Genomic DNA, 72,089 nt, shown 5'->3' with positions numbered 1-72,089 from the left:
ATGTTTCACCCAAATTGAGCTGTTTATATAACTCTATATTAGAACCTTCACTTCCATTACACAAATATATGCAAAACTCACTCCAAACTTATTCTATCAGGATCTATATCTGTGAGTCAAGCCATTTATATTTTTAACAAGGACACCAAATTTTGAGAAGTATTATGCAATGCTACACCATTCTCATGTCTGGTGTATTTCCTTTCTATGTCAATGGAAGTTTAACTGTCACATACTATTTAATTTTCTAATCATCTTAAAATCATTTCCCAAGAGATAACAAAATTTGTTATCACAAAACAACCAAAATTAAACTTTAAAAATTAATTTAGGTTTCAATTTCAATTGTTTTATAAATGATTTTAACTTTAAAAAGTAAAATTTGTTTTTCTGTAATACACTGAATTGAAAATATTTAGACAACTAAGAATGATTAAATATGAAAATAACTGTTTTCGGCAATTATCATACTTTAACACATCAAATTTTAACATATTCAATAGCTGCTGAGGTTAAGATACTGCACTAGTCCTTCATATCTCAATTATCCCAGCAAATTTTCCTTTCAGATTTTGAAAGATGTAACTTTTAAGTATTCACTAGTGAAATTTATCATATTTGAGTTTATCAATATGTGACTAATGTTGCTTCAGTTAAAATTTCATATTTAGAGTTAACTAAATTCCGAAAGGACAATTTGGGAAATTCTATCATCTTTATTGTAACCGTGTTTTAAGGGTGAAAGAAATAAGTAGCTGCCTATGTAGATGAAATAGGGTAGGAGGTATTACTATATTTGGTACGGTGGAAGAACCAAGTAAAGATCAAATATAAGCCTAAACAATTTCACAGCGCAGTGAAAATAAGTGAGTTATGGTTGGTTATATGAAGTAATGATTTGCAAAAGCAAGTAAAAACAAAAGTATGACTTCATTTACACAAAGTTCAAAAACATTAACACTGTTTAAGAATGCAAATACTATGGTAAAAATATAAAGAAAAATGGAAATTATATATTTATTTGAAACAGTGATGGTCTCTGAAAAGGGTAGAAAATGAACGTGATTAGGAAAAGTGTCAACAAAGGAATTTAAAGGGCATGGTAATTTTCTTCAATTGAATGTTAGGTCGTAGGTGTTTGTTGTATTGCTTTTGTTTATTCTGTACACATATTTTACAAATATTTTATATGTAGTCAAATATTTACTAAAATAGTGAATATTTAATATATTTCTTTTATATATGTTCTCTGAAATATGATTTTAACATATTTCAATTTCTTGCTTTCAAAAACGGCACTTATAATTGAGTTTACATATACTTCAAATAGTTCTACTATTGTGCCTAAGAGAAAAAAAATTCTAAATCTGAAAAGGGGTGAATCCTATACCCCTATATTATATACAGTGTTGTAAACATTACCATTACCTCAAAAAACAAAAAGAAATGAAAGAAAACTAAAAAAGAAATTCAAACTTTAAGAAATAAGATATCAAAGAAAAACATGTCAATTTTTTGGGGTCAAATTCATTCAGAACTTAAAAAGAAGAATCTGTTAACCTTTTAGGTTGTTAATAAGGCAAAGATATATATTTGCTTTTTAATTAAGATGGACATCAACAAATTTCCCAATTGAACAAGTGTCTTCAGATCTTAATTTTACTAAAAACTTTATCCTAACGGTTCCTCTCTTAAGAAGGTCCATGATGTGCAAAAACACTTTTAAAAACACTTTTTTACAAGGCTTATTCCATTCTAAGTTATAAGTTACATACAACTAAAACAATCTTTATATAAAACAATAAATGCTTAAGCTTTAGTAGATTGTTCTGGCCTCTGTAGATTTATTGAAAGATTGTGTTAATACATATTCAGAATCTAGGGAAGAAATTAAAAAAAAATTACCTTTATATCAAAAAATTCTCAAACAGTGAAATACAATTGTTTAGCATGGAAATTAATGAAGCAATGATGAAATTAGTCAAGTTCTGTCTCTATTAAAATCAGTATTAGATCATTCATATATATGCGTAATATACATATACTATACATACATACAGTGGGATCAAAAAATAATCTTTATACACTTTCATCTATGGAAGTAGTTTCTACATAGTACTTTCCCAGGACCTTTTATTCAAAAAGGTTTGTTTTTCCAGCATCAAGGTAACAATTTGAAGCCCACCAATCATCACTAACACAAATGAGTAAAACTAGCTTTCAGAACCATTTCAGTTAAGTAGGAAACAATCCTAAAAATCAAAAGTTTAGCCAATTATATCCTCATTATTTTTCCTACTCATTGACATTTTACAGATGAGAAAATTATAAAGCCAATCTTACAAAGTTTCTCAGAAAATAATTATGCTAGCTAGTTTTCCAAATTAGTATCTTCTAGCTCTTCCCTGGGAATTTCCAAGAGAGGTGAATTGCAATGCAGTGACACCAACACCACAGATCCCATTCCTTCTCATTAATCTAGAAAAAAGCGTCTAATAAATCACCTTTGATTATTTCAGTAAGTCATATATAAAATGCCAACCATTATTTAGTATTTTAAGTACCACCCCATCCCATTAGAGATTTTGAAGTAATTCTCGTATTTCACACAATGTATTGTAAATAATAACTCAGTCATTCTGAATATATATTTTGCAGCAACTTTACTTTTAAACCTAGGCCTTTTTGCCCCCCCCCCCTTCCAGCCTAAAACTTTAAGGATCATGATCCTTTTGAAAACTTCAATTGAACTTCAAAACTCAAAACTACCAGACCCGTTAATACCGTAGGCCCTTATTTCACAAAATTATATATATATATACATATATACATATTTTAAAGTACTTTAAAAGCCCTATACCTTTTTCCTTCATCTGTAAGGTTAAACTCTGAGAACTGAGGTGAGTGGCTTCGTATGGAAATCTGGAGGACTAGGTGTGGCGGAAGATTAAGAGGAGTACAAAAAAACAAACAAGGTTAGCGGGATGAGAAGAAAACCATTGGGCTGGGCTCTGGGTAAGGAGAAGGGGGCACGCGGAGGACACGAGGGGGAGGGGCGTAACCTTTCGCCTCTGAATCCCCCAATGCCCCCAAGTGACTACGGCCAACCCTAACCACGTTGCTGCTCGGCAGCCATTTTGGCGGTGCCCCAGCCCCGCCCCACGGACGCGTAGGGTTCCACCCCAGGCCTGTGGTGCGCAGAAACAGGAAGTGGGGTTGTAAACCGCCAGCCTGGGGGCGGGCCACAGCTTTGGTGAGGCGTGTATCTCAAGTGTCTCCCTTCAAGCCTGCGCGGCTGCGGCGACTGCAGCTTCGGGAGTTAAGTCCCGGGATCTTTTCAAATATGGAGAGTATCCTTTCCTGTCTTAAAAGCTGATGCTAGCATTTAGGAAAGAGGGAAAGGCTGGGGCTGGGGCCCTTGGGAAGCGCTTTTTAGGTCTTGTTGTGGAAGAGGCGAGGGCCCTGACGCCAATTGTAGGCGCTGGCAGCTTGTTTTGTTGTTTTCCCGGTAGTCGGTAGTCGCCGCCACCGTAGACTTTTTAGTAAGAGAGGAGTGATTTGGGAACATTTTTGAGGGCGAACCTCCCTTTTTGAGGAATACAGTTACCTGTCGTTTTAGTGATTTTCTCCACTTGTTTGAAATCCAGGGGGAATGGTTGCAGAAACCGAGGTAGAAGGATTTTGAGAGAGGTTTGGAGCGGAGTCACACATTTTGAATACAAAACGAGGTCAAATAGCTTTTGTCTAACTATAGTGTTTTGTTTTTTTTTTTTCCCCTGGAGGGAAGTGACTGGTGATGATGTAAAGTGCTTATTACCAGTCTTCCAAACTAAATTGAGTGCCTGCTTGTTTATTTGATGTGGCACAGGAGGATCATCGAGTTCCCTGAAGCTATACAAATTCACGTTACACCTGTATTCCCACTGCCAAAATGAATGAAGTCGGGTTTAGGCACCAAGCTGTGTGAAGCCTTGAATTGGAAAAAGATAAAATTGTTTTGCAGAACTGAAATACCATCACAGGAATTCCATGTCGCTGTACATCTTCCTTTTCCCTGTGTTGGCATTATAGAGAATAGAGTAGCTGGGATCTTCCCACGGAATAAAACTCAGCAAAATCACTAAGTGTGGATAGTAATAATTTTGATAGCACATGTTAAAGAGCTGTTGCCTTCTTTAGTTTGTAAGTCGAAATTTAGAAAGACATAGGTGAGAGAGTTCAGTTATATTAGCCATACTGAAAATGACTGATAATATATTGTGTGCTAAACTGATCAAAATAACCCAAGAACAGAACGTGAACTCTTGAGGAGGTGCAGATATTTGTCATTTCAATGAACAGAGTGAAAGACCCAGTTACCGCTATAGTTTAAAGGATATAATTTATGGAAGTATAGTTGTATTAGATAATATTTTTAAAAGCAACCTTATAAAGGAAAAAGCAACTGGACTGTGAATCAGTTGAACATTTTCTAATCCCAGTTCCTCCTCTTAAGAAGAACTAAGGCAAATTTTATCTTTGTCATGTAACATTTACTCATCTGTAAACTGACCTTCCAACCTTAGAAGTTGTGAAATTAAAATGAAATTGAAGTGCTTCCTAAATTGTTAGGTTTTTAACATGCTGTTAAGTCTTAAGAAATTAATTGCTATCTCCTTACCCACAACTTTTGGAAAGAATTAAGGTTATAACTCTAAAATTGCTTTTGTTTCCTACTCTACAAGTTATTTTTGAACTTCCTAAGGTCATTTGTGATTTTCAATAACAAGATAATTAGTTACTTTCTTTCACTGAAAAGTATGTCTGACTATAATTAAAGTTAATGACAGTACTGATAGCAGTAGTTTAATACCTAACAAAAAAATCTATTAACTATCCTTTAGTCTATCAGAGACATTGAGGTTTGACTTGATTTTTAGCATCTGGCAGTAATTACTTCTCTCAACTCCTTTATGTAGAATCCAGACCTCTTCCTTGAAGTATAGAAAAAGAAAATGACGTATGGACTCAAACCTATCTTCCATAAATGAATAACTTGAACTGAGACTTGAGTTAACATTTGCCACCAGTGAAAAAGGCAGAAAATTTTATTGTATGATTTTTATATGAGATACAAAATGTAAATGTTATATGTAAAGCTTTAGTATATCAGACTGTGCTAACACAGCTAAATTAGTATGTAACTGTAACTTTCGTCTTTGGACAATTAAGCCCACTGCATTCATCGTAATGGGTTCGATCAAATCTCACTTTTAAAAAAACTCAATGTAATGGGTAAATATGTTATATCATGTTTATGTGAGTGTTTTTACATGTGTAGAATTAATAGCAGCATGTATACAATATTTATAGTGTGAGGAAAAGTGTTTAGTTAACTACTGAACTGAAACAATAGAAGAGAAATAATTAAGGGTTGTTTCCTATTCAGTGCTCCTTCCTCACACCCTTCTCTATTTTTTCTACTCCTAGCATTGTCTTGTTTTTGTTGTTGGACTTAGCTCAAACATGCTTCATTCCAGGAAGCTTTCCATGTCATCTTCTTAATACTATGGTCAACAAACCTAGAAATCCAAGAGTACCAGTTCCTGCACTGTGCGCCTTTCCCCATCTTTCTCTCTTCATTTTGACCTGTTTCTTCACTGTTGTAATCGTATGTTTAAGGATAGGGTTCTTGTCTTTCTTCTTTGGTTCCTCATTTCTTTGCACAGCACTGGGTCCATAGTGGATGCAGAATGGACAAATAACCTTGTGTTAAGAGTCAGTAACATATTGAGTCTGAGTGTTGACACTGAAAATTATAAAACATACTCCCAACTTCAAGCAACTTTTGATATAACTGAGCCAGGACACATATGGGTGGGCATAAATAACAATATGAGGTAACACATACTAACTGACATGAATGCTAGAACAGTAATTCTTTTTTTAATTTAATTTTATTATTTATTTTTTAATTTTTATTTTCTTACATCATTGTTCTCCCTTCAGGTGTAGTCCCGTAATTTTCCTGCCACCATGACCACAGCACTGTCACCATTGTCCCTTGTGCGCTTCCCTCCCCTCTTTTGACACCTCTCCCTCCTTGTCCCTTGCTGTTTGACTCAAATCTATGGTCATCTTTCAAGTTTCATCGTTTTCCTGACCCTTTGTTCTGTTTTCCTATACTTCACCTATAAGTGAAACCAGCCAATAGCTATCTTTCCCCTTCTGACTTATTTCACAGAGCATAATCCCTTCCAGTTCCATGCATGTTGCTGCAAATGACACGAGTTTATCTGTTTAGATCATTGAGTAGTTATCCATTGTGTATGTATATCACATCTTCTTTATCCATTCATCTGTTTTGGGGCATTTGTTTCCGTATCTTGGCTATTGTAAATAGTGAGAGTGCAGGTTTCCTTTCGAATTCATGTTTTTGAAGGTAGATTCCTAGGAGTGGAATCACTGGATCATATGATAGATCCATTTTCATTGTTTTGAGAGTCCTCCACACAGCTTACCATAATGGCTGGACCAGTTTGCATTCCCACTAGCAGTGGGCTTACTTTTTTTCCACATCCTCACTAGCATTTGTTGTTTCCAGGTTTTTGGTTTTTTTTTTAAAGATTTATTTATTTATGTATACAAGAACCAATGTACAGGCCAGAGGTGTGGGGGGTGAGAGGATTCACCAGAGACAGAATGGGGAACAGAACAGGCAGATCCACTGAAATACACTGTGAGGGGAGCAGTAGGTGAGTCAGGAGAGGTCTGTTGCTCCATGTAGGTATTCTCTGGCTGGGGATGGAACTCGTACTGCAGTGGCTGTGGATAGCTTCATAGGTTGTGTCTTAATCCCTTGGGCCACCAGGGAGACCCTGTTTCCAGTTTTTTTTTTTTTTTTTTAATATGGGCCATTCTCACTACAGTGAGGTGGCATCTCATTGTGGTTTTGATTTGCATTTCCCTGGTACAAGTGACATTAAACATTTTTTTTATTTATATATATACCTGTTGGCCATTTACATTTCTTCTTTGGAGAAGGGTATTTTCAGCTCTTTTGCTCATTTTTTCACTGGGTTGATTGCTTTGTATTTGTTGAATTGTGTAAGCTCTTTGTGGGTCTTTGATATTAGTCCCTTATTGATTGTATGGTGTGCAAATATTTAATCTCATTCTGTAGTATGTTTCTTTGTTTTGATTACTCTTTTGCTGTACAGAAGCTTTTTAGTTTAATGTAGTCCCAGCTATTTATCTTCTCCTTTGTTTTCCTTGCTTCTGGAGATGAGTCCTCAAAGATGTTTCTGAGATGTATGTCATGGAGTGTTTTGCCTATATTTTCTTCTATATATTTTATGATTTCAGGTGTTACTTCCAAGTCTTTTATCCATTTTGAATTGGTTTTTGTATATAGCACGGGATAGTAGTCTAGTTTCATTCTTTTTTATATGGCAGTCCCATTTTCCCAGCACCATTTATTAAAGGGACTTTCCTTAGAACAGTAGTTTTTGATCCAATGTGCAGACTTACTAAGCTCCTTGAAATTGTATGCAAAATTTTATATTTGGTATATATTTTGCATTCAGTACCTTTTTCTGGGGAGAATATGTCTGACATTGGTTTCTCTAACCTGAAAACAATTATGAAGCAATGAAGTAGATAATAGGTACTATAAACATTCTGAGAGTAGAGAATGGGATGTTGTGAACTGGACTGGTCTCATTGCCTCATTTTGTGGTCACTCCAACAGAGGAGACTATTATAGGCAAAGATCTACAACATTCTTAAAAATGTCTCCTCACCATTATGAATGGTTGTATACTAAAGCTGAACTAATTTTGTATTAGATTGTCTTAGTTTTTTGTAGTGTTGATAAATGTATTATTTTTCCAAGATATTAATAATACTTCAAACTTGCTTTTTATGTATAATTACCTGACAGTAGTTTTATAATTTCTAGTCTTGCTATCTAGAATATTATGTCTTATAAGAAGCATTGTGTGTAAAGATTACTCATGGTTCATCATTTAATGCCATTTGAGGAACATTCTGATCCATTCACTATAAAAGTTCAAATACAAAGAGGGAATGAAAATTGAGCTGAATTTGAGTCTTTTCTACTTCTTTTATACAGCAATTGCTTCTCAGTTATCCACCTGTAAGCTACAATTTTCACATCAGTAAAATGAGGGGAGTTTAAAAATTATCTATAAAATTCCTTATAATTTATATGCTCTCCCTGTGTTCTATGATCCCGATCTCTAGATCCCAGACATCCTCAAGGGAAGGTCAAGATACTGGGAATTGAAAAAGGTTGAAGTTGGATTTATAAGCTATATCTCATTAGGTGTTTTAATAAACAACTTATTGTATTGGCACTACTGCTTGATTCTGGGATGGTGGGGGAGGGCTCCATGGTGTCTCAGGGATTTAAGTCAGCACTATCAAGCTCTCTGCAGCCAGTGCAGCATGAGTTCAATCCCCAGCCAGGGAGCTGACCCACATGGCGCAGCAGACCTTTCCTGCTTTGCCCGCTGCTCCCCTTAGCTGAGTATTTTGGTAGATCTGCCTGTTCTGCTCCTCACTCTGTCTCTGGTGAATCCTTTCCCCCTCCCCATCCCCCGAACTTCTGGCCTGTACCTTAGGTAAGTGCAGCCTCCCCAGCTGTCAGCTACCAGCACCTCAGGGGCAGAGACATGCCCAAGTCTAGGCCATGCAGGGCCTTGCCCTTCATTAGGGATTCTTTACTAACCTTCTGGTTAGTAAAGCACCCTCACTCCAGGCTAAGCCACCACTGCATCAGGAACAGAAGCACACCCAGTTCAGGCTGTCCAGAGGTTCATCTTTCAACCCTGGGCCCCAGACACCTTTGTTAAGAACAGCCACAACAGGTCTCAGTGACTAATGCCTTGAGAGCAGATTCGCATCACCCGGATAAGGGCCATGCAAGGCCTCGCCCATCAGCACTAGCCCCAGTCACTTTCCGGAAGTGCAGCCTCCCTAGCTCTCAGCCACCAGTGCCTCAGGAATAGACATGCAAGCTAGTCCAGGCTGCACAGGAACTGAACATAGAAATACAAGAAGCAAAAAGACCACCAAGCTACCTAAATAAAAAGAAAACTACAGCAAACACATTGCAGTAAAACTTCCAAGAGTCCAAGACAAAGAAAAAAATAATGGCGCTGGTGAGGGGGGAGAAAACAGGTAATCTGTAAAAGAACACCAATTAGGCTAACATTCAACTTCACTGACAAAACACTAAGGGCAAAAAGAGTATGGAGTGACATAAATACTCCAAGATAAAAAATACCAACCAAGAATACTTTATCCTGCAAAGCTCTCTTTCCTCTATATGAGAGAAATAAGGACCTTCTCAGACAAAGAAAATCTTACCAAGTTTGCACCCACTAAATGCCCCCTCCAAGAAATAGTAAAAGGAGCTTTACAATTTAAACAAGTATTGGAAGGAACACAAAGAACTGAACAAGGAATTCAGTGAAACCACAAAACTAGGTACAAAATGGTAGTAACAGAATTTTATGTATCAATAGTCGCTCTTAAATGTCAATGGAATAAACTCACCAATAAAAAGATATAGAGGTTCCATATGATCCAGCAATTCCACTCCTAGGTATTTACCCAAAGGACACAGAAACATCAATTCCAAAGAACACCTGCACCCCTATGTTTACAGCAGTACTATTTACAATAGCTAACCTTTGGAAACAGCCCAAATGCCCAAAAATAGATGACTGGATCAAGAAGATGTGGTACATATATACCATGGAATATTACACAGCATTCAAAAAAGATAAACACATGCTATTTGCAGCAACATGGATGGCGCTGGAAGGGATCATGCTCAGCGAAATAAGCCAGAAAGAAAAAGAAAAATACCGGATGGTCTCACTCATAGCAGGAATCTAGAAAACTTAAATAAGGGACCAGGAAAATGAATAACTATAAGAAAATGAAAATCAAAATCAACAAAAAACTATGAACCAGAGACACTTGGTGGGGGGTGGGGGGTGGGAGGGGAGGGATTGGGGTCAGAATGGGGGGGTTGCAATTGTATGGGGAATATAAAAATAAAATTTATTATTTAAAAAAAAAAAAAAGATATAGAGGGCCTACCCTGGTGGCGCGGGTGATTCAGCACCTTGCTGTGAAGTGGTCCGCAGCCTCTGCAGCACCGGTTTGATTCTGCCTGGCTGGCGAGAATCCCACATGGTGCGGCAGACCCCTCTTGTCTCGCCTGCTGCTCCCCTCAGCAGTGTATTTTGTCAGTCTGCTTGTTTTGTTACCCGCTCTGTCTTGGTAAATCCTCTCACCCTCCCACGCATCTGGCCTGTATCCCAGTTCTTGTGTAAATGAATAAATAAATCTTAAAAAAAAAGACATAGAGTAGTTGGATTAGGAAACAGAATCCAACCATCTGCTGCCTCAAGGAAACATGCCTAAATTCCAAGGGTAAACATAGACTGAAAGTAAAGGGATTAAAAAAATAATCCTGCAAACAAATAATGGCACCCCAAAGAAGGCAGAAACAGCCAAATTTATATCTGATAAAATACACTTCAACCTTATAAAATTAACAGCTGGGTATGGACACTATATAATGATCAGTGGAATAGTACAACAGAATGACATAGCAATCAGCAATATATACTCACCGAACGAAAGCACCAAAATAGATTGGAAAAACATCAAATCTGAAAACAGACTTCTGAGAAAATACATGAGTGGTTGGAGACCTCACCACTTTACTGTAACTAATGGATAGATCAGTGAAACAGGAAATAAATAGGGACACAGTTGCCCTAAACAAGGAACTAGGCTGCATTTTTTTTTTTTTGTTTGTTTGTTTGTATTAAATTTTTTTGTTTTCTTACATCATTGCTCATCAGTATTTGATTTCTCCCCTCAGGTGTATTCCCTGTAAATCTCCCACTACCACATCACCTCTGATCTGTCACCATAGTCCCATGTGCTTTTACCTCACCTGTTTTGACCCCTTGCTCTCCCTCCCCTGCTGTATGCCACAGATCTATAATTTGCCTGCAAGTTTTGTCTTTTTTTTTTTTTGACACTTTGTTTGGTTTCTTTATATTCCTCCTGTGAGTGAAACCATCTGATATTTCTTTTTCATTCTGACATATTTCCCTGAGCATAATCCCTTCTAGCTCCATCCATGTTGCTGCGAGTGGCTTGAGTTTATCCTTTTTGATTGCTGAGTAGTATTCCATTGTGTATATATACCACATCTTTTTGATCCATTCATCTGTTTTTGGTCATTTAGGTTGTTTCCCTATCTTGGCTATTGTAATACGTGGCAATAAACATAGGAGTGCAGGTTTTCTTTTAAATTAGTGTTTTTGTGTCTTTTGGGTAGATTCCTAGGAGTGGAATCACTGGATCATATGATAGATCCATTTTTAGTGTATTGAGGGTCCTCTGCACAGCTTACCATAATGGCTGGACCAGTTTGCATTCCTATTAGCAAGTGTTTCTTTTTCTCTATATCCTTACCATTATTTGTTGTTTCAGGTTTTTTTTTTTTTTTTTTTTTTTTTTTTTTTTTAATATGGGCCATTCTCACTGTAGTGAGGTGGTATTGATATGCGTTTCCCTGGTTATAAATGATGCTGAGCATTTTTTCATATGTGTGTTGCCATTTGTATTTCCTCTTTAGAGAAGTATCTTTTTAGCTCATCTGCCCATTTTTTGACTGGGGTTTTGCTTTTTGTTGTGCTGTGTAAGCTTTTGTACATCCTTGACATCAGTCCCTTATTAGACTGCATGGGTTTAAAGGACGTTTATAGGGCAATACATCTCCCAACAATAAATAAAAATTTTTCTCAAGTGTGCATGCTTCATTATCTAGGATTGACCATATACTGGATCACAAGTGGAACACCACCAAATTTATGAAGAGTGCAATTGTTCCATGTATCTTCTCTGACCATAAATCAACTACAAAAGAGAAAACAAAGGAATACTGTAACACATGGAGACTTAACAATATGCTACTGAACAATTGGGTCAATGAGAAAATCAAAGATGAAATAAAAAATTCCCTGAGACAAATTAGGAGGAGGACATACATAGCCTTAACATGAGGGACAAAGCAAAAGCAGTTCTAAGAGGGAAGTAGATAACAATAGAGATCTGTGTCAATAATCTTGAAAGAGCCCAAATAAACAAACTTATCTCTCAAGTAACAGGAAAAAGAAAGGAAAAAAAAAAACCCAAAACCATTAGAACAAAGGAAATAATAAAAATTAGAGCACAAATAAATAGAAATCAAAATGGCCGTCCAAGAGATTAATGAAACCAAAAGACAGTTTTTGAAAAAAAGGTAGACAAACCTCTAGCTCGGATCACTAAGAAGAAGAGGGAGAAAACTCAAATAGGTTCAAAAATGAAAGAGGTTACAGCAGACACTGCAGAAATTCCGAGGATAATAAGAGATAACTACAGACATATATGTGCAAATAATTCAACAACCTAGATTAGGTGGTTAGATTCTTAGAATTAATACAAAGATGAAATGGAAACCCAAACAAATGAATCATAAGCAAGGACATTGAAACAGTAATCAAAACTTTACAAAAAAACAAAAGTCCGGAACCAAATGGCTTCATGAGTGAGTTCTACCAAAACATCAAATATGAAGAAACATCTGTCCTGCTCAGACTCTTTCAAAAAATAGAGAATTCTTCCAAACTCATTTTATGTGACCAACATTACACTAATACCAAAACCAAAGACAACAAAAAGAAAGGAACAAAAAATCCTCAATAAAATTTTAGCAAACTGATTCCAGCAATACATTAAAAATATTATGTACCATAAGCAACTGAAAAACCAGGAAAACAAGGATCGTTTAACATCTGAAAATCAATGTAATTCACTACATTAACAAGAGGGAAAGAAAAAACATAATCATGTCAATAGATGCTGAGAAAGCATTTTGTAAGATTCAGCATTCATTTGTGATGAAACCCTTGAAAAATTAGGGATAAATGAAATGTATCTTAACATAATAAAAGCTGTATTACAATTCCATTGCTAGTATCATTCTCAAGGATGAAAAACTGAAAGCCTTTCTACTAATATCTGGTATGAGACTAGAATGTCTTATCACTACTATTCAGCATAGTATTAAAAGTCCTAGCTAGAGGAATTTGGCAAGAAAAAGTCAAACGATTGAAATTTAGGAATAAGAAGTAAAGCTATCGTTATTTGCAGATCATATAACATACATAGAAAACCCCAAAGACTCCATGGCAATACTAAAACAGTAAACCTTTTCAGCAAAGTGGCAGAATACAAATTCAATGCACAAAAAATCAGTCACCTTCCTATATACAAATGAGCTAGAGAAGAAATTAAAGAAAGACATCCCATTTACAATCTTGACAACAAAAAATTAAATACTTGGGTATAAACCTAATAAAGGAGGTAAAGGGCCTATACAAGTAAATCATAAAACATTGTTGAAAGAAATATAGAACACAAAGAAATGGAAAAATATTGCCTGGTACTAGATAGGAAGAATCAACATGGTCAAAATTGCCATCCTATTCAAAGTAATTTGCATATTAAATATAATTTCAATAAAAATCCCAGTGGTTATTTTCCAAGATATAAAACAAAGATGACTAAAATTCATATGGAAATGCAAAAAAAAAACTGTGAATAGCTAAAGCTCTTCTGACTAAAAAGGGAATAAAGGAGGTATCACATTTCCAGACTTCAAACTATACCATAAAACCTTAAGTAAAACAGCTTGGTACTTGAACAAAAACAGAAACAGACCAATGGAATATAATTGAGAGCCCAGAAATAAAACCACACATTTGTAGTAACTAACCTATGACAAAGGAGCAAAGTATATACACTGGAAGAAGGAAAGCCTCTTCAATAAATACTGCTGGAAAAAATGGACTGCTACCTGCAAAAGAATGGAACTAGACCATTGTGTCACACCATACATGAAAATCAACTCAAAATGGAGAACACCTTGAATTAAGGCCCGAAACTATAAAATACTTAGAAGAAAACATGGGCAAAACATTATGTGACATAAAGTTCAGAAATATCTTTGTGGAATCATCTCCAGCAGCAAGGAAAACAAAGAAGAAAATAAACAACTAGGATTACAACTGGGACTATATCAAACTAAAAAGCTTTTATACAGTGAAAGAGTGACCAAAACAATGAGACAGCATACTGAATGGGAGAAAATATCTGATTACTGTATATCTTATAAAGGATTGATAACAAAGATCTACAGAGAGCTCATACAACTTAAAACAACCCAAGAAAAAATATGCAGAAAAGTTAGTCATTTATCCAAAGAAGACATACAGATGGCATAACACATGTGAAAAAAATACTCATTATCACTTATCAGGAAAATGCAAATCACAGCAACAATGAGATACCACCTCACATCTCTGAGAGAATTCCCTGTATCCAAAAATCTGGGAGGGTAGACTGGTCGAGCCCCCGTAGAAAGAAGTGTGGAGATACCGAAATAACCTAATATCCAGAACAGATGAGTTGGTCAAGAACATGTGGTATACATACATACATACACACATACATACATATATGTATATATAATACAGTACTACTTTTTAGTAACATAGATGGAACTGGTAGGAATTATTCTAAGTGATGTGAACAAGAATGGGAATGATAAACATTGGATAGTTTCAATTGTATGTAGACTATAGAGAAACCAAACAAAGGATCAGACACATAGACAAACTTTAAGACTGACACTTGATCACAGACCATAGATCTGAGACATTCAGGGGGGAGGGCTGTGGAAAGTGAGTGGGGTGGGGTAGCAAAAAGGGGAGGTGGAGAGGAGCACAGTGGACTATGGTAGAGGACAGTGGGTGCTTTGGTGATGGGAGAACTATGGTGACCATACCCAAGGTGAGAAATCCTATATTGTGAAATAATGAGTATGTAAAAATTTTGAAAGGGTGTTTTAATTAAACAAAAAAGAGAAAATGTTGCTGATAGAAATTTAGAGATTGATTATGCAGGAAAGTGTTTATTTACATAGTACTCCTTTCCAAAAAAAAAAAAAAAGAAAGATTCCCTTGTTTATTTTTTTTAATATTTATTTATTTATATAAGAACTGGGGTACAGGCCAGATGCGCGGGAGGGTGAGAGGATACACAGAGACAGAGCGGGGAACAGAACAGGCAGACTAACGAAATACACTGAGGGGAGCATAGGGCGCGATAGGAGAGGTATGCCTTGCCATGTGGGACCCTCGCGGGCTGGCTGGGATTGAACCCGCACTGCAGAGACTGCGGATTGCTTCATAGAGCAGTGCTCAACTGCCTGCGCCACCAGGGGAGGCCTGATTCACATATTTCTTATTCATATGTACTTTTATTTTTTTTAAAGATTTTTTTTTTTTTTATACAAGCACTGGGTACAGTCAGAAGCACGGGAGGGTAAGAGAATTCACCAGAGCCAGAGCAGAGAGCAGAACAGGCAGAAGGACCGAAGTACACTGCTGAGGGGAGCAACAGGCGACAGGAGAGGTCTGTGTACCATGTGGGACCCTCTCCCTGCGGCCGTGGATAGAACTGGTGCTGCAGAGGCTGCGGGCAGCTTTACAACCCAGCGCTCAACCGCTGTGCCAACAGGGAGGCCGATATGTACTTTTATACATTCATGGTATGAGCATTTGGTTGTAGAGTTGTAGGAATTTGTCCATCTCCTCTAGATTGTTGAGTTTGTTTGCATATAACTGTTCATAGTAGTTTCTGATTATTCTTTTGATTTCTGCTGTGTCCATTGTGATTTCTCCTCTTTCATTTGTGATCCTATTTATTTGTGCTTTCTCCTGTTTTTCCTTTGTGAGCCTGGCTAGAGGTTTGTCTATTTTATTTTTTTCAAGGAACCAACTTTTGGTTTAATTTATCTTTTGGATTGTTTTTTTTTTTGTTTCAATTTCATTTATTTCTGCTTTGATTTTTATTATTTCTTTTCTACTGGTTTTAGGTTTTTTTTTGTTGTTGTTCTTTTTCTAGTTCTTTGAAATGTGAGATTGGGTTGTTTCTTTGAGTTCTTTCTTGTTTCTTGATGTGAGCCTCTATTGCTATATATTTTCCTCTTATTACTGATTTGCTGCATCCCATACATTTAGGAAATTGGTGTCCTCCTTGTCATTCAACTCAAAGTATTTTTTTTTCATTTCTTCTTTGATCTCCTCATTAGTCCAGTGGTCTTCCAGTAGTGTGGGTTTCAATCTCCATGAGGTGAGAGGCTTCCTTGCCTTCTTTGTCTGCTTTATTTCTAGTTTGATACCTTCATGGTCAGAGAAGATGGTTGGTATGATTTCAGTCTTGGTGTATGTGTTGATATTTGTCTTGTGTCCTAGTATGTGAACGATCCTATAGAATGATCCATGTGTGCTTGAAAAAAATGTGTACTCAGATTTTTTTGGGTTTAGTCTTCTGTAAATGTCTGTTAAGCCCCTGAGCTCTAGATCCTTATTGAGAGCTTTAGTGTCCTTACTTAGTTTTTGTCTCATTCATCTATCCATTCTTGATAGTGGTATGTTGAAGTCTCCTACTGCATATGTGTTTTCTCTGATGTCTGTTTTCAGAGATGATAATAGTTGTCTGATATATTTTGGTGCTCCTTCGTTTGGTGAGTATATGTTAATGAGTGTTATTTCTTCATGAAGTAGTGTCCCCTTGATCATAATGTAATGACCGTCTGGGTCTCTTTTTACCTTTTTGAGTTTGAAATCTGTTTTATCTGATGTAAGTATAGCTCTTCCTGCCTTCTTTTTTTTGCCCATTTGCTTGTAAGATTGTTTTCCATCCTTTTACTTTCAGTCTATTTTTATCTTTTGTAGTTAAGTCAGTTTCCTGGAGACAGCAAAATGTTGTATTTTGTATTTTGTTTCTTAATCCAGCCTGCGAGTCTGTGTCTTTTTTTTTAAAGATTTATTTATTTATTCATACAAGCACGGAGTACAATCAGAAGCGTGGGAGGGTGAGAAAATTCACCAGAGTCAGAGCGGAGAGCAGAGCAGGCAGACTGATGAAGTACACTGCTGAGGGGAGCAGTGGCCGGCAGGAGAGGTCTGCGCGCCATGTGTGACCCTCACCTGGTGGCTGGGGATCGAACTGGCGCTGCAGAGGCTGCGGGCAGCTTTGCAACCCAGCGCTCAACCGCTGCGCCATGGGGGAGGCCCAGTCTGTGTCTTTTTATTGAAGAGTTTAGTCTGTTTACATTTAGAGTTCATATCGATATGTTAGCATCTGTATTTGCCATTTTGTCTTTTTTCTGGTTTTATTTTTTTTTAATTTTTTTTGTCTTGTTTTGTTCTTATTCATCCCTCTGTTGGTTCTAGCTTTAGGATTCCTTGTAGTTTTTGGAGTGAGGGTTCAGTCATAATGAAATTCCGGAATTTCTGTTTGGGAAGTTCCTTATTCTTTCTTCATAGAGGAAAGAAAGCTTTGTGGGATAAGTATTCTTGGTTGGCATTTGTTGTCTTGGAGTTTGTAACTATGTCCCTCCACTCTCTCCTTGCCCGTAGTGTTTCTCCAGAGAAGTCTGATTGTTTTCCTTTGTATATTATCTGTTTCTTTCCTCTTGTCAGCTTCATTATTTTTCCTTGTCTTGGATTCTTGGGAGCTTTACTATTATGTGTCTTCTGTATTTTACCTTTCATCATGGAATTTTGGTGTTCCTCTTGCTCCTTGTATATCTATTTTCAGCTCCTCCTTCATTTTGGGAAGTTCTCTTCAATTATTTCCTTGAATATTTTCTCTGTTCCTATGTCTCTCTCCTGTCCTTCTGGGATTCCTATAGCTCTTATATTTCCTTTCCTCATGGAGTCAGATAGTTCCTGAAGTCTTTCTTCATTCTTTTTCCTTCGTACTTCTCTTTCCTTTCCTGTTTTGGTTCTTTTCATTTCGAGAGTACTTATTCATTCTTCCATTTCATCTATTCTGTTTTCATGCTTTGCCCAGAGTTATTTAGCTCTTCCATTAATCCTTTGATTTCCTGCAATTTTTTCACTTCCCTCTTTAGGGATTCAATTTCATTCTTCTGGATATTAATTATTTTTCCCTTATCATTGTTTTCCTTTATGACATCTTTCAATTTTTCAATCATGGCAATTTTATTTTTTTAAAGATTTATTTATTTATACAATCACTGGGTACAGTCAGATGCATGGGAGGGTGAGAAAATTCACCAGAGCCAGAGTGGGGAACAGAACAGACAGACCGACGAAATACACTGCTGAGGGGAACAGTGGGTGCAGCAGGAGAGGTCTGCGCACCATGTGGGAACCTCACCAGTGGCCGGGCATCGAACTGGTGCTGCAGAGGCTGTGGACAGCTTCTCAGCCCAGCACTCAACCATTGTGCCACCAGCGGAGGCCCTCAATCATGGCAATTTTAAAGGATTGTTTTTTTTTTTTAAAGATTCATTTATCTATGCACACAAGAGCTGGGGTACAGGCCAGAGATTGAGGGGGTGAGATGATTCACCAGCAACAGAGTGGGGAACAGAACAGTCCAACTGACTGAAATACACTGCAGCAGCGGGCAAGACAGGAGCGGTCTGCTGTGCCATGTGGGTTTCTCTCTGGCCGGCTTGGGATTGAACTCGTGCAGCAGTGGCCGTGGATTGCTTCATAGTGCAGTACTTAACCCCTTGCGCCACCAGGGAGGAATCATGGCAATTTAAAATTCTCTATCTGGGAGGCTCAGAAGTTTTTCAAAGTCACTGTTGTTGCATTCTGGTGGGTAATTTTCTTTCTGTGGTGTGTCTTCCTTGAGAACTTGCTTGGTTGCTTGTTCTTCTTGGTAGTTTTTCTTCTCCCTGCTGCCTGTTTTCTAATTTGTCCTATACATTGGGACACTGTCGCTAGTACTGGCCAGCATCTTTTTGGTATGCTCTTTCTGGGATGTCAGAAACTGGTGGTCTAGTCGAGTCAAAAACTGTTATGCCAGAAGTCCAGTAGGGCAGTGGTTCTATGAATATATTAGTGGTCACTGTCATGAGAATCTCCTCCTTCTGTATTTGTTTAATTCCAGAGGTGGGTCTTGTGGTTCCACAGACTGTCCTGGCCATGGCTGGATTGCCTACTGGGCTCCAAATTGCTGGATCCACCTCTGGGCTCTGACTGGCAGCCAGATAAGGCCTGGCTTATGGGGGCTTTTCAGCTAACCTCTGGCTGTGGGGGCAGCTCCTTCCCAGTTCCACGCAGTCTAGGTGGGTTCTGGATGCCTCTTTAGACTTCATAGTTCACATACTCGCAGTTGAATTTGAGGCATGGTCTGCTTCAATGTTCATGTGCAATTTGACAGCTAGAACCAGAGGCAGAGCAGAGGCTGTGTGGTGGGAGCAGAGGAATAGATGTTCCCACATCCTTGAAAGCAGCTGCAATGTTGATCCATGGGTTTGGGAGCAAAGAACCAGTATGAGCATTTTATTTTATTTTTATTTTATTTTATTTTTTTTAAACAGTAGCCACTCTTACAATGGGTGATTGAGAAAATTACCACAGATAGGAATACAGGTTTCAATTTTAGTTGTCATTTTCTTTAATATTCAAATCAAAATTCTGACTTTAATCATTAGAAAGGCAATAAAGCACAAATGGGCTATAGTGCATTATATCTTGGGAGCTTGGGCCAGCACCTTATAATAACACACATTAATATTTCTACAGTCAGATGTGAAAATTAAGTGGGGTGAATTAAAGATTATACATAGTTGGTTGAGATTGTTTTGTCAGCACATTTCTTCATGTCAGGTTATGATTTGCTACCAAATCCTGTGTATAACTTACTTTTCAGAACTTTTTGAGTTTTAGGATTTTGCATAAGAGACCGTGTATGTTTTTCTGTTTGTTATGATATACATATATATTCTTACATGCATGTATTGAAATGCTTCTATTGCTATGAGATATATACATACATGTTTATAATTTACCTGTCCTCTATATGTTTCTTATATATCATAATACTCACATAGAAATCCATGATCTCTTATATTCCTTAAGGTAGCAGCAAAAACATTCACTATTTCAATTTTCCTGCAGAGAAAGTACAAAATCAGTGGTTTCTAACTTAAATATGCATCTAAATCCCCCTGGTGAGGTTTTATTTATTTATTTATTTTTTAATTACGGCTTTCTGACAATCCATACCAAAGCTACTAAATCAAAAATTCCAGAGTGGGTATAGGACTCTGTGTCTTTTGAGACCTTTATTGGTAACTGTAATACACCTGTCTTTTTTTTTTAAGATTTATTTATTTATTCGTACAAGCACTGGGTACAGTTAGATGCACCAGAGGGTGAGAGAATTCACCAGAGCCATAGTGGGGAACAGAACAGGCAGGCTGACAAAATACACTGCTGAGGGGAGCAGCGGGTGCTGTAGGAGAGGTCTGTCTCGCCATGTGGGACCCTTGCCGGTGGCTGGGGATCAAACCAGCACTGCAGAGGCTGTGGGCAGCTTTGCAGCACAGCACTCAACCACTGTGCCACCAGGGGAGGCCCAATACACCTGTCTTTCATGAGGTTTCAAGAACAATTCCAAATAGGAAAAATAAAAAAGGAATATGTAAAAGAGTATTGTGGAAAGCTAAAAGCATTCAATTTCAAAAGCTGTTCTTTATTCTGAGATTCTGCATTTTTTGTGTTGATAAATTTTATTTATAGCAATCTGACATTAAACAAATCTGTGTATCACTGGTATTTTTCTAACTCTTCGCAGCAGGATACTTTTTCTTTTCTGAATGAAATTTTATGTAGAATCATATAACATAAACAGCACTGCTTTAGTATAAACTTTTTCATAAGATTAAATGTATGTGGTAGGAAAATAAAAGACTGAGAGTATGAGCTAAACGTGTATGTGGCCATAAGTTAATGAGCACCTGGTTCCTTGGCAAGAGAAAAAAAGCAGTGATGACCCCACTCTGTGTGTGAAACACCCTGCTCAGTATCTCCAGTAGACAATGTGACTGTGTTAGTGCTTACAAGCAGCTCGTTTTAGTTAGCACCTTGTAGAGTTAAAGTATTCCACTGTACAGCCACATTTACCAATGTATGTTCCTAAAAGCACTGGTCCTACAAAATGCTCCTTGCAAAAAGGGATTTGGGAATCAAAAAGATCTTACAAATCCATATACTTTATGATGTCCATTTACCCTGTTTTCTCTGTTTCATTTCTTTTTTATTGCTATCAGCAGCCTTCATATTTTAAAATATATAGTTAATGTCTATATAATCAAGCTCCTAAATATATATAGAAACATTTATCTTCACTCATTCCATCCCGTGTTATGCTTTTATTGTCTGTCTATAGTCTGCTTTTTTATTTCCAAAATTAAACATTATGGTTATAGTCAGTGTTTATTTTTCTGAATTTAACCACATGCTTAACAATTATCATTCTCCCTAAGTTGTTCAATATGTCAGGCAAAATTTTGTTTCTTATGAAGTCATCATTATTCACTCAGATTGTTCTTGGATCCTGTATTTGCAAATTTGCATACTCAAAAGAGTATATGTAACCTGAATATCAATCCATGTTGCACTTTCAGGGTCATTCTTGAACATGTGCCGGCAGTACAATTTGTGTGATGGAGGCACATATATTCTTACCTGTGGTCTATCAGTGTGATGGTCTGTTTTATTTTGGCTCTTATACTATAAATGCCTTCTTTAGCTTTGTGTGTAATGCCATTATTTTTGGCATTGTTTGTGCTTTTTGTCTGTGATTTCATTGTTTCAAATGATCCCCAAGGATAGCGTTGAAGTACTATGTAGTGTTCCTGAGGGAAGGCTATGATGATGTGCTCTGTGAAGAAAGAATGTGTGATAGATAAGCTTTAATGGCTAGAAAAGTAATGGTTGGGTCTTATGGTAGGTCTATTTTTGATATTTTGAGAAATCGCCATACTGTTTTCCAGAAGGGCTAGACCAGTCTGTAATCCCACCCATAGTGTAAGAAGGTTTCTATTTCTGTACTTCTTTGCCAACACTTGTCTCTGGTCTTTTTGATATGAGACATCCTCACAGGTTTGGGGTGGTATCTCTGTTAGTATGATCCTATGCTTTTCATTTTTCCTTTTGTTGATGTGGTGAATTATATTGATTGATTTTCAAATGTTTAAGCATCCTTGAATCCCTGGAATAAATTCCACGATATATGATCCTTTTAATCTATTATTGAATTTGGTTTGCTAGATTTTGTTGAGGATTTTTACATCTATGTGCATCATGGAAATTAATTGTTAGGTTTTTTTTTTTTTTTTTTGGTGCTTTGGCTGATTTTGGTATCAGGGTAATAATTGGCCTCATAAAATGTGTTTGGTAACGTTCCCTCTGTCTCAATTTTTTGGTAGAGTTTGGAAGGAGAAATATTAGTTCATTTTTGAAAGTTTGGTAGAATTCACTGATGAAACTATCTGGTCCAACACTTTTTTTTTTTTTTTTAATTTTTTAAAATTTATTTATTTATTTTAGGAGACCTTTGATTACTGTTTCAGTTTCCTAGCTTTTTGATTTGTTCAGATTTTCTGTTTTATGGTTCAGCCTTAGAAAATTGTTTATTGCTAAGAATTTGTCTATTTCTTCTCGGCTGTTAACTGACTTGCATACACATATTCATCGTAATTTCTATGATCCTCTGCATTTCTGAGATGTTTACTATAATGTCTCTGTTTTTTTCTGATTCTGAAAATTAAGAATTTTCTCCCTTTTTCCTTTGTGATCCTAGCTAGAGGTTTGTCTGTTTTTTCAGAAAAGCTTTTGGCCTCATTGATCTTTTGGACTCTCACTTTTATTTATTTCTAATTTTTGTTATTTCTTATTTTGTTATTTTTTTAGATCCTTAAGTTGACATCTAAGATTATTTATTTGAAGCTATTTCTTGTTAACTGATGTTGGTCTATATTGCTAAATATTTCATCTTCTGTACAGCTTGTGTCTTCATTTTATCTTCAGGTATTTTAAATTTTTTTCTGTTATTTCCATTTTACCCAGTGGTCATTCATAGTATGTTGTTCAGACTCTACATATTTGATGTTTCTGTTTTTGGTTGAGTTCTAGTTTGATGCTGTTATGATCAAAGTAGATAATCTGATATTATTTCAATTTGTCACCCTCAGCTCTCTGCTAAGGCTCATAATGACAGTTAACTTTATCATTTCACCTTCCTTTTACAGCTTATAAAACTTTTCTGTCCCACTTTCTTGTTAATGTTGTAGCCTTCAAGAGTTCTAGCTTTATTTAGAAAACTTTATTCTAGAACCTCACCTTGTATGGGCCTAATATGTGGTCTTCAGTGCTTGCCTGCTGCTCATTTTCCTTCTTCCTCTTTGATTCTATCTTATAATATCTCCCTCTCTTTTTCTCAGGATAAGCTCTATATTTCAGAGGACATGTGTTCTAGTTTATCTGCTATTTCTAATTCTCTAGTGCCCATATATGTGGAAGTGATTCATGTCTTTTTAGTATAAAAAAGAAAATAGCATTATGGTGCTAAATGGACTTTCGTAATGGATCGTTTCTTGATTTTTTGGTCAGTATATTTTGCCATGACAATCTTAAGTAAGAGTTGACTCTATTTGGCATTTAGTAGACAATCCTCAGTATATGCAGTTTATATTAACTTTCAGGTATAAGAAAAGCTGAAATCATCATTGAAAAAGCAATTACAGAATTTAACTATATGAATTCATCTAAAATAATTGGCTTCTTAATTCAACTTTTAACTAAAGTGACCTATCCTACAGAGACAGTGCTTCTGTTTTGGAGATGGTTTAGAAAAATAAAAATTCCTTACTTTTACTTTATTTCCATCTATATCAGTGATTCAACTGATCATTCTATACTTAAGTGGAGAACAAAAACAAATTTGAATTCTTTTTTTTTTAAAGATTTATTTATTTATGCAAGCACTGGGTACAGTCAGAAGCATGGGAGGGTGAGAGAATTCACCAAAGCCAGAGTGGGGAGCAGAACAGGCAGACTGATGAAATACACTGCTGGGGGGAGCAGCGGGCTTGGCAGGAGAGGTCTGCGTACCATGTGGCACCCTTGCTGGCGGCCGGGGATCGAACCTGTGCTGCAGAGGCTGTGGGCAGCTTTGCAGCCCAGCACTCAACCACTGCACCACTAGGGGAGGCCCTGAAATTTTTTTAAGAGCCAGACAAATGTCTATATTGTACATAAATGAACAACAATGTAAGAAATTTTAAAAAATTAAAAATTATGAAAAGAATAAAAAACAAAAAGTAAATTTAAAAAATGATTGAAAGCCTTTTGCCTCTCTCATATATATTTTGTCTCTATAGACCTCCCATTAGGGTAAAAATGGAGACAACTTTTTTTTTAAAGATTTATTTATTTATTTATACAAGCACTGGGTACAGTCAGAAGCATTGGAGGGTGAGAGGATTCACCAGAGCCAGAGCGGGGAACAGAACAGGCAGACTGACGAAATACACTTCTGAGGGGAGCAGCAGAAGTGCCAGGAGAGGTCTGCACGCCATGTGGGACCCTTGCCCAGCGGCCGGGGATCGAACTGGCGCTGCAGAGGCTGCGGGCAGCTTTGCAGCCCAGCACTCAACCGCTGCGCCACCAGGGGAGGCCCTGGATACAACTTTTTAAGGAAAGCAAAAAGAGTAAGACATTTAAAACCTATACAAGGAAAATCATAAAATTATCCAAAGCTCTATCTGATGTAGAAGAGACTTCACCAAGTAGAAAGATTTTGTTTTTTTGAATAAAAATACTCAGGAGATCCAGGTTCTCCCTGAGGCATTTTATAATTGACTGTTACCCATTTAAAATGCCAACAGTTGTTTTTCTGTAGACAAATTTGAATTCTCTAATAAGAAAAAAAAGCTCTTCCATGTCTTTGTTGGGTACTAGACATTGATTTTCTTTCTGTGGAGTACTGTTGGCCTGAGGACTTTCTTGACCCTTTGTGTTTTTCTTTCACCCCATTGTTTGCTTTCAGTTTTGCTTTGCTGTAGATGGGGCTCCTGTTGGGCATTTACCAAGTGGTGGATTCAGTAGCTGGGACCTTCTCTGGAGCAGATCCTGGCTTGTGGCATAGTGGCAGGGCTTTTAGTGGGAAAATAGGGAACTGGGGGCGGGACATCCAGCAGGTTTCCCTGACACCAGTATGGGCAGTTCAGGTAAAGCTGGGTTATGACCATGTTATAATTATCAAGTAAAAGAACTCAACATCACCACAAAATTATTAACTGAACGATATAGCTCTTATTTGGATTTCACAAATTTTTCTACTAATGTCCTTTCTCTGTTCCAGGATCCAGTCCAGGATGCTGTATTGTATTTAGTTGGCATCTCTCCTTGTCACTCTGTGACAGTTCTTCTGTGTTTGATTTTCATGAACTTGAAACTTGAGGAATATACTGGCTAGTTATATTGTAGAATGTCTCTCAGTTCAGAATTGTTTCATGTTTTCTTTTGAGGTTATTTTTTGGCAGCAACACTAGATTTGGTACTGTACTCATCTCAGTTCATCATTTCAGAAGGTAAATGAAAGTGAATTGTCTTACTGGTGATCTTTTCCTTTGTAAGGTGTATCTTCCTAGTTTCTCCATGATAATGTTGCTGTTTCTCCCTTTGTAATATCTTCTTACTATTAACTTGACTGCTTTTAATAGAAAAGATACAGAAGAAAATAATTTTGTTTACTTAGTTTGTGAATTTTTTTTTTTTTAGCATTTATTTATCCAAGAACTGGGGTACAGGTCAGAAGCCCAGGAGGGTGAGAGAATTCACCAGAGACAGAGTGGGGGAACAGAACAGGCAGACTGATGAAATACACTGCTGAGGAGAGCAGTGGGTGAGGCAGGAGAGGTCTGCCACTCCATGTGGGTTTCTCTCTGGCCGGCCGAGAATTGAACCCGTGCTGCAGAGGCTGTGGACAGCTTCACAGCGGGCTCTGTGCCACTGGGGAGGCCCTGTGAATAGTTTTAAATAGAAGAATCTTATAAGTTTCATAACTTTAACATCTTATTTTCAAGTAGTTGGGTTGATAAATGACTTTTTAAAACATAGCCTTAATATATATATTTTCAGAACACCTTTTTAACTTGAAGTTTGCTGCAAAAGAACTTAGTAGAAATGCAAAGAAATGTGATAAAGAGGAAAAGGCTGAAAAGGCCACGATTAAAAAGGTAAGCCATTTTTAATCTTTTTTTTAGCGCATGAAGTGAACATAATCATGGAAAAGAAGCTGAGTTTCTTTTACATTGAAAAAAGATTACTGGGTTTATCATTCTAAATCAAACATCTAAGATTCTTAAACAACATATTTAATAATTGCTCTTTTATAATTGTGATATTATTCATTCACAAAAAGAAATGAATTACTTATATATACTATAGCATGGAAAAATTAAAAAATATGCTGAATTAAAAAAAAAACAGACAGAAATGGCTATATATTGTAGGATCCTGTTTATATAAAATTTTCATAACATGCATATCTATAGAAAAAGAAAATAAATTTGTGGTTGCAAGGATCTGGAAGAAGGAATGAATAATACTATTAATGGGTACAGGAGTTCCTTTTACATATAATAAAATATTCTGAAATCAGCTAACAATGATAATTGTACAACTTTGTGAATATCAATGAGTTGTATGTTTTTGAGCATGAATTTTATGGTAGGTGAATTCTATTTCAATAAAACTGTTAGGAAGAAAAAAATGCTCTTTTGTTTATTTATTACTATTTATATTTGCAGGCATACACATTTATTTTTTCTAAATAATAAATTTTATTTTTATATTCCCCATACAATTGCAACCCCACCATTCTGACCCCAATCCCACCCCTCCCGCCCCCCACCCCCCAAAAAGTGTCTCTGGATCATAGATTTTTGTTGATTTTGATTTTCACTTTCTTGTAGTTATTCATTTTCCTGGTCCCTTATTTAAGTTTTCTAGATTCCTGCTATGAGTGAGACCATCCGGTATTTTTCTTTTTCTTTCTGGCTTATTTCACTGAGCATGATCCCTTCCAGCGCCATCCATGTTGCTGCAAATTGCATGTGTTTATCTTTTTTGAATGCTGAGTAATATTTCATGGTATATATGTACCACATCTTCTTGATCCAGTCATCAATTTTTGGGCATTTGAGCTGATTCCAAAGCTTAACTATTGTAAACAGTGCTGCTATAAACATAGGGGTGCAGGTATTCTTTGGAATTGATATTTCTGTGTCCTTTGGGTAAATACCTAGGAGTGGAATTGCTGGATCATATGGAAGCTCTATGTTTAGTAGGTCCAGAAATCTCCACACAGCTCTCCATAGTGGTTGGACCAGTTTGCACTCCCACCAACAGTGCAGAAGAGTTCCTTTTTCTCCACACCCTCGCCAACATTTGTTGTTGCTAGTTTTTTTTAATATGTGCCATTCTCACTGGTGTAAGATGGTATCTCATGGTAGTTTTGATTTGCATTTCCCTGATTACAAGTGATGTTGAACATTTTTTCATATGCCTGTTGGCCATTTGCATTTCCTCTTCAGAGAAGTTTCTTTTTAGCTCTTTTGCCCATTTTTTGACTGGATTATTTTCTTTGTTGTTGTTGGGTCTCATCAGCTCTTGGCAGATTTTTGTGATCAGTCCTTTATCATTAGTGTTGGGTGCAAAAATGTTCTCCCAGTTGGTGGAGTTTCTCTGTTTTTGTTATTGTCTCTTTTGCTGTGCAGAAGCATTTAATTTGATGTAGTCCCAGCTGTTGATCTTTGCCTTCACTATCACTGCTTTGGGTGATGTGTCTGTAAAGATGTCTTTGTTGTGCAAATCACGTAGTGTTTCGCCTATATTTCCTTCTATGTATTTTATGGTTTCAGGTCTTATGTCTCGTTCTTTAATCCACTTTGAGTTGATTTTTGTGTATGGTGTTAGGTAGTGGTCAAGCTTCATTCTTTTGCATGTAGCGACCCAGTTTTCCCAGCACCATTTATTGAACAAACTTTCTTTGCTCCAATGCATAGTCTTTGCTCCTTTGTCAAAGATTAGTTGACCATAAATCTGTGGGTTTATTTCTGGATTTTCTATTCAATTCCATTGTTCCAATACCATGCAGTTTTAATGATTATGGCTTTGTAGTATATTTTGAAGTCTGGGAGTGTGATGTCTCCATTCCCTTTTTTTTTTTTTTTTTTTTTTTTTTCAGGAGAGCTTTGGCTATTCGGGGTTTTTTGTGATTCCATATGAATTTCATCAATAATTGTTCTATTGAGCAGAAGGCTCACCGAGGAGACAGTGGTAAGCTGGGAGGCTTGCCCATGCCGGGCGCCTTCTAGCCTGCAGTTCCAGCCCAGAGGGGAGCAGCACCCACCGCTGGGGCAGACCGGGCGTGCAGGGGAGCGCGTCCCCGGCACAGGCATTTTGCAGCAGGGACCCTTCTTGCTGGAGACTGTGTAAACCTAGCAGAAGGCTCACCGAGGAGCCAGGGGTAAGCTGGGAGGTTGCCCATGCCGGGCGCCTTCTAGCCTGCAGTTCCAGCCCAGAGGGGAGCAGCACCCACCGCTGGGGCAGACCGGGCGTGCAGGGGAGCACGTTCCCGCATTGCCATTTTGCAGAAGGGACCTTTCTTTGCTGGAGACTTGTGAACCCAGCAGAAGTTCCCCAGAGGAGCCAGTGGTGAGCTGGGAAGGTCGCCCAAGATGCCGGCCAGTACCAGCAACACAGTGTCACAAGGAATACGGCAAATTAGAAAACAGGCAGTAGGGAGTAGAAAAACCACATGCAACTCAGCAACTCCTCAGCAAAAAAGCACACCGCAAAAAGAAAACCATCTACCAGATTGCAACGACAGTAACTTGGAAGAACTTCTGAGCCTTCCAGAGAGAGAATTTAAAATTGCTGTGATTAAAAAACTGACAGAAGTCATAAAGGAAAACAATGATAAGGGGAAAATAATTAATGACCAGAAGAATGAAATTGAGTGCCTAAAGAGGGAAGTAAAAGAAATGCAGGAGATCAAAGAATTAATGGAGATGCTAAAGAACTCTGGGAAAAGCAATGAAAACAGAATAGATGAAATGGAAGAACGAATAAGTACTCTTGAAGACACAGAAATAAAAAGAACGAAAACAGAAAAGGAAGGAGAAGGACGAAGGAAAAAGAACGAAGAAAGACTTCGGGAACTATCTGACTCCATGAGGAAAGGAAATATAAGAGTTATAGGAATACCAGAAGGAGAGGAGAGAGATGTAGGAACAGAGAAAATATTCATGGATATAATTGAAGAGAACTTCCCAAACGCGAAGAAAGAGCTGAAAATTGATATACAAGAAGCAAGAAGAACACCAAACTACCATGACGAAAGGAAAAATACAGCAAGACACATAATAGTAAAGCTCTCAAGAATCCAAGACAAGGAAAAAGTAATGAAACTAACAAGAGGGAAGAAACAGATAACATTCAAAGGGAAACCAATCAGACTGACATCAGACTTCTCTGAAGAAACACTACGGGCAAGGAGAGAGTGGAGGGACATAGTCAACAGACTCCAAGAAAACAGATGCCAACCAAGAATACTCTATCCCGCAAAGCTCTCCTTCCTCTTTGAAGAAAGAATAAGGACCTTCACAGGCAAAGAGAAACTCTGGAATTTTATTACGACTAAACCCCCACTGCAAAAAATACTACAAGGAGTCCTAAAGCCAGAACCTCAGAGGGACGAATAACAACAAAAGAAGGCCAAAGAAAGTTATTAAAAGAATAAATAAATAAAATCAAAGGAAAGAAAAACACAATGGCAAATACAGATGCTAACATATCAATACTAACTCTAAATATAAATGGACTAAACTCTTCAATAAAAAGACACAGAGTTGCAGGCTGGATTAAGAAACAAAACCCAACCTTTTGCTGTCTCCAGGAAACACATTTAGCTGCAAAAGAAAAATAGACTCAAAGTTAAAGGATGGAAAACAATCCTACAAGCAAATGGACCAAAAAAGAAGGCAGGAACAGCTATACTCATATCAGATAAAACAGATTTCAAACTTAAAAAGATAAAAAGAGACCGCAGTGGTCATTACATTATTATCAAGGGGACAATACTTCAAGAAGAAATAACACTCATTAACATATATTCACCAAACGAAGGAGCACGAAAATATATCAGACAACTATTGGCATCTCTGAAAACAGACATCAGAGAAAACACATACGTAGTGGGAGACTTCAACACACCACTATCAACAATGGATAGATCAACAAGACAAAAAATAAGTAAAGACACTAAAGCTCTAAATAAGGATCTAGAGTGCTTGGGCTTAACAGACATATATAGAACACTAAACCCAAAAAAATCTGAGTATACATTTTTCTTAAGCGCACACGGATCATTCTCTAGGATGGATCATATACTGGGGCACAAGACAAACATCAACAGATACACCAAGATTGAAATCATACCAACCATCTTTTCTGACCATGAAGGCATCAAACTAGAAATAAACCATAAAAAGAAGGCAAGGTACTCTCCTACCTCGTTGAGATTGAAACCCACACTACTGAAAGTCCACTGGACTAACGAGGAGATCAAAGAAGAAATTAAAAAATTCTTTGAATTGAATGACAAGGAGGACACCAATTTCCTAAATGTATGGGATGCAAAAAAAGCAGTACTAAGAGGAAAATATATAGCAATAGATGCTCACATCAAGAAACAAGAAAGAACTCAAAAAACAACCTACTCTCGAAGCTCAAAGATCTAGAAAAAGAACAACAAAAAACCCCCAAAACCAGTAGAAGAAAAGAAATAATAAAAATCAAAGCAGAAATAAATGAAATTGAAACTAAAAAAACAATCCAAAAGATCAATGAAACCAAGAGCTGTTTCTTCAAAAAAATAAATAAAATAGAGAAACCCCTAGCCAGGCTCACAAGGGCAAAAAGGGAGAAAGCACAAATAAATAGGATAATAAATGAAAGAGGAGAAATCACAATGGACACAGCAGAAATCATAAGAATAATTAATAACTACTATGAACGGTTATATGAAAACATGTTCAACAATCTAGAGGAAATGGACAAATTCCTACAACTCTACAATCACCCAAAGCTAGATAAAGAAGAAATAGAACACCTAAACAGACCAATGACAAGCAGCTAAATTGAAATGGTAATCAAAAACCTCCCCAAAAACAAAAGCCCAGGACCTGATGGATTTACAAAGGAATTCTACCAAACATTCAGAGACGAATTAGTGCCCATCCTTCACAAACTCTTCCAAAAAATTGAGAAGGAAGGTATAATACCTAACACGTTCTATGAAGCCAACATTAGACTAATACCAAAACCGAACAAGGACAACACACAAAAAGAAAACTATAGGCCAATCTCCCTAATGAACACTGATGCAAAAATCCTCAATAAAATTTTAGCTATCAGAATCCAACAGTGTATCCATAAGGTAATTCACCACAACCAACTAGGATTCATTCCAGGGACACAAGGATGGTTCAACATCTGAAAATCAATCAACGTTATCCAACACATCAACAAAAAGAAATATAAAAACCATATGATAATATCAATAGATGCTGAGAAAGCTTTCGACAAAGTGCAACACCCATTCATGATAAAAGCCCTTGAAATTCTAGGGATACAAGGAACATACCTCAACATCATAAAGGCCATCTATGACAAGCCAACAGCCAGTATCATTCTCAATGGTGAAAAGCTGAAAGCATTTCCCTTAAGATCTGGAACAAGACAAGCATGTCCACTCTCACCACTGCTTTTCAATATAATACTGGAAGTCCTAGCCAGAGCAATAAGACAAGTGAAAGACATACAAGGAATCCAAATAGGAAAAGAAGAAGTCAAACTATCACTATTTGCAGATGATATGATAATATACATAGAGAACCCCAAAAACTCCATAGAAAAAATAATTGAACTCATCAATCAGTTCAGCAAAGTGGCAGGATACAAAATCAACATGCAAAAGTCAGAAGCCTTCCTATACACTAACAGTAAATCTGAAGAAGAAGAAATGAAAAAAACCATCCCCTTTATTTTTGAAACAAAAAAAATCAAATTCTTGGGAATAAATCTAACAAAAGAGGTAAAGAACCTTTACAAAGAAAACTATAAAACACTGTTAAAAGAAATAGAAGGAGATTCTAAGAAATAAAAATTTCAATGTTATTCTTCAGAGAAATAGAACAATTATTGATGAAATTCATATGGAATCACCAAAAACCCCGAATAGCCAAAGCTCTCCTGAAAAAAAAAAAAGAAGGGACTGGAGGCATCACACTCCCAGACTTCAAACTATACTACAAAGCCATAATCATCAAAACTGCATGGTATTGGAACAAGAACAGACACACAGACCAATGGAATCGAATAGAAAATCCAGAAATAAACCCACAGATTTATGGTCAACTAATATTTGACAAAGGAGCAAAGAATATGCATTGGAGCAAAGAAAGTCTGTTCAATAAATGGTGCTGGGAAAACTGGGCCGCTACATGCAAAAGAATGAAGCTTGACTACTACCTCACACCATACACAAAAATCAACTCAAAATGGATTAAAGAACTAGACATAAGACCTGAAACCATAAAATACATAGAAGGAAATATAGGCGAAACACTACGTGATTTGCACATCAAAGACATCTTTACAGACACATCACCCAAAGCAGTGATAGTGAAGGCAAAGATCAACAGCTGGGACTACATCAAATAAAAGAGCTTCTGCACAGCAAAATAGACAATAACAAAAACAAAGAGAAACCCCACCAACTGGGAGAACATTTTTGCACACAACACTAATGATAAGGGATTGATCACAAAAATCTGCAAAGTGCTGATGAGACTCAAAAACAACAAAGAAAATAATCCAGTCAAAAAATGGGCAGAAGAGCTAAAAAGAAACTACTCTGAAGAGGAAATGCAAATGGCCAACAGGCATATGAAAAAATATTCAACATCACTTGTAATCAGGGAAATGCATATCAAAACTACCATGAGATACCATCTTACACCAGTGAGAATGGCACATATTAAAAAAAACTAGCAACAACAAATGTTGGCGAGGGTGTGGAGAAAAAGGAACTCTTCTGCACTGTTGGTGGGAGTGCAAACTGGTCCAACCACTATGGAGAGCTGTGTGGAGATTTCTGGACCTACTAAACATAGAGCTTCCATATGATCCAGCAATTCCACTCCTAGGTATTTACCCAAAGGACACAGAAATATCAATTCCAAAGAACACCTGCACCCCTATGTTTATAGCAGCACTATTTACAATAGCTAAGCTTTGGAAACAGCCCAAATGCCCAAAAATTGATGACTGGATCAAGAAGATGTGGTGCATATATACCATGGAATATTACTCAGCATTCAAAAAAGATAAACACATGCAATTTGCAGCAACATGGATGGCGCTGGAAGGGATCATGCTCAGCGAAATAAGCCAGAAAGAAAAAGAAAAATACCGGATGGTCTCACTCATAGCAGGAATCTAGAAAACTTAAATAAGGGACCAGGAAAATGAATAACTATAAGAAAGTGAAAATCAAAATCAACAAAAATCTATGAACCAGAGACACTTTTTGGGGGGTGGGTGGAGGGAGGGGAGGGATTGGGGTCAGAATGGTGGGGTTGAAATTGTATGGGGAATATAAAAATAAAATTTATTATTAAACAAAATAATTGTTCTATTTCTTTGAAGAATGACATTGAAATTTTGATTGGAATAGCATTGAATCTGTATATTGCTTTTGGTAGGATGGCCATTTTAATAATGTTTATTTTTCCAATCCATGAGCAGGGGATGTCTTTCCATTTCTTTGTGTCTTCTTCTATTTCTTTTAACAGTGTTTTATAGTATTCTTTGTATAGGTCCTTTACCTCTTTTGTTAGATTTATTCCCAAATATTTGATTTTTTTGTTTCAATAATAAAAGGGATATATTTTTTATTTCTTCTTCAGATTTATTGTTTGTGTATTGGAAGGCTACTGACTTTTGCGTGTTGATTTTGTATCCTGCCACTTTACTGAACTGATTGATGAGTTGAATTAGTTTTTTTGTGGATTTTTTGGGGTTCTCTATGTATATTATCATATCATCTGCAAATAGTGATAGTTTGACTTCTTTTCCAATTTGGATTCCTTGCATGTCCTTCTCTTGTCTTATTGCTCTGGCTAGGACTTCCAGTATTATATTGAAAAGCATTGGTGAGAGTGGACATCCTTGTCTTGTTCCAGATCTTAATGGAATTGCTTTCTGCTTTTCAAAATTGAGAATGTTACTGGCTGTTGTCTTGTCATATATGGCCTTTATGATGTTGAGGTATGTTCCTTGTATCCCAAGGATTTCAAGGGCTTTTATCATGAATGGGTGTTGCACTTTGTCGAAAGCTTTCTCAGCATCTATTGATATTATCATATGGTTTTTATATTTCTTTTTGTTGATGTGTTGGATAACGTTGATTGATTTTCGGATGTTAAACCATCCTTGTGTCCCTGGAATGAATCCTACTTGGTCATGGTGAATTAACTTATGGATACATTGTTGTATTCTGATAGCTAAAATTTTATTGAGGATTTTTGCATCAGTGTTCATTAGGGAGATTAGCATGTAGTTTTCCTTTTTTTTTGTCCTTGTTCGGTTTTGGTATTAGTGTAATGTTGGCTTCATAGAACGTGTTTGGTATTGTCCCTTCCTCCTCAATTTTTTTGGAAGATTTTGTGAAGAATAGGCACTAATTCATCTCTGAATGTTTGGTAGAATTCATTTATTAATCCATCAGGTCCTGGGCTTTTGTTTTTGGGGAGGTTTTTGATTACCATTTCAATTTCGCTGCTTGTCATTTGTCTGTTTATGTATTCTATTTCTTCTTTATCTAGCTTTGGGTGATTGTAGAGTTGTAGGATTTGTCCATCTCCTCTAGATTGTTAAACTTGTTGCCATATAACTGTTCATAGTAGTTACTGATTATTCTTTTGATTTCTGCTGTATCCGTTGTGATTTCTCCTCTTTCATTTATGATCCTGTTTATTTGTGCTTTCTCCCTTTTTTCCTTTGTGAGTCTGGTGAGGGGTTTGTCTGTTTTATTGATTTTTTCGAAGAACCAGCTCTTGGTTTCATTGATCTTTTGGATTGTTTTTTTAGTTTCAATTTCATTTATTTCTGCTTTGATTTTTATTATTTCTTTTCTTCTACTGGTTTTGGGGTTTTTTTTTTGTTGTTCTTTTTCTAGATCTTTGAGCTTCAAGATTAGGTTGTTTCATTGAGTTCTTTCTTGTTTCTTGATGTGAGCTTCTATTGCTATATATTTTCCTCTTATTACTGCTTTTGCTGCATCCCATACATTTAGGATATTGGTGTCCTCCTTGTCATTCAATTCAAAGAATTTTTTAATTTCTTCTTTGATCTCCTCATTAGTCCAGTGGTCTTCCAGTAGTGTGGTTTTCAATCTCCATGAGGTAGGAGAGTTCCTTGCCTTGTTTTTATGGTTTATTTCTAGTTTGATGCCTTCATGGTCAGAAAAGATGGTTGGTATGATTTCAATCTTGGTGTATCTGTTGATGTTTGTCTTGTGCCCCAGTATGTGATCTTTCCTGGAGAATGATCCATGTGCGCTTGATAAAAATGTGTACTCCGTTTTTGGGGGGTTTAGTGTTCTATAGATGTCTGTTAAGTCCAAATGCTCTAGGTCCTTAATTAGAGCTTTAGTTTCTTTACTTATTTTTTGTCTTGTTGATCTATCCATTGTTGATAGTGGTGTGTTGAAGTCTCCCACTACGTATGTGTTTTCTCTGATGTCTGTTTTCAGAGATGACAACAGTTGTCTGATATATTTTGGTGCTCCTTCGTTTGGTGAGTATATGTTAATGAGTGTTATTTCTTCTTGAAGTATTGTCCCCTTGATCATAATGTAGTGACCATTGGGGTCTCTTTTTATTTTTTTGAGTATGAAATCTGTTTTATCTGATATAAGTATAGCTGTTCCTGCTTTTTTTTTTTGGTCCATTTGCTTGTAGGATTGTTTTCCATCCTTTAACTTTGAGTCTATTTTTATCTTTTGTAGCTAAATGTGTTTCCTGGAGACAGCAAAAGGTTGGGTTTTGTTTCTTAATCCAGGCTGCAACTCTGTGTCTTTTTATTGAAGAGTTTAGTCCATTGACATTTAGAGTTAATATTGATATGTTAGCATCTGTATTGGCAATTGTGTTTGTCTTTCCTTTGATTTATTTATTCTTTTGATAACTTTTTTTTGGCCTTCTTTTGTTGTTATTCGTCCCTCTGAGGTTCTGGCTTTAGGACTCCTGTAGTATTTTTTGCAGTGGGGGTTTAGTCGTAATGAAATTCCAGAGTTTCTGTTTGTCTGGGAAGTTCCTTATTCTTTCTTCATAGAGGAAGGAGAGCTTTGCAGGATAGAGTATTCTTGGTTGACATCTGTTTTCTTGGAGTCTGTTGACTATGTCCCTCCACTCTCTCCTTGCCCGTAGTGTTTCTTCAGAGAAGTCTGATGTCAGCCTGATTGGTTTTGCTTGAATGTTATCTGTTCTTCCCTCTTTTCAGCTTCATTATTTTTTCCTTGTCCTGGATTCTTGGGAGTTTTACTATTATGTGTCTTGCTTTATTTCTCCTTTCGTCGTGGATGTTTGGTGTTCTTCTTGCTTCTTGTATATCAATTTTCAGCTCCTTCTTCACATTTGGGAAGTTCTCTTCAATTATCTCCTGAATATTTTCTCTGTTCCTACATCTCTCTCCTCTCCTTCTGGTATTCCTATAACTCTTGTATTTCCTTTCCTCATGGAGTCAGATAGTTCCCGAAGTCTTTCTTGTTTTTTTTTTTTTTCCTTCGTACTTCTCTTTTCTTTTCTGTTTGGTTCTTTTTATTTCTGCGTCTTCAAGAGTACTTATTCGTTCTTCCATTTCATCTATTCTGCTTGCATTGCTTTTCCCAGAGTTCTTTAGTTCCTCCATTAATTCTTTGATCTCCTGCGTTTCTTTTGCTTCCCTCTTTAGGGACTCAATTTCATTCTTCTCACCGTTGTTTTCCCTCTTTAGGGACTCAGTTTCCTTCTTCTGATCATTGTTTTGCTTTATGAGTTCTGTCATTTTTTTAATCATGGCAATTTTAAATTCTCTTTCTTGAAGGCTCAGAAGTTCTTCCAAGTTAGGCATACACATTTAAAGCTTGTCTGTTGGTTTGTAGCCTGAACCAATCTTACTGCGAAATATAAAACTTTTTATGAAAGAGGAATATTTAACATTTTTGGCTCATTTTTATTTTTACAGCTCTAAAGTTTTGTATCTTAGTAGTGCTTTTTATTAGTGTGTGTTGTGGTTTGTGTAGTGGTATTTGCTAGGAATATTCACAGTGGTGAGGATCCTGTTGTACCCATGGCTCTGATGTATTATACTAAAAAGATGCATAGCAAAATGGGACTTTCAGTGCCTTGGTATGAGTGTGGAATCATAACATAACCTGAAGGGTGTGATCCTATACCTCTAAATCATATGCAGTGTTGTAAATGAAAGTTAACTCAGTTTAAAAAAACAAACAAACAAACTACACATTGGGCTAAGTCTGAAAGAATCCAGAATCAGGCTTCTAAGAATCCTCTTACAGCATAATTCCTCCAGCCATAAAATTGTGACAACATGTGTGAAATGTCTGTCAGGCAAGTTCTGAGCCTAGGAGACCAAGTTCTATTTCAAGTAGTTATAAATGCAACCTCTGCCTAACACCAAAATTCCAAACTTCCAGAAGGAAATTCATTGATTGTCACAAACCACATTATTTGTGCAGCTTAGGCACAAGAGTGAGCCACTCTTATATTCTGGTAATGATGCTAACTCACTCCCAATTTAAGTTTTTAGAAGCCACCCAGTGCTAAATTTGGCAAGTAGACCTTTCTAAGGATAGCATTCTCAGTTTTGCTATGTTAACTCCTTTTTGTGCATATGTATTTGTAAATCTGTTTTTAATATTTTATTATATTAGATATTCATATCTTTGATAATAGCATGCCCACAATCCTAAATTCATTTACTCTGGGTACTTTGTGTTACCCTTTTCTTGAGAACTTTAAGGAAAAAGAACTTTTAGTAAAGGAGATAGAAGTACACTGAATTAGAAAAAAAAGTAAACTTAAAATTGACATATTAGGATTATTGTTTTCTTAAAATTGCTGCAACTACTACTACTGTCTTACCATTTTTTGCCTTTTATTTCCTTCAACAGAACCTTACAGTTTTTGATATATAGGTGCTTCACCTCCTTCATCATTGTAAAATGGATTGTCGTTTTAAATTTCCCTTTCTCATATTAACTAATATAGAACTACAGCTGAATTTCATATCCTGATTTTTGTATCCTGCAATTTTACTGTATTCATATATATTGGGTGGTTTTTGGTATAATGCTATGCATTATAGCATGTCACCTGCAAGTATTGTTTTCTTCTCTTCCAGTGGATTCCTTTTATTTCTTATTCTTGCCTAATTGCTCTGACTAGGACTTCCAATACTATGTTGAACAGTTATGGTGACAGTAGGCATCCTTGTCTTATTTCTGATCTTAGCAGAAATTCTTTCAGTTTCTCAATGTTGAGTATGACGTTGATTGTGATTTTGTTGTAATTATTTTAGATAAGCCAATTTTACTTTTTACTCTTTGTCTTTGGTACTATTTACTTGTGCTGTGCTTGAAACAGGCAATTCAGAAGGGCAATACAGAAGTTGCTAGAATACATGCTGAAAATGCAATCCGTCAGAAGAACCAAGCAATTAATTTCTTGAGAATGAGTGCTAGGATTGATGCTGTGGCAGCCAGAGTTCAAACTGCAGTAACAATGGGAAAGGTAAGGCTTAGTATCTATACATAATTGGAAGTCCTGGTTTCAGTTTAATGAGAATACTAAGAGTTGTTAGAAATCTTAATCTAATGCAAGGTGCTACAGGGTTCTGGTAAAGGTTTTTTTGTGCAAGAGAGACATAACGTGCTTGGTGAGGAAAAAGATGTTGTCAGTAGCTTTTTAAATTAAGATTTCCCAATGAAGAGCCAAAAATCAATGGTAGCTAGTGTCTAGACCAGGAATACATACTGTATTTTTATTGTAAAGGAAAGAATACACAAATTTCATAAGTTGATCTGTAAGTAATATATTTAAGAGGCTATGTAAATCTTGAGATTATTAATATAGGATGCTCAATTTATTCCCAATAGGTAACAAAGTCCATGGCAGGTGTAGTTAAGTCTATGGATGCTACATTGAGGAGTATGAACCTTGAAAAGGTAAAAAAAAAATTGATGTTCAGATAGCATCTCTTTGGTGTAAGTTCTTATAACACATTTCTTTTCACAGATTTCTGCTCTTATGGATAAATTTGAGCACCAATTTGAGACACTGGATGTTCAAACACAACAAATGGAAGATACAATGAGTAGCACTACAACCCTAACAACACCACAAGTAAGAATATTTCTGTACTTAGGACAACTTTTTAAAATTATCCAACTTCAAAATTTGTTTTGTGAGCATAAATCATGTTTAGAAAATGCTTAATAAATGTAGTATATCCCCAAAGTAGAGATAGGAAGATATATTCTACTCCTGGATTCCCAAGGATATGTTGGAAGACTATATTCCCTATCTTGTTTTGAAATTCTAGGAATTGCACAAGGTCACATGTCTAGAGAATCTGGGATTTGGTTCCACCTGGCTGACAGTCATCCTTATTTATGAGGGCATTGCACTAGAGGCTTGTTGAAGTCAGTGGGTATTAGATACTACTCTAAGCCTCAGTTAATTCATCTAATTGCAGATACTCTGCTTTCTACCTACTCTTTAGGTATATTATATATGCACAAGTCACAGGTGAACAAATAGTAAGATTATTCAGAAAACTAGGATGTTTTCCAAAACAGCAATTTAGAGATATGCTACAGAAAAATTAAAATTTGAAACTAGTTTGCATGTGATATGAACCAGTTTTGTGTAATTTAAATATCCAAATATCCACAATTTTAATATTTAAATATCCAAAATAAAACTTCATTATCACTTTTCTCTTTGGTCCAACACCTGTCATTTGGCTTATCAAATGAAAAAAAAAAAACAACTTATCTCTTCAGATGCTAATGTGGAAAAAAAATGTAACTTACAAAATGTAACTTACAAAATAGTTTGGGAAGAAAACAATGGTCCATCCAAATTTTACTGTAGATAACTCTTTATATAAGGTAAACAAGAAAATAAGCTTATATTCATGTTTTAGAGTTAAGAGAAAGAAAAAAGAAAAGCTCATTTCAACAGTTTTAAAGAGATAAAGGGAAACATTTTATAATTATAAATATTTTAAGAACATAGCAATAGTGCTGTATAGGTGCCTAAAACAGTATTTAAATAGATGAAGAATTGACTGGACAAAAAGGAAAATTAGGCAAATCCACAATGAAAATAGGACATTTTAATGTTTCTCTTCTAACACTTGATAAACAAGTTAATAAAGGCATCAGGAAAGATATTGAGTATTTGAGTATTTGAACATAGCTATCAAACAGCTTTATATTATAATTACAAGTTTTGTGATATTTTACCCAATAATTGTAGAAACCAATTAGTTTTAGGTGCAGGTAGAACTTTCCCAAGAGACCAGTTGCTGGACCATAAAACTAGTAACAGTAAACAAATTCTTATAGAGTACATGCTCTGACCACAATGGTATTATGTTAGAAAACAATAACAGTAACAATCCAGAGAATTGCAGATAATGCTAAACAACACAAATTAAAGTAAACCACATTTAAAGGGACTTTTAATAGGAATCATAAACTATTTTAAGTTAAGTTATAATTTTTAAAAAATGCTAAAATTTGCAATGCAGCAAAGTTGTTCTTAAGTGCATATGTATAGTTTCATGTGGCTTATTAGGAGAGAAACCAATAATCCAAGCTTTTGCTTTAGGGATCAAAAAAATGAAAAAACAACCTAAACCCAAGTGAAGCAGAATGAAGACTACAATAATGATTATAGTAAAGTTAATAAAGCAGAAAACAGAAAAAATAAAACCAATTCAGCCAAACAAAAATTCTTTGCAGAGATCAACAAAATTTATAATCCTTTACCTAGATGTACTAAGAAAAATAAAAGACACAGATCAACAATTAGACCACCCATGAATATATACAGTGATATCCTGTAAAGTTCTTAAGAATGTTGATTGAGGGCCTCCCCAGTGGCGCAGCGGTTGAGCGCTGGGTTGCGAGGCTGCCGGCCACCTCTGCGGCGCAGCGGTTCAATCCCCGGCTGCTCCCCGGGCACCGGAGGAGGGTCCCACATGGCGTGCAGACCTCTCCTGCCGCCCACTGCTCCCCTGAGCAGTGTACTTCGGTCCTTCTGCCTGCTCTGCTCCCCGCTCTGGCTCTGGTGAATTCTCTCACCCTCCCGCGCTTCTGACTGTACCCAGTGCATGTATAAACAAAACAAACAAACAAACAAACAAATAAATAAAAACATGCCTCTATTAAAAAATAAATAAATAAATAAATAAAAAGTCTTTAAAAAAAAAAGACTGTTGATTGAAAAAATTCAGACACAATATATATTGTAGTTCCAACTATATTTTTTTAAGTAAAAATTATATCACGGATGTGTGTTTAGGGGATAAAATTATAAAGAAATACAAGTGAGAATAGTGTTTATTCTTACAGAGAGCAGCAAGTAATGACCAATGGGGAGAATTAGGGTGGCATCTGAGGAGTAGGTAATGTTCTATTATTGTTTTGAGTTATGGTCATATGGATATTTACTTTGTGGTAAATCACTGAGCTGTGCATTTCTGATATTTTAATATTTTATCTATATGTGGAGTGCACATCTTATAGTGAGCCTATAGTTAGCCATTATTTTATACCTTCCCTAGAACTTTGCTCCCCAAAGTGTGGTGTAAGAATCAGGAACATCTGTATCATCTCATTAGGAATGCAAAAATGTAGACCCCACCCATAGACAATGAGTAAGAATCACTTAACAATATTGCCAGGTGAATTTTATTGCACTGAGTTTGAGATGCATGTTCCTGGAGTTTCTCATTCAAGAACATTAGGCAATCTCCAGGAGATTTTCTGATCCATCAAGTTTATGAAACACACGTGAATTGGAAAAATGAGTTGAAATCAAAACACTTGGATTTCCAATCCCCACTCTGCTACTAATTAACTATAGGACCTTGATTAAGATACTCACTGTCCTGGGTCTCAGTTTTCTTACTTGTAAAATGTATGGGTTGGATTTGATATCTAAATGCCTTTTTTTCCCCAATGATCTCTAATGCCTTTTGCTTTAAAAAATCTTGAGAGTCATTCACCCCACATATATTGAGCCCCTACATCTGTTTCTCAAGAATTTGCTATGGCTGGGAACATTCAAATATATACAAAGCATTCTACGTATAAACTCAACCAAAACTTACCACAGAAATGGAGAGGGATCTGGCTGGACACACTTAGTTGCCAAATTCTGATAACCTGCTAATGAGTTATTAGAATTTAAGTTGGTGTATCCACTTTGGAAGAACAATTTGGTAACATTTACAGTCTGTTCATTTTTTTAAGATTTATTTATTTATGCATACAAGAACTGGGGTGTAGACCAGAGGTGTGGGACATGAGAAGATTCACCAGAAACAGAATGGGGAGCAGAACATGAAGATCTACTGAAATACACTGCTGAGGGGAGCAGCAGGCAAGATAGGAAAGGTCTGCTGCGCCATGTGGGCTGCTCCCTGGCCAGGGATCAAACTCATGCTGTAATGGCTGGCGATAGCTTGACAGCACTGAGATCTTAACCCTTGAGCCACCCGGGAGGCCCTATAGTCTGTTCTTAACATAACAACCATGTTAAAACAAATCAGATCATGTTAATTTCTCAGAACCCTCTAATCAGTCCACATCACCCTCAAAATAAAAGCCAAACTCTTCCCAATGCCCCTATAAGATCTGCCTATAGCTCCTACCTACAGAATCTGCCTTACCCTGATTCTCTGATTTTATCTCCTATTAGTGCTCATCACTCTACCCAGTCACTTGGCCTCTTTGTTATTTCTCAAACACACCAAATACATTTATGCCTCAAAGCCATTCCACTTGCAGTTTCCCCCCTTAAATGTTCTTCCTCATTCTTGCAAACATCCTTATTACCCACTACCTTACCAGCCATCCTCCTTAAAGGGAACCCACCATGCTCTATATTTTTTACCATTTCTGCTATATTTTTTTCATAGTACATATCACCTTCTAATACACCATGTCATTTTTTAAGTATTTATTTATTTATGTAAGCATTGGGTACAGTCAGAAGTATGGGAGGGTGAGAGAATTCACCAGAGCCAGAGCGGGGAACAGAACAGGCAGACTGACAAAACACACTGCTGAGGGGAGCAGCAGGTGGCAGGAGAGGTCTGCGCGCCATGTGGGACCCTCGCCAGTGGCTGGGGATCTAACTGGCACTGCAGTTGCAGCCCAGTGCTCAATCGCTGCGCCAGCAGGGGAGGCCCTACACCATGTCATTTTTAAAAAGTTGAATTTCTCTCACTTCACATACCTATACTAGAACATAAGTTTAATAAAGTCAAGAATTATCGTTTTTGTTAACTGATGCATCCCTAGCATTTAAGATGATATCTGGTGTAAAGTAGGTGCTCAATTTTTAGACTAATCAGACTAATTCAGTATGTAACCTAGTACTTCCACTTCCACATTTATACACAAACTTCTACATGTCTTTATAAGGATACTTACACATGAGAATATTCATTGCAACACTTGCTATAATTGGGAAAAATTAGGGGGAAATCTAACTGTCCATAAATATAGTGAATTATATTTCTATATTGCATATTTTACAAGCATGATAGTAAATGAACTAGTTTTCTAGATATCAATATAATTATCTTACAAGGTAGAATGAGAAAGCAAATTGCAGCACAGCATAGTGTACATATATTAACTGTATTCTAAAACATAAATAATGCTATTTTAGATATGAAATAAAGATAATGTAAATGCACATAAGTATTTGATGTATTTTCTGAACTTTTTCTGTATTTTGGAAATATTTTTAAAGTGAATGAAAGAGAACAAGAGAAATGAAGGTCTAATATCAAATTAGTGATTTTCTTAAAATCATACATCTTATTAGTGGTAGAACTGGGACTAATGCTTAGAACTCCCACCTGAATGTCTAAAATATTTTTTTTTAATTATGTTAAAAACTAGAGTTCATTTTTACTAATCAGATTCTATTCTCTGAGAACACTTGTACTTTAGTTAATATCTCAATACTTGTATTCATTTCTAGATGTTATAAAATAATTTTCAATATCAAATTTGTATCAACTAGGGGAAAGAACAATCATAATCTAAAATTTAAATACACTCTCAATATAAGTAAAGTGAGTTAGAGCAGAGCTTTACAAATTGGTTTACTCTATTAGAGAGCTAACTAAACAAATTCGAATTATGTGAACATCATTAATATTTTTTATTTAATGTGTCAGTTGTTCACATGTCTGTATAACTTTTGGGATACATTTTCACTCCTCCACATGTACATATGCTTCAGCCACCCACCTCCACTAAGCCCATTGCCCCGTCCCCTTACTCATAGATTAAGGCTTTATATTCAGAAATAAATCATTTTCTGAATTAATTCAGCTCCCTCTAGTGGTAAATATATATATTAAAACATAAAGCGTTCTTTTAAAAATTGTGGACATTTCCCTCTTATTAAAGTAAAATTAGGAACAAAAACCACCCAAAAAACAAATTCCATTAAAATATAAATTCTCATTTTCTTATTCTAGAACCAAGTGGATATGTTACTTCAAGAAATGGCAGATGAAGCTGGGTAAGAATTTATTCAGATGATTTTGGATAATGTTGGTTTAATAACTAGAGACCCTAAAATTTACATAATATGTATAAAAATATTTGGCTTACTACCAATGATCAGAGTTAGATTGTTCCTTTTTTTTTTTTTTAGCAGTGGGCGAGTCAGGAGAGGTCTGCTGTTCCATGTGGGTAACCTCCGGGCTGGGGATCAAACTTGTGCTGCAGTGGCTGAGGTTAGCCTCACTGCGCTGCGTCTCAACCCCTTGTGCCACCAGGGAGGCTCCCAGAATTAGATTTTTAACCCTAGAATTTAGTGTTGGAAGGGCATTTGAGACAGTTATCCATCTATTTGCCATGCTTATAAAATGTCACTTTATTCAGATCATCCTAGTATTTTCTTAAAAAATCACTGGAGATACATTCATTTAACGTGATAAGAAATGGAGGAAGGTTTTTGAGGGAGGTAAGAGTGTTTAGCTTTTCCCTGAGTACCTACTGTGTTCAGCATATATGAAATGTAGAGATTTTTTTGAAGGGCTTTCTAAGAGTTGTTTGCTATAAATCAGGTCATTAAGTCTTAAGCCCAGTTCTGCAAACTGAGAAATTTATACAAAATGCCCAAGGGATTCAAAAGATGGCAACATTGCAGTTAGTCTTTTTTTTTTTTCCAAAAAATGGCATATAATTGACACTCTTTGTGGTGCTGCTATTAGAAACAGGGTATCTGTTAACAGCCTGTTTATTTAGGGCCCTTCATGTTTGAGGGGCATGACTCGACCATGAAAATAACCTTGCTACAGAAGTCATGTTATATCCATATTCTCTGGTAGAAAACATTGTAGTAGAAAATAAAAATATTTGTCTGGAATAAAGGTTAAACTGGGTGATACCAAGTTTTATACTTTATCTTCAAAGATTGTGTAATAGATTGAAATAGGGTTCACATACTCTTCTCCTGGAGAGAGAAGATTTCAAGACACCTAGAAAATAGAGTTGATGAATATTATTCTAGTGTTTAGGTTAATACCTGATTAGAATGAACAATTAAGTTTATTATCTCTTAAGCACTAGTGAATCACTAGTGAAATAAAACCCAAGTTAATAAATCAGGTTTGCAGTTTTTGAACACCAGGCTGGAGGTTAGCTTGTACACTGATATGCTTTGTTAATATTGTGACATAACCCACATACCAACAGAGAGTTAGGAATAATAATAATACTTTAAGTATTATAAAAGAGACCAAGGCTTTGTGTGTCAGAAGACTCTATCTTAGTAATATAAAGCTATGATCTTGTTTCTGTTCCTATCAAAGACTAAATAAAGAGAGTGGGCTTGAAAATGTAGCAAGGGAAGTCCATTAAAATGAGTATTACCACATTATAGTCTGAATGATTCTGAGTGGCAGTCAAGTTCAGCAGACAACATTTTGATAAGATTTAGAGCAGGAATTTTCAACTTTATCACTATGAAATTTTGGGCCAGATAATCCAGGGGGGTGCATTGTAGGGTATATTGGCAGCATCCTGGCCTCCAACCCCAAGACACCAGTTGCACCCCTCCCCTCAGTAGTGTTAGCCAAAAATGTTTCCAGACATCACTAAATGTTCCTTGGGTGGGTGGAAGGGGGGAGTGGGCAGGGTGCAAAATTTAAAAAGATTAATTATGTCAGCAGTGGGTGGTATCTGGACAGTAGATATAGGTAGAACCACTGATGCTGAAATACTGATGCCCATCCTTAAAGATGTTTAAATATACAAATTCTGTTTGAAAGTGTGATTGCCTCAACAAAATTTTAGTGTGCATATCTTTACCTTTTAAGTAACAGCCTGTATAATCTCCCAATAACTGTTAAAGTTACTGTTTCTTCAAACTGGAGTTGGCAAACACTGGTCTAGAGACAGACAGAAAGGTTCTCATATCTTAGAAGAGAAGTTGTAATGGAGATTAAAATCATGGTCCCTGGAAGCAGAGACACCTGGATTCAAATCTTGTCTATCACTACGGTGAACTTGGTCAAGTTTACTTAACCTTTCTGTATTTCAGTTGTATGGTTGGATACTTGTAATAATTCCTAAGGGTAGTCCAGGGGCTAGACATTGAACTTTAAGTCAGCTCAAATGTTATATATGGGTCCTGAGGCTACTGATATGGCCTGTTTGATCTTTTTTTGTGGCATGTTAATTCTCCTTCATAGTAGGATACAAATCGTAATCTCCAGTAAATCAATATGTTGCATGACCATTGATTTGGTCTTTTGTTCAGATGACTAGATCATCATCATGTACCTTTTAACTTTTTTTATCATGAGATTATTATCCACACAGATTGATATTAGGCCTCAATAAAAACACTTTAAAATTAGTAAATTGGTCTTAAGGTAACCATTCAGAAGTTGCTTCTTATTTAATTATGAAATTTTAACCAGTTTTATTTAAGGTAAAACACTAGGTAGAATGTTCAGACTTGCAGTAAGCCTATTTTATTGCATATTTTAATTAGATAAGGAGGAAAATGCTTATGTTAACATTTATTTGTGCTAATAATTTTTAAATTGTAGCCTTGATCTCAGTATGGAACTACCACAGGGTCAAACGGGTTCTGTTGGCACAAGTGTCGCTTCCATGGAACAGGTAGAAGTTTGATTTTATCTTGATTTGTATGAATTTGATGTGTGAATTAAGTGTTTTTTAATTTATTTATTAAAAAATATTATTTATTTATTTATAGAAGCACTGGGTACAGTCAGAAGCATGGGAGGGTGAGAGAATTCACCAGAGCCAGAGTGGGGAGCAGAGCAGGCAGACTGACGAAGTACACTGCTGAGGGGAGCAGCGGGCGGCAGGAGAGGTCTGCACACCATGTGGGACCCTCGCTGTGGCTGGGGATCAAACTGGCGCTGCAGAGGCTGTGGGCATCTTCACAGGCCAGCGCTCAACTGCTGCACCACCGGGGAGGCCCCTTAAATGTTTTTAAATATAATAAAATACATTGTGTGTAAGTGAATATATATACCTTTTCTCTTTTATAAAAAGAAGTATTTTTCTACTGTTGCATCTTCAGTTAGCAAAAGGTGACTAGCCTTTAACTCCTTAATGGACATTTTCTTTTTTTTTTAAGATTTATTTGTTTCTGCGTAGAAGAACTGGGGTATAGGCCAAAGGTGTGGGGGTGAGAGGATTCACCAGAGACAGAATGGGGAGCAGAACAGGCAGATTTATTGAAATACACTACTAAAGGGAGAAGTGGGCAAGATAGAAGAGGTCTGCTGTGATGTATGTAGGTTACCTCTCTGGCTTGGATCAAACTCAGGCCTTAGCAGTGATAGTGCTGAGACTTAACTCCCCATGCCATCAGGAAGGCCCCTTAATGGACATTTTTTATTTTCACACACATTTCATTTAGAGAGTGAATTTGCTCACCTTTATACCTTCTCCTCTATTAAGTTTTTCCATATATTCTGACATGTTTTAACAGTTAATGATCGTTTTTGTATGAATTTTTGAGATAGGATTTTAAGTCTTATTTAAAATGTAAGCTATTTAAAATGTTAGTCATTTATACTTGTCACAGACTTGGTGATTTTTCAAACTTGCTTCCTCTAGGATGAACTATCACAGAGACTTGCTCGTCTGCGTGATCAAGTATAATTTAAACAACTGGTGCTTCTGTTTATTTCACTTCCTCCTGAAATAATTTGTATGTATATATAAATAAGTTGTACACCAGTTACACTAAGAATACTATATGATCAAGAATGCTTAAGCACTATTTGTATATAGTGATTTATTTTGTCTTTTCCAATATTATAAGAAATTTCACAGTTTCTACCTTCACAGATTTTGTAGTTTTGTATATTATCTTGAAAAGTATGAGGGGCATCTTTTTTATAAATGTCTTTGACAGAGCATGTTTTGTTTGTTGTGTATGAAACATCTTCCTCCAAACATACATCAGAAATCTACTATTACAGAATAAAGTACTTTAGTACAGAATAAAGTATAAAGGTTTTGTTTTATTTTTAATTCAAAGTAGATTTACTTTTTGTATTCATATGTTATACATAAAATAAAGGTATGGAAAACATGTTTATTTAATGTTTACATAGTCAAAAGCACCACATTTAGTATCATACAATGGAAACTGGACAATGCCTTTTTTGGTTTTGTTTGTATTTTTGTTGTTCGGGCAGAAATGCACTTTTTTTTTTTTTTGCTATCCTATTTTTATTTTTTTTATTATTTTTTTTAATAATAAATTTTATTTTTATATTCCCCATACAATTGCAGCCCCCCCATTCTGACCCCAATCCCTCCCCTCCCGCCCCTGCCCCCCTAAAAGTGTCTCTGGTTCATAGTTTTTTGTTGATTTTGATTTTCACTTTCTTATAGTTATTCATTTTCCTGGTCCCTTATTTAAGTTTTCTAGATTCCTGCTATGAGTGAGACCATCCGGTATTTTTCTTTTTCTTTCTGGCTTATTTCGCTGAGCATGATCCCTTCCAGCGCCATCCATGTTGCTGCAGATTGCATGTGTTTATCTTTTTTGAATGCTGAGTAATATTCCATGGTATATATGTACCACATCTTCTTGATCCAGTCATCTATTTTTGGGCATTTGGGCTGTTTACAAAGCTTAGCTATTGTAAATAGTGCTGCTATAAACATAGGGGTGCAGGTGTTCTTTGGAATTGATGTTTCTGTGTCCTTTGGGTAAATACCTAGGAGTGGAATTGCTGGATCATATGGAAGCTCTATGTTTAGTAGGTCCAGAAATCTCCACACAGCTCTCCATAGTGGTTGGACCCGTTTGCACTCCCACCAACAGTGCAGAAGAGTTCCTTTTTCTCCACACCCTCACCAACATTTGTTGTTGCTAGTTTTTTTAATATGTGCCATTCTCACTGGTATAAGATGGTATCTCATGGTAGTTTTGATTTGCATCAGAAATGCACTTTAAATCCATGTCCATCAACTTTTAAATTTAGATTATTATTGGTTTTTGACTTAATAATGTAATTCCTTAAAAAAAAACAAAGAAAATAAAATTGAACTAAAGTTACAAGTTCTATAAATTCTAGTTAAATGAGTTCATTCTTTTATCTGTAACAACTCTTTAATAACTAGAAGAAATGAAGTGGAAAGAAAGAAGTTAGAATAAAGTGTGTTGCCCAGACATACAAATAACTTCATGCCAGTGAAAGTTGGGAATACAACATAGAGGGTAGGGAGACAGAAAAGTAATAAGGTTATCAAGAAGACTAGACTCTGGAAAGCCAGGATCTTCGGGAGAAAGTGTTTGATACCAGTAGTATTATTTAACATCTTCCCATGGATATCTATAGTTTACCTAACTAAAACTAATAAGTGCCTGCAGTTTAATGCTATAAAAGTCTTAAATGTGAAAAGTAATAAAATTATATTTTAGTGAGACATAGAGTATAAAGAGAAAGGAACCCTTGTACATGGTGAGTGGAAATTTAGATTACTTCAGCCTCAGTTTGGAGGTTTCTCAAAACACTAAAAACAGATCTAGTACATGATCCAGCAACCCATCTCATGGATACCTACCCAAAGAAGACAAAAACACTAATTCAAAGGGTACATGCATTCATTCCTATAGTCATTGCAGCACTATTTACAATTCCCAAGCTAAGGAAACAGCCTAATAGTGGTTAGGATAAGAGGGACGTTTTAATGTTAATTCTTCCACCATGAGCATGGGATATCTTTCCATTTCCCTGTGTCTTCTATTTCTTTAGCAATGTCATAGTTTTATTAGGTTTAATCCTAGGTATGTAATACTTTTTGATACTACTGTAAATGGGATTGTTTTCTTGATTTCTTTCTCTTCTAGTTCATTATTTTCATATGGGAATGAAACTAACTTTTGTATAATGATTTTGTAACCAGCCATCTTATTTTTCTAGTAGTTTTTCAGTGGTGTCTTCAGAGTTTTTGTATATTATGCCATCTGCAAATGGTGATAGTTTTACTTCTTTTCCAATTTGGATTCCTTTTATAACTTTCTCATGCCCGATTGCTGTAGCTAGGCATTCCAATACTATGTTGAACAGTAATGGTAAAAGAGGACATCTTTGTCCTGTACGTGTTCTTAGAAGAAAAGCTTTCAGTTTCTCACCATTGAGTATGATGCTGGCTGTGGGTTTAGTGTATATGTCCTCTATTATGTTGAGGTATGTTCCTACTATCCTATTTTACTAAGAATTTTTTTCATTTATATGAAAATATTTTTATTTTTATTATAATGTTGCAGTTACATTTTTGCTCCACCATATTGGCACATGTTCCACTCACCCTCCACCAGACCACATGTGCTAGTACCCTATATACTTCCCTTCCCATCCTTTATTCCTTCCCCATTGTTCCTCTGGTAACATGTAAATTTTCTAAGTCCAAGATTTTTTTTTGCTTTATTTTGCCAGTTTTTTGGTTATTTATATTCCATAGGTGAGTGAAACCATCTGATATCTGTCACTTTCTGACTTAATTCACTTAATCACCTCAGGGACTATCCATTTTGGCACAAAAGCACAGTTTAATCTTTTTTAATAGTTGTGTAATAGTTCACTGAGTAAATACTCCATAATTACTTTAAACATTTGTCTGCAATGACCACTAGGTTGATTCCATGACATGACAATTATGGATAATTGTGTTATGAACATGGGAGTACATAAGTCTTTTCATATTACAGTTTTCATATATATGGGTAGATAACTAAAAGAGGTATTCCTGGATCATATGGGATTTCCATTTTCATTTTCTTAAGAAATCCATTATCTTTTTCCATAAAGGCTGTACCAACTTGCATTCCTATCAACAGTGGATGAGAGTTCCTTTTTCTCTACAAGCTTGCCAGCATTTGTTGTTACCATCCTTTTGGATATTGGCCATTCTCACAAGGGTAGGGTGATATCACAATGTAGTTTTGATTTGTATTTACCTTATCATAAGTGACATAATTTTTCATATGTAGACCCTCTGAATTTCTTCTTTAGAAAAATGTTTGTTTGCCCAATTAGTGATTGGGTTGTATGCTTTTTTTTTTTTTTTTGGACTGTGTACAGATGTGTGATGTGAAAATTTTTCTCCCATTCTCTTGGTTTTCACTTTTTTATCTTTGTTTTTGTTTCTGTTGCCATTGGAGTTGTGTCCCCAAATGCAGCTCTGTGGTAAATGTCTGCTAGTATATTACCTATGTTTTCTTTTAAGTATTTTGTGGTTTCAATTTGTATGTCCAGAATATCCAGATCTTTAATTCATTTTGAATAAATTTTTATGTGTGGAGTTAAGTATTGGTCTAGTCTTTTTTATGTCTACTGCCATACCATCTGAATGTGATTGATCTCATCTGGTCTAAGACTTTTTTATCATAGTTGGATATTGAGTCTTGTCAAATACCTTCTCTGGATCATATCTCTATAGATATAATCATATGATTTTTCTCATTCCTTTTGCCATATGTTGAATTACATTGATCAGTTTGCATATGTTGAACCATCCTTAGATTCCCTGGAAAATATCCCACTTGGTCATGATCTTTGGTCTTTTAAATACATCATTGAATTTGGTTTGCTAAGATTTTGTAGAGGATTTTTACATTAGGGATATTGGTCTGCAGCTTTTATTTTTGTGTGGTGTCTTTGTCTGCTTTTGGTGTTTGGAAACATTCCCTTTACAATTTTAGAAAAGTTCGAGAAGGATAAGTATTCTTCTGTCAATGTTTAGTAGAACTCACTAGTCAAGCCATCTGGTCCTGGGCTTTTGTCCTCCTGGAGACTTTTGATTACTGTTATAATTTCCTTGCTTTTAATTGGTCTATTAGGGTTTTCTATTTCTTCTATATTGAGTCTTTAAGATTGTATGCTACTAAGAATTTGTCCATTCCAAATTTTCCAATTTTTGGCATAAAGACGTTGATAGTAGTCTTTTATGATCCTATGTATTTCTGAGCTGTTATAGCAAACATCACTGAAATTTATGTGGAACTACGAAAACCCCAAATAATTAAACCTATCTTGACAAAAAAGAACAGAAATGGATATATCACATTCCCAGAATTCAAACTACACTAGGAAAGTATCGTAATCAAAGCAGTGTGATATTGGAATAAAATAGATACACAGAACAGTGAAATGAAATTGAATGCCCAGAAATAAACCTGCATTTATATGGAGCATTAATCTACAACAAAGGAGGCAAGCATATAGTATGAAGAAAGGAAAGTATCATCAACAAATGGTGTTTGGAAAACTGGACAGCCACATGCAAAAAAATAAAACTAGACCTCTTTTATAACACACGCAAAAAATAACTGAAAATAAATTAAAGACTTGGATTTAAGACCAGAAACCATAAAATACATGGCCAAAAACAGGCAAAACACTACAGCATTGGCTTCAGTGATGTCTTTGGGGATCAACTCCAACTGCAAAGGAAACAAAAGCAAAAATAAATGGGACTACATTAAACTAAAAAGCTTCTATACAGTGAAAGCTTCAGTACAGTGAAAGAAACTATCATGTGTTACTTCATGAGGGGATCCTAATGTTACCTCAAAAAATACATTTATAAAAAAAGACAACAAAAAGATGCACTAATGAATGGCAGAAAATATTTGTATGTGTATCCAACAATTGGTTAATATCCAAGATGTACAAAGAACTCATACACCTCAGCAAAAAGAAAGCAAAGAACCTAATCCAAAAATGGGCAGAAGAGCTATACATACTTCTCCATACAGATGGCTAACAAGGACATGAAAATAATGTCCATCACTTATGGGGGGGGCAAATTAAGTCCACAGTGAGGTACCACCTCACTGTGAGAATGGCCCATATTAAAAAAAAAAAAGTGGTGAAGGTATGGAGAAAAAGGAACCCTCGTATACTGTTGCTATGAATGTAGACTAGCCTATATGCAAAACAGTATGGCAGTTTTTCAAAGTATTAAAAATAGATCTACCATATGACCCAGCAATTACACTCCTAGGTCTTTACCTTAAGAATACGAAGACACCTATTGTAAATAGTGCTGCAATGAACATAGGTGTATAGGTGTTCTTTTGAATCATTGTTTTTGTGTCCTTTGAGTAGATCCCTAGGTGTGGAAATGCCGGGTCATATGGTAGCTCCATTTTTAGTAGGTTGAGAAACCTCCAGACAGCTTTCCATAGTGGTTGGACCAGTGTGCACTCCCACCAGTAATGTAGGAGAGTTCTTTTTTCACCGCATCTTCGCCAACATTTGTTGTTGCTTGTTTGTTTGTTTGTTTGTTTTTTTTTTTGATATGTGCCATTCTTACTGGTGTAAGGTGCCACCTGAACATAGTCTCATTAAACTACCATTGGGAGAGGGGGAGGGAGCACAATGAACTATGTGGATAAACTGTAGATGCTTTGTGGGTGTGGTGTAGTATGTTTTGCAACCATCCCAAGCTGGCTAGGTTCATTATCAGTTCTCACAGACAAAAATATAATTTTGAAGCCTTCGGTTGATTTTTACAGGCCTTTAATGCTGGATCAGGGGACAGACCACCCTTCCCTATCAGTATTGCTTTGGCTGTCTCCTCTCCCTATTAATACTGCCTCAGAGACGGCCTCCCTGGTGACGCATGTGGTTGAGTGGAGCACTGTGAAGCTGTCTGCAGCTTCTACAGTGCGGGTTCGATCCTGGACGGCCAGCGAGATTCCCACATGGTGCAGCAGACCTCTCCTGTCTCACCCGCTGTTCCCCTCAACAGTGTATTTCGTCAGTCTGCCTGTTCTGTTTCCTGCTCTGTCTCTGGTGAATCCTCTCACCCTCCCTCACATCTGGCCTGTACTCTGGTTCTTGTATAAATAAATAAATCTTTAAAAAAAATTACTGCCTCAGAGAGACACCATCCTTTTAGCCCCTCGCTCAACACAGGTGTTCCCATCTACACATGCAAAAGCATGGGTGCCGGTCATAGATGCTAATGGAAGACTGGTGTAAAAAAGCCTGATAACTTCATTTACATTTACCCTACAAGTAACAAACCTGAACGGGGTGATCCTATGCCTTTAAAAATAGACAATATAGGGCCTCCCCGGTGGTGCAGTGGTTGAGTGCAGGGTTGCAAAGCTGACCGCAGCCTCTGCAGCGCCGGTTCAATCCCTGGCCGCCACCGGTTGAGGGTCCCACATGGCGCACAGACATCTGCTGCAGCCCGCTGCTCCCCTCAGCAGTGTACTTTGTCAGTCTGCCTACTCTGCTCTCCGCTCTGACTTTGGTGAATTCTATCACCCTCCCACACTTCTGACTGTACCCAGTGTTTGTATAAATAAATAAACAAATCTTTAAAAAAATAAATAAAAATAAACAGTATAAACTAATGTTATCTCAGGAAAAAAAAAGATTAGTTGTGAACAAAATAAACTGAATACTCAGAGGTGGCATCTGAGGACTGCAGCAGATACTAGGGAAAATATCTGTGAGACTGTCCTGTAAGTTAACTGCTTCTCTTCCCAAGGGGAACCATCAAAGAGAAGTTATTCAGGATCATTTCAAGTCCTTGGAATATTTGTTATTGACTGAGCAATCATTTCATACATACTGCCTTGAACTATGGGCTAGTGTGGGCTAGCATTTCACTGTCTTGGAGTGTCTTTTGAACTTGTAATTCTTCCAGTGAAAGCGGCTCATAGAGAAGGGGCAGCAATGGGCCACTCAAGTTTCTCCAAGCAATTTCCAGGATACAGAAGCCTTCCAAAGGGTCTCTGTTCCTTCTCTGGCCCTCAAGTTATCCCGTCTGAACAGAAGAGGCTGGAGTGGCAGCCATCTTTACATTAGGTGTCTTTCCTCCCTATAAATAACCATAAACATGGGCTATTGAGATCCAGAGAAAGGCATGCTTGGCAAATATGCTGTAACCATATCGAATCAGTGGGATTTCTTGGCTCTAAGATATGTGTAATAATGTTAAAATTAATTTGCATCAAGAAGAGAGGGAGGGGCCTCCCTGGTGGTGCAAGGGGTTAAGCACCACACTATGAAGCAGTCCGCAGCCTCTGCAGCACAAGTTTGATCCCCAGTGGGCCTGGGAGCAACCCGCATGGTGAAGCAGACCTCTCTTGTCTCACCCACTGCTCCCATCAGCAGTGTGTTTCAGTGGATCTGCCTGTTCTGCTCCCCACTGCGTCTCTGGTGTATCCTCTCACCCTCCGCACCTCTGGCCTGTACCCAGCTCTTGTATGCATCAATAAATCTTTAAATAAAATTTAAAGATTCCTAACTAAGGATAAGCAACAGTAGTTGTATACCAGTGGAGTTCATATCCTAGTTCAGGCTCATCTAATGAATTATTACTCTTTACTTCTTTCCACATCTGTTTTATTTATTTATTTATTTTTAAAGATTTATTTTTGCATACAAGAGCTAGGGTACAGACCAGAGATGCGGGGGGTGAGAGGATTCACCAGAGACAGTGGGGAGCAGAACAGGCAGATTGACAGAAGTACACTGCTGAGGGGAGTTGCAGGCGACTCAGAAGAGGTCTGCTGTGCCATCCACATCTCTTTTATTCCACTTCTCAATTTTTTCTAATTCATCATGTGCCTTAACTACTCTGCAGTATGCATTTTTTAAAATGGGTCTTTATTTCCATCTGTCTGTCTAGCTTTTGAATTGTACAGGAATATGCATTTGAAATTTCTTTCTAAAATATAATGGGGGGATCTCCCTGGTGGCGCAAGGGGTTAAGTCACAGCACTATGAAGCTATTGGCAGCCACTGTAGCACGAGTTTGATCCCTGGCCAGGGAGGTGACACACATGGCACAGCAGACCTCTTCTGTCTCACCCGCTGCTCTCCTCAGCAGTGCATTTCAATAGATCCACCTCTTCTGCTCACCACTCTGTCTCTGGTAAATCCTCTCACCCCATACATCTCTTGCCTACATCCCAGCTCTTGTATGTATAAATAAATCTTTAAAAAATAATAAAATAAAATACAATGGTTTGGGAAAATCACTTTCACATTAAAAGTTTTGCTAATTTTTTGAGATGTATTATGAACAATGAAAACTTTACAGATTTATATGTATTTTGCTGCAACAGTAAATGGACCATTAACTAGGGCCCATCTTTAGCAGAGCACTCCTTTGAAAGTTTTATAGGTGTGAAATAGTGTAGATGTCTTTAAGGAATTTTAATTTTAATTATTTTATTTTATTTTTTTAAGATTTATTTATACAAACACTGGGTACAGTCAGAAGCACAGGAGGGTGAGAGAATTCACCAGAGCCAGAGCAGGGAACAGAACAGACAGACTGACGAAGCACACTGCTGAGGGGAGCAGCGGGTGGCAAGAGAGGTCTGCGCGCCATGTGGGACTCTTGCCCAGTGGCCAGGGATCAAACCAGTGATGCAGAGGCTGAGGGCAGCTTCACAACCTAGCACTCAACCGCTACCCTACCGAGGAGACCCAGGAGTTTTAATATTTTAATGGGGTGCTATGTAAATGTTACATTTATAAATGTAATAAAGGTATTGACACAAAATATGTACAATTTTCATTTAAAAAGTCATGTCATCTGCAAATAGAGGCAATTTTACTGCTTCCTTTAATTATGATGCCTGTTATTGTTTTGTTTTCTGATCACCCTAGGTAGGATTCCCACCCATATAATGAATAGGAGTGGTGAGAATGATACCTTGTCTTGTTTCTGATCTAAGAGGTCTAAGAGGTAATGTTTTCAGGCTTTCAACACTGAGTATAATATTAGTTATGAACTTGTCATGTATGGCCTTTATGATGTTGAGATATGTTGATTCTATGCAAAATTTGTTAACAGTTTTTGTTTTTTAAATAATAAATTTTATTTTAATATTCCCCATACAATTGCAACACCCCATTTTGACCCCAATCCCTCCCCTCCCACCCCCCACCCCCTAAAAAGTGTCTCTGGTTCACAGTTTTTTGTTGATTTTGATTTTCACTTTATTATAGTTATTCATTTTCCTGGTCCCTTATTTAAGTATTCTAGATTCCTGCTATGAGTGAGACCATCCGATATTTTTCTTTTTCTTTCTGGCTTATTTCGCTGAGCATGATCCCTTCCAGCGCCATCCATGTTGCTGCAAATTGCATGTGTTTATCTTTTTTGAATGCTGAGTAATATTCCATGGTGTATATGTACCACATCTTATTGATTCAGTCATCTATTTTTGGGCATTTGGGCTGTTTCCAAAACTTAGCTATTGTAAACAGTGCTGCTATAAACATAGGGGTGCAGGTGCTCTTTGGAATTGATGTTTCTGTGTCCTTTGGGTAAATACCTAGGAGTGGAATTGATGGATCATATGAAAGCTCTATGTTTAGTAGGTCCAGAAATCTCCACACAGCTCTCCATAGTGGTTGAACCAGTTTGCACTCCCAGAAGCAGTGCAGGAGATTTCCTTTTTCTCCACACCCTCACCAACATTTGTTGTTGCTTGTTTTTTTAATATGTGCCATTCTCACTGGTGTAAGATGGTATCTCATGGTAGTTTTGATTTGCATTTCCCTGATTACAAGTGATGTTGAACATTTTTTCATATGCCTGTTGGCCATTTGCATTTCCTCTTCAGAGAAGTTTCTTTTTAGCTCTTCTGCCCATTTTTTGACTGGGTTATTTTCTTTGTTGTTGTTGAGTCTCATCAGCTCTTTGCAGATTTTTGTGGTCAGTCCTTTATCATTAGTGTTGGGTGCAAAAATGTTCTCCCAGTAGGTGGGGTTTCTCTTTGTTTTTGTTATTGTCTCTTTTGCTGTGCAGAAGCTCTTTAATTTGATGTAGTCCCAGCTGTTTATCTTTGCCTTCACTATCACTGCTTTGGGTGATGTGTCTGTAAAGAAGTCTTTGATGTGAATATCATGTAGTGTTTCGCCTATATTTCCTTCTATCTATTTTATGGTTTCAGGTCTTATGTCTAGTTCTTTAATCCACTTTGAGTTGATTTTTGTGTATGGTGTGAGGTAGTGGTCAAGCTTCATTCTTTTGCATGTAGCGACCCAGTTTTCCCAACACCATTTATTGAACAAACTTTCTTTGCTCCAATGCATAGTCTTTGCTCCTTTGTCAAAGATTAGTTGACCATAAATCTTTGGGTTTATTTATGGATTTTCTATTCGATTCCATTGGTCTGTGTGTCTGTTCTTGTTCCAATACCATGCAGTTTTGATGATTATGGCTTTGTAGTATAGTTTGAAGTCTGGGAGTGTGCTGTCTCCATTCCCTTCTTTTTTTTCAGGAGAGCTTTGGCTATTTGGGGTTTTTGGTGATTCCATATGAATTTCATCAATAATTGTTCTATTTCTTTGAAGAATGACATTGAAATTTTGATTGGAATAGCATTGAATCTGTATATTGCTTTTGGTATGATGGCCACTTTAATAATGTTTATTCTTCCAATCCATGAGCAGGGGATGTCTTTCCATTTCTTTGTGTCTTCTTCTATTTCTTTTAACAGCGTTTTATAGTTTTCTTTGTATAGGTCCTTTACCTCTTTTGTTAGATTTATTCCCAAATATTTGATTTTTTTTTGTTTCGATAATAAAAGGGATGTTTTTTTTTATTTCTTCTTCTTCAGATTTATTGTTTGTTTATAGGAAGGCTACTGACTTTTGCGTGTTGATTTTGTATCCTGCCACTTTGCTGAACTGATTGATGAGTTGAATTAGTTTTTCTGTGGAGTTTTTGTGGTTCTCTATGTATATTATCATATCATCTGCAAATAGTGAAAGTTTGACTTCTTCTTTTCATATTTGGATTCCTTGTATGTCTTTCTCTTGTCTTATTGCTCTGTCTAGGTCTTCCAGTATTATATTGAAAAGCAGTGGTGAGAGTGGACAGCCTTGTCTTGTTCCAGATCTTAATGGAATTGCTTTCAGCTTTTCACCATTGAGTATGACACTGGCTATTGGCTTGTCATAGATGGCCTTTATGATGTTGAGGTATGTTCCTTGTATCCCAAGGATTTCAAGGGCTTTTTTCATGAATGGGTGTTGCACTTTGTCGAAAGCTTTCTCAGCATCTATTGATATTATCATATGGTTTTTATATTTCTTTTTGTTGATGTGTTGGATAACGTTGATTGATTTTTGGATGTTAAACCATCCTTGTGTCCCTGGAATGAATCCTACTTGGTCGTGGTGAATTATCTTATGGATACATTGTTGGATTCTGATAGCTAAAATTTTATTGAGGATTTTTGCATCAGTGTTCATTAGGGAGATTGGCCTGTAGTTTTCCTTTTTGTGTGTTGTCCTTCTTCGGTTTTGGTATTAGTGTAATGTTGGCTTCATAGAACTTGTTTGGTATTGTCCCTTCCTTCTCAATTTTTTGGAAGAGTTTGTGAAGGATAGGCACTAATTCGTCTCTGAATGTTTGGTAGAATTCATTTGTAAATCCATCAGGTGCTGGGCTTTTGTTTTTGGGGAGGTTTTTGATTACCATTTCAATTTTGCTGCTTGTAATTGGTCTCTGTTAACAGGTTTTTTTTTATCATACATGAATGTGAATTTGTCAAATGCTTTTTTGTATCTACTGAAATCATCATGATTCTTTTTTCATTATAATAGTGTGATATATGACATTAACTGATTTGCCTATGTTGAACCACCCTTACATCCCTGGAATAAATGCCACTTGATCATGTTGAAAGACCCTTTTAATGTGCTGTTGAATTGGATATATTAGGATTTTATTGAGAATTTTTGCATTTATATTCATCAGGGTTATTTGCCCATAGTTTTATAGTAGTGTCTTTTTCTGGTTTTGTTAACAGGATAATCCTGATCTCATAAAATATGTTTGAAAATGTTCTCTCCCCTTCAATATTTTGGAGGAGTTTAAGTATGATTGGCATTAAGTCTTCTTTAACTGTTTGGTTCTGTTTGGTAAAATTAACCAGTGAAACCATCTGGTTCTGGGCTTTTATTTGTTGGGATTTTTTTTTTGTTACCAATTCAATCACATTACTAATAATTGGTCTATTAAGATTTTCTATTTATTCCTGATTCACCCTTGGTAAGTTGCATGTTTCTAAGATTTTTCCGCTATTTACAACAGCCAAGTCATGGAAACAACCTAAGTGTCCAATAAAGATGAGTGGAATATTGGATACTGGTTTATCTTGCGATCCAAAAGTAGAATGATACTTACTGGTATGATTTGGTAGGTTATTTTTTGGGTCTTGGAGTGATATTATCATTAGTTTATATAGGAAAATTTTTGAGCATTCTGAGACTAAATAACAACACTGCCCTGGGGAGGGGAGATTAGAGGAGACAAGAAGGAACACACACTGAGCAAGAGGAAGACCATGCCAATGAATTGTTCTACATAGGCTATTTCTGCAATAAAGAGCAAAGGAGTTGCTTTGGTCTACATTATTTTCCCTACTCACTGGAATTGGTGCTTACCTCTAAGTCACACTGAGAGCACATGGACTGCTAAATCTCCTGTCCTGAACCCAGAGAGAGGGGATTTTGGTGGTCCCACAGTCATGAGCCAGCTCACCCCCAGCTCATCTGCACTAATAGTTGGAACTTTCCAGGGTCCCCCCACCCTCCGCCCCCGCCATCCTGCTGACTCAGCAACAGCAAAACAGGTCAGAGTACCTACAAAAGCAGCAAAGGATAAAAAAATTTAACCAGGCCATTAGAGAAGAACAAAGAGACTCTGGAGGAGACCTGCACTCAGCCCCGGGCCGGCCGGTAAGCTTGTGCAAAAAAGCAGCGCGCTTGGCGCGCTTGAAAAGCAAACTCAGACAGAGGGGCGGAGCAACATGGCGGCGAGGAGACGCTGCAAGTAAGATCTCCCATTAAAAAAAGTTAATAGGGAGGAAAAGCGGCAGGTCCCAGTGAGAAATGGGACACGGAAGATAAACGGACGACTCCAGCAAACTGCCCGAAGAAGAAAGTTGCCATAAAAGAGGACGAGAAGGGAGGGAAGCGCAGAACCCTGCTCCCCTCCCCCGCCCACAGAGGCGGCACTCTCCGACCGGCAGAGACGAGGGAAACAACAAACCAAAATGCCCAACAAGAAAAACGGATGCAGCAAGCGGGACTGTGAGTGGAAAGGAACTATTTCAGCCACCACACCCCGTGAACGGGAGCTGAGGCGAACCCTGCAGGATCCACCGCAGAGGTGAGCTCCAGGCGCCATTAAAGAGAGCCCCGCCCACCAGGAGGAGACCAGCACCAGCACACAGCCCCGGCCGCCCGGTAAGTTTGCGCAAAAGCAGCGCTCAGATTGCAGCTGCCCAGGCCCCTGCGCCTGAGACCTAGGCTTGTGGGGAGACGGCGGAGGCCCTCCCTGAGTGAGCAGGAACAAGGTGCCCAGGCAGGGGAGCGGGATTCAAAAGGCGCCATTCCCGCGCCACTGATCTGGGCTACAGCCCACGTCCTGGAACTGAGGGCTTTGGAACTGAGACCCGGGCGGAGGCCCTCCCTGAGTGAGCAGGAACAAGGCGCCCAGGCAGGGGAGCGGGATTCAAAAGGCGCCATTCCCGCGCCACTGATCTGGGCTACAGCATCCTGGAACTGAGGGCTTTGGAACTGAGACCCGGGCGGAGGCCATCCCTGAGTGAGCAGGAACAAGGCGCCCAGGCAGGGGAGCGGGATTCAAAAGGCGCCATTCCCGCGCCACTGATCTGGGCTACAGCCCGCGTCCAGGAACTGAGGGCTTTGGAACTGAGACCCGGGGCACGAAATTAGGGGCGTGGGTTCCCCACGACGGTGGGGCACAAGGCAGACACAGCACCCCAAAGCCGTTGAGGTGTACCCTACCATCCCCGCTCTGCTCCCTGTCCCACGGGGTGGAAAATCAGCTCCCCAAGGGCTCTAGGAGAGATCTCTGGTGCCACCTAGCGACTTGACCCCAGCACAGGCTACTGAAGGAGCTAGTGGCCAGCTGGGGAGTTAGCCCACACCGGGCCCCTTCTGAACAAGTAGTCTGAGCCCACAGGGAGAGCGAGCACCCACAGCCGGGGCAGACCAGGCGCGCAGAAGAGTGTGCCTGAGACCAGAAGCACAGGGAGTGTGTCCCACATCACCATTTTAGAACAGGGACATTTCTTCAGTAAAGACTACCTGCAGAAGGCTTCCTCAGGAGCCAGAGGCGAGCGGGGGAAGTTCGCCCACGCCAGACCCCCTCTGGCCTGCAGTCCAAGCCCAGAGGGGAGCAGGAACCCACCGCCGGGGCAGACCAGGCGCACAGGGGAGTGTGTCCCCACATCGGCATTTTAGAACAGGGACCTTTCTCCAGTAAAAGCTGCTTGAAACTGACAGATGACTCCTGGAAGAACCAGAGGGGAACAGAGAAGCCCACCCAAGATGCCGGCAAGTCCCAACAACAAAGTGTCCCAACGCATACGGCAAATTAGAAAACAGACAGTAGGGAGGAGAAGAACCACACGCAACCTAGCAACTCTCCAGAGAAAAAGCCCACCACAAAAAGAAAGCCAGCCCCCAGATTGCAACAACAATAACTTGGAAGAATTTCTGAGCCTTCCAGAAAGAGAATTTAAAATTGCCGTGATTAAAAAACTGACAGAAGTCATAAAGGAAAACAATGATAAGGGAAAAATAATCAACGATCAGAAGAATGCAATTGAGTCCCTAGAGAGGGAAAACAATGGTCAGAAGAAAGAAATTGAGTCCCTAAAGAGGGAAGTAAAAGAAATGCAGGAGATCAAAGAATTAATGGAAGAACTAAAGAATTCTGGGAAAAGCAATGAAAGCAGAATAGATGAAATGGAAGAACGAATAAGTAATCTTGAAGACACAGAAATAAAAAGAACCAAAACAGAAAAGGAAAGAGAAGTACGAAGGAAAAAGAACGAAGAAAGACTTCGGGAACTATCTGACTCCATGAGGAAAGGAAATATAAGAGTTATAGGAATACCAGAAGGAGAGGAGAGAGATGTAGGAACAGAGGAAATATTCAAAGAGATAATTGAAGAGAACTTCCCAAATGTGAAGAAGGAGCTGAAAATTGATATACAAGAAGCAAGAAGAACACCAAACTTCCACGATGAAAGGAAAAATACAGCAAGACACATAATAGTAAAGCTCCCAAGAATCCAGGACAAGGAAAAAATAATGAAGCTGGCAAGAGGGAAGAAACAGATAACATTCAAAGGAAAACCAATCAGGCTGACATCAGACTTCTCCGAAGAAACACTACAGGCAAGGAGAGAGTGGAGGGACATAGTCAACAGACTCCAAGAAAACAGATGCCAACCAAGAATACTCTATCCCGCAAAGCTCTCCTTCCTCTTTGAAGAAAGAATATGGACCTTCCCAGACAAACAGAAACTCCGGAATTTCATTGCAACTAAACCCCCACTCCAAAAAATACTACAAGGAGTCCTAAAGCCAGAACCTCAGAGCGACGAATAACAATGAAAGAAGGCCAAAAAAAAAAAAAAGTTATTAAAAGAATAAATAAATAAAATCAAAGGAAAGACAAACACAATGGCAAATACAGATGTTAACATATCAATATTAACTCTAAATGTAAATGGACTAAACTCTTCAATAAAAAGACACAGAGTTGCAGCCTGGATTAAGAAACAAAACCCAACCTTTTGCTGTCTCCAGGAAACACATTTAGCTACAAAAGATAAAAATAGGCTCAAAGTTAAAGGATGGAAAACAATCCTACAAGCAAATGGACCAAAAAAGAAAGCAGGAACAGCTATACTTATATCAGATAAAACAGATTTCAAACTCAAAAAGATAAAAAGAGACCCCAATGGTCACTACATTATGATCAAGGGGACAATACTTCAAGAAGAAATAACACTCATTAACATATACTCACCAAACGAAGGAGCACCAAAATATATCAGACAACTGTTGTCCTCTCTGAAAACAGACATCAGAGAAAACACATACGTAGTGGGAGACTTCAACACACCACTATCAACAATGGATAGATCAACAAGACAAAAAATAAGTAAAGAAACCAAAGCTCTAAATAAATACCTAGAGCAATTGGGCTTAACAGACATCTATAGAACACTAAACCCCAAAAAAACGGAGTACACATTTTTCTCAAGCGCACACGGATCATTCTCCAGGATCGATCACATACTGGGGCACAAGACAAACATCAACAGATACACCAAGATTGAAATCATATCAACCATCTTTTCTGACCATGAAGGCATCAAACTAGAAATAAACCATAAAAAGAAGGCAAGGAACTTTCCTACCTCATGGAGATTAAAAACCACACTACTGGAAGACCATTGGACTAATGAGGAGATCAAAGAAGAAATTAACAAATTTTTTGAATTGAACGACAAGGAGGACACCAATATCCTAAATGTATGGGATGCAGCAAAAGCAGTAATAAGAGGAAAATATATAGCAATAGAAGCTCACATCAAGAAACAAGAAAGAACGCAAAGAAACAACCTAATCTCGGAGCTCAAAGATCTAGAAAAAGAACAACAAAAAAACCCCAAAACCAGTAGAAGAAAAGAAATAATAAAAACCAAAGCAGAAATAAATGAAATTGAAACTAAAAAAACAATCCAAAAGATCAATGAACCCAAGAGCTGGTTCTTTGAAAAAATCAATAAAATAGACAAACCCCTAGCCAGGCTCACAAAGGAAAAAAGGGAGAAAGCACAAATAAACAGGATCATCAATGAAAGAGGAGAAATCACAACGGACACAGCAGAAATCAAAAGAATAATCAGTAACTACTATGAACAGTTATATGGAAACAAGTTTAACAATCTAGAGGAGATGGACAAATTCCTACAACTCTACAATCACCCAAAGCTAGATAAAGAAGAAATAGAACACCTAAACAGACCAATTACAATTAGCGAAATTGAAATGGTAATCAAAAACCTCCCCAAAAACAAAAGCCCAGGACCTGATGGATTTACAAATGAATTCTACCAAACATTCAGAGACGAATTAGTGCCTATCCTTCACAAACTCTTCCAAAAAATTGAGAAGGAAGGGACAATACCAAACACGTTCTATGAAGCCAACATTACACTAATACCAAAACCGAACAAGGACAACACAAAAAAGGAAAACTACAGGCCAATCTCCCTAATGAACACTGATGCAAAAATCCTCAATAAAATTTTAGCTATCAGAATCCAACAATGTATCCATAAGATAATTCACCACGACCAAGTTGGATTCATTCCAGGGGCACAAGGATGGTTTAACATCCGAAAATCAATCAACGTTATCCAACACATCAACAAAAAGAAATATAAAAACCATATGATAATATCAATAGATGCTGAGAAAGCTTTCGACAAAGTGCAACACCCATTCATGATAAAAGCCCTTGAAATTCTTGGGATACAAGGAACATACCTCAACATCATAAAGGCCATCTATGACAAGCCAACAGCCAGTATCATTCTCAATGGTGAAAAGCTGAAAGCAAGACAAGGATGTCCACTCTCACCATTGCTTTTCAATATAATACTGGAAGTCCTAGCCAGGGCAATAAGACAAGAGAAAGACATCCAAGGAATCCAAATAGGAAAAGAAGAAGTCAAACTATCACTATTTGCAGACGATATGATATTATACATAGAGAACCCCAAAAACTCCACAGAAAAGCTAATTCAACTCATCAATCAGTTCAGTAAAGTGGCAGGATACAAAATCAACACGCAAAAGTCAGTAGCCTTCCTATACACAAACAATAAATCTGAAGAAGAAGAAATCAAAAAGACCATCCCTTTTGTTATTGAAACAAAAAAAATCAAATATTTGGGAATAAATCTAACAAAAGAGGTAAAGGACCTATACAAAGAAAACTATAAAACACTGTTAAAAGAAATAGAAGAAGACACAAAGAAATGGAGAGACATCCCCTGCTCATGGATTGGAAGAATAAACATTATTAAAATGGCCATCCTTCCAAAAGCAATATACAGATTCAATGCTATTCCAATCAAAATTTCAATGTCATTCTTCAAAGAAATAGAACAATTATTGATGAAATTCATATGGAATCACAAAAAACCCCGAATAGCCAAAGCTCTCCTGAAAAAAAAAGAAGGGAATGGAGGCATCAGACTCCCAGACTTCAAACTATACTACAAAGCCATAATCATCAAAACTGCATGGTATTGGAACAAGAACAGACATACAGACCAATGGAATCGAATAGAAAATCCAGAAATAAACCCACAGATTTATGGTCAACTAATCTTTGACAAAGGAGCAAAGACTATGCATTGGAGCAAAGAAAGTTTGTTCAATAAATGGTGCTGGGAAAACTGGGTCGCTACATGCAAAAGAATGAACCTTGACCACCACCTCACACCATACACAAAAATCAACTCAAAATGGATTAAAGAACTAGACATAAGACCTGAAACCATAAAATATATAGAAGGAAATATAGGCGAAACACTACGTGATTTGCACATCAAAGACATCTTTACAGACACATCACCCAAAGCAGTGATAGTGAAGGCAAAGATAAACAGCTGGGACTATATCAAATTAAAGAGCTTTTGCACAGCAAAAGAGACAATAACAAAAACAAAGAGAAACCCCACCAACTGGGAGAACATTTTTGCACCCAACACTAATGATAAAGGACTGATCACAAAAATCTGCAAAGAGCTGATGAGACTCAACAACAACAAAGAAAATAATCCAGTCAAAAAATGGGCAGAAGAGCTTAAAAGAAACTTCTCTGAAGAGGAAATGCAAATGGCCAACAGGCATATGAAAAAATGTTCAACATCACTTGTCATCAGGGAAATGCAAATCAAAACTACCATGAGATACCATCTTACACCAGTGAGAATGGCACATATTAAAAAAACTAGCAACAACAAATGTTGGCGAGGGTGTGGAGAAAAAGGAACTCTTCTGCACTGTTGGTGGGAGTGCAAACTGGTCCAACCACTGTGGAAAGCTGTGTGGAGATTTCTGGACCTACTAAACATAGAGCTTCCATATGACCCAGCAATTCCACTCCTAGGTATTTACCCAAAGGACACAGAAACATCAATTCCAAAGAACACCTGCACCCCTATGTTTATAGCAGCACTGTTTACAATAGCTAAGCTTTGGAAACAACCCAAATGCCCAAAAATAGATGACTGGATCAAGAAGATGTGGTACATATATACCATGGAATATTACTCAGCATTCAAAAAAGATAAACACATGCAATTTGCTGCAACATGGATGGCGCTGGAAGGGATCATGCTCAGCGAAATAAGCCAAAAAGAAAAAGAAAAATACCGGATGGTCTCACTCATAGCAGGAATCTAGAAAACTTAAATAAGGGACCAGGAAAATGAATAACTATAAGAAAGTGAAAATCAAAATCAACAAAAAACTATGAACCAGAGACACTTTTAGGGGGGCGGGGGCGGGAGGGGAGGGATTGGGGTCAGAATGGGGGGCTGCAATTGTATGGGGAATATAACAATAAAATTTATAAAAAAAAAAAAATCAGAAAAAAAAAAATAAAAACAACCTCACAGCTACAGATAGAAATTGATTCAGACTTTATGTCAGAGCACCTGATTTGGTTTTTACAGCCTTAAAAAACTCAATCTGAGCCTGTTAAAAAAAAAAAAAAAAAAAAGCAAACTCAGATTGGGATCGCGGCTGCCCAGGTCCCCGTGCCTGCGACCTAGGCTTGCGGTGAGATGTGCAGAGGCCCTCACTGAGTGAGCAGGAACCAGGAGCCCAGGCACGGGAGCGGGTGCAAAAGGTGCCATTCCCGTGCCACTGAACTGGGCTACAGCCCGCGACCTGGACCTGAGGGCTTTGAACTGAGACCCGGGGCATGAAATTCTGGGCGTGGGTTCTCCACGATGGTGGGGCACAAGGTAGACACAACACCCCAAAGCCTTTGAGGTTTACCCTAACATTCTCACTCTGTTCCCTGTTCCACGGGGGTGGGGGGGTTGAAAAACAGCCCTCCAAGGACAATAGGAGAGATCTCTGGCACCACCTAGCGACCAGAAAAAAAGTCACTAACACCCCATAGAACAGGGAAATTTCTTAAAAAAGACTTCTTGTAAAGGGCAGAAGGCTTCTGGAGGACCCAGTGGCCAGCTGGGAAGTTAGCCCACGCCAGGCCCCTTCCAACCAGCAGTCTGAGCCCACAGAGGGAGCAGGTACCCACGTCCGGGGCAGACCGGGCATGCAGAAGAGTGTGCCTGAGACCAGATGCGCAGGGACTACGTCCCGCTTCGCCAGTTTAGAACAGGGACATTTCTTCAGTAAAGACTGCCTAAAACCAGCAGAAAGCTCCCCCAGAAGCCAGAGATGGTTCTTGGAGGAGCCAGAGGGGAGCGGAGAAGTTCACCCAAGATGCCTGCCAGTCCGAGCAACACAGTGTCCCAATGCATACGACAAATTAGAAAACAGACAGTAGGGAGTAGAAGAACCACACGCAACCTAACAACGCCTCAGGAAAGAAGCCCACTACAAAAAGAAAACCACCCTCCAGATTGCAACGACAGAAACTTGGAAGAACTTCTGAGCCTTCCAGAAAGAGAATTTAAAATTGCCCTGATTAAAAAAGTGACAGAAGTCATGAAGGAAAACAATGATCAGAAGAAGGAAATTGAGTCCCTAAAGAGGGAAAACAATGGTCAGAAGAATGAAATTGAGTCCCTAAAGAGGGAAAACAATGGTCAGAAGAATGAAATTGAGTCCCTAAAGAGGGAAAACAATGGTCAGAAGAATGAAATTGAGTCCCTGAAGAGGGAAGTAAAAGAAATGCAAGAGATCAAAGAATTAATGCAGGAACTAAAGAACTCTGGGAAAAGCAATGAAAGCAGAATAGATGAAATGGAAGAACGAATAAGTACTCTTGAAGACGCAGAAATAAAAAGAACCAAAACAGAAAAGGAAAGAGAAGTACGCAGGAAAAAGAACAAAGAAAGACTTCAGGAACTATCTGATTCCATGAGGAAAGGAAATATAAGAGTTATAGGAATTCCAGAAGGAGAGGAGAGAGATGTAGGAACAGAGAAAATATTCCAGGAGATAATTGAAGAGAACTTCCCAAATGTGAAGAAGGAGCTGAAAATTGATATACAAGAAGCAAGAAGAACACCAAACTTCCACGATGAAAGGAAAAACACAGCAAGACACATAATAGTAAAACTCCCAAGAATCCAGGACAAGGAAAAAATAATGAAGCTGACAAGAGGGAAGAAACAGATAACATTCAAAGGAAAACCAATCAGGCTGACATCAGACTTCTCTGAAGAAACACTGCGGGCAAGGAGAGAGTGGAGGGACATAGTCAACAGACTCCAAGAAAACAGATGCCAACCAAGAATACTCTATCCCGCAAAGCTCTCCTTCCTCTATGAAGAAAGAATAAGGACCTTCCCAGACAAAGAGAAACTCCAGAATTTCATTACGACTAAACCCCCACTCCAAAAAATACTACAAGGAATCCTAAAGCCAGAACCTCAGAGGGACGAATAACAATGAAAGAAGACCAAAAAAAAAAAAGTTATTAAAAGAATAAAAAAATCAAAGGAAAGACAAACACAATGGCAAATACAGATGTTAACATATCAATATTTACTCTAAATGTCAATGGACTAAACTCTTCAATAAAAAGACACAGAGTTGCAGCCTGGATTAAGAAACAAACCCAACCTTTTGCTGTCTCCAGGAAACACATTTAGCTACAAAAGATAAAAATAGCCTCAAAGTTAAAGGATGTAAAACAATCCTACAAGCAAATGGACCAAAAAAGAAAGCAGTAACAGCTATACTTATATCAGATAAAACAGACTTCAAACTCAAAAAAATAAAAAGAGACCCCAATGGTCACTACATTATGATCAAGGGGACAATACTTCAAGAAGAAATAACACTCATTAACATATACTCACCAAACGAAGGAGCACCAAAATATATCAGACAACTGTTGTCCTCTCTGAAAACAGACATCAGAGAAAACACATACGTAGTGGGAGACTTCAACACACCACTATCAACAATGGATAGATCAACAAGAAAAAAAATAAGTGAAGAAACTAAAGCTCTAAATAAGGACCTAGAGCAATTGGGCTTAACAGACATCTATAGAACACTAAACCCAAAAAAAAAAGGAGTACACATTTTTCTCAAGCGCACATAGATCATTCTCCAGGATCGATCACATACTGGGGCACAAGACAAACATCAACAGATACACCAAGATTGAAATCATACCAACCATCTTTTCTGACCATGAAGGCATCAAACTAGAAATAAACAATAAAAAGAAGGCAAGGAACTATCCTACCTCATGGAGATTAAAAACCACACTACTGGAAGACCACTGGTCTAACGAGGAGATCAAAGAAGAAATTAAAAAATTCTTTGAATTGAATGACAAGGAGGACACTAATATCCTAAATGTATGGGATGCAGCAAAAGCAGTAATAAGAGGAAAATATATAGCAATAGAAGCTCACATCAAAAAACAAGAAAGAACTGAAAGAAACAACCTAATCTCGAAGCTCAGAGATCTAGAAAAAGAACAACAAAAAAACCCCAAAACCAGGAGAAGAAAAGAAATAATAAAAACCAAAGCAGAAATAAATGAAATTGAAACTAAAAAAACAATCCAAAAGATCAATGAAACTAACAGCTGGTTCTTTCAAAAAATCAATAAAATAGACAAACCCCTAGCCAGGCTCACAAAGGAAAAAAGGGAGAAAGCACAAATAAACAGGATCATAAATGAAAGAGGAGAAATCACAACGAACACAGCAGAAATTAAAAGAATAATCAGTAACTACTATGAACAGTTATATGGAAACAAGTTGGACAATCTAGAGGAGATGGACAAATTCCTACAACTCTACAATCACCCAAAGCTAGATAAAGAAGAAATAGAACACCTAAACAGACCAATTACAAGCAGCGAAATTGAAATGGTAATCAAAAACCTCCCCAAAAACAAAAGCCCAGGACCTGATGGATTTACAAATGAATTCTACCAAACATTCAGAGACGAATTAGTGCCTATCCTCAAAAACTCTTCCAAAAAATTGAGAAGGAAGGGACAATACCAAACACGTTCTATGAAGCCAACATTACACTAATACCAAAACCGAATAAGGACAACACAAAAAAGGAAAACTACAGGCC

The 72,089-nt window shown here is 37.3% G+C and overlaps 1 protein-coding gene across 1 annotated transcript; it reads left to right on the top strand.

The window, feature by feature from the left end:
- Positions 1-25,194: 25,194 nt before the first annotated feature.
- LOC311187579 (charged multivesicular body protein 1B2-like) lies at positions 25,195-48,788 on the top strand (the record flags this gene model as incomplete). The annotated part of the gene is made up of 8 exons (XM_084258940.1): positions 25,195-25,207; positions 26,121-26,218; positions 38,759-38,905; positions 39,271-39,339; positions 39,410-39,517; positions 44,910-44,953; positions 47,496-47,568; positions 48,541-48,788. 8 exons carry the CDS (start codon positions 25,195-25,197, stop codon positions 48,583-48,585), a joined length of 597 nt encoding a protein of 198 aa, XP_084115066.1. The 3' UTR covers positions 48,586-48,788.
- Between the last annotated feature and the right edge of the window lie 23,301 nt (positions 48,789-72,089).

This window comes from Talpa europaea (genome assembly GCF_964194135.1).
Source record: "Talpa europaea genome assembly, chromosome: X".
In the NCBI taxonomy this organism is placed as follows: Eukaryota; Metazoa; Chordata; class Mammalia; order Eulipotyphla; family Talpidae; genus Talpa; species Talpa europaea.
Note: the sequence above shows the minus strand (reverse complement) of the source record. Positions and strands in the feature narration are given on the sequence as shown.